At 40.1% G+C, this 72,089-nt stretch overlaps 3 protein-coding genes across 3 annotated transcripts; 2 read left to right on the forward strand and 1 right to left on the reverse strand.

Annotated features, from left to right (window-relative positions):
- The first annotated feature begins 9,782 nt into the window (after positions 1–9,782).
- LOC138902822 (uncharacterized) lies at positions 9,783–12,101 on the forward strand. The gene is made up of 2 exons (XM_070190723.1): positions 9,783–9,964; positions 11,654–12,101. The coding sequence occupies exons 1-2, from the start codon at positions 9,783–9,785 to the stop codon at positions 12,099–12,101; spliced, it is 630 nt and encodes a 209-aa protein (XP_070046824.1).
- Positions 12,102–23,403: 11,302 nt separating this feature from the next.
- Positions 23,404–28,237, forward strand: LOC104116922 (F-box only protein 6). The gene is made up of 2 exons (XM_009627886.4): positions 23,404–23,697; positions 26,685–28,237. Exons 1-2 carry the CDS (start codon positions 23,540–23,542, stop codon positions 27,922–27,924), a joined length of 1,398 nt encoding a protein of 465 aa, XP_009626181.1. The 5' UTR covers positions 23,404–23,539; the 3' UTR covers positions 27,925–28,237.
- A 904-nt stretch (positions 28,238–29,141) lies between these two features.
- LOC104116923 (uncharacterized) lies at positions 29,142–31,871 on the reverse strand. The gene is made up of 3 exons (XM_009627887.4): positions 31,712–31,871; positions 29,719–29,875; positions 29,142–29,357 (listed from the first exon to the last, which is right to left on the reverse strand). The coding sequence occupies exons 1-3, from the start codon at positions 31,712–31,714 to the stop codon at positions 29,311–29,313; spliced, it is 207 nt and encodes a 68-aa protein (XP_009626182.1). The 5' UTR covers positions 31,715–31,871; the 3' UTR covers positions 29,142–29,310.
- Between the last annotated feature and the right edge of the window lie 40,218 nt (positions 31,872–72,089).

Genomic DNA, 72,089 nt, shown 5'->3' on the forward strand with positions numbered 1-72,089 from the left:
AAAATCGAAAGTATGAAGGCCCGATATTAAAGTTAACCGAATGTAAAAATTCTCGGACTTTATCAATGAAAAAATAAAAAGATGTCTTTTCCACAGAAGTTAAGTAAATGATGTCTTTTATTTCAAAAACACCGAACCCAACAGAGGTTCCAGCATAATTACAAAGGAAAAAATATACATTAGTCTGCTTTATCAGCAGAGTCTGAAGGGCAAGAAGTCTCTGTTCCATCTTTTGAAGATGAAGGTTGCTCAGCATCAGGTTTAGCACCTTCATCCTTATCTTGTTCTTCATCTTCAACTTCTTTCTCAGTTTCTGAGGACTTAGAGCAAGTACTCGAGGAGCTTAAAGCAGTGGGTCGGGCAAGAATATTCTCGAAGGCAGTTGTCTCCAAATTAAGGACTTCAGTGATGCAGTCGCCTATATTTGAAATACCTTCTTTGTCATCCTCCAAAGTTTTTCTCCTTATGTGACAAACTGCATGAGTTTTCTCAAGCAGGAAAGAATCCTCTTGATCTCAGAGTTTGGCTTGGAGCCTTTGGATTTTCGACTACAACTGATCATTATCAACCTTCAAGATATCATAAGTCACAGAAAGGTCAGTATTGGTCCTCGTATGTTAGCGATTTTGCTCCATGACCCTTTTGACCTTTCCTCCATTCTTTCTCTCTTCTCTTTGGCCGCAGCAGCTTTCTTGATTTTGGAATGTAAGTTTGCTTCCAGGTTGTCAATGTTTTTCATGGTAGTAGACTCGTGTTCAGCTGCCAAAGTCACGACATCCTGTAGCTCAGCCCATTTGACCTTCAACTCAGCAAGCTCCGCATGCAACTGAGTGGCCGCTTGGAAATGGACCATTTTTTCTTGCATGATTTGCTCCAACCGGGCTTCGAGTTCACCCATCTGAGCAAGACTTGCCTCTAGAGTTGGGAGGCATTCAACAAATTGATCTCGTTCAACAACAATTTGATCTTGCTCAGTATCAAATGTCTCTTTATCCAGGATCATCTTTTGTAAGCCCTAGAAGACGAGGAGGTTATCTTGTAAAATCAAAGTTTAGAGTTGTCAAAGATGATGGTTAGAAAGTATAAAGGAAAAAAAGAAGAATGAGATGATACCTAAGTAGCAAGATGCATGTTGTTGTTGATTAAACATGCCGCAAAGATGCCGTCCATTTTTATTTGATCCTTATTTGAAGCCAAAGGCTTCAAATAGTTGGATACTCTCACCGGCTTGGAAAGTAAATGGCATTCGTCCGAAACCAAAAGCTAACATTGCATTTACCGTTGGGGTTTCGAATGGATGTTGGGAAGGCATTTTATATGTTCCCTTGGTCGGGTGATCGGGAGGAACGTGCATTTTTTGCTTGTTCGGTTAGGACCAGCGCCGATGCAGGAGATGATGGAATTAAAGTTGGAGGAGCATCAGAAGCGGAACCCTTCTGACCGGAGGCAACATCTAGAGCCTGAAAGTAGGATTCAACATTCTCAACTAAGCCGAACTCCGTAAAGAGTCCTTCTACATCCTCCAATTGAGCTGAAGGAGTTCTTCTTTTTCTTCTTCTCTGAAGAGAAATTGCTTCATCATCATCCTCGATTTCATATTCTTCAAGGACCACTATAACTGGTCCTTCGGGGATCTCTCATGTGACTGGAGGCTTCTTTTTAGCCTCAAACTTAGAGGTATGCTTTCTTTTTGGTTTTTTTCCCTTGGGATAGGGACTCAGGGAAGATGTGCCTTCACCGGTAGCAAGAGAGGCATCATGAGCCCTCTTCCAATCAAGGGCTTCTTGAATCTGTTGTTGGGCCACCTTCGAGTCATGTGAAACCACGACAGTGGGACAGACAGAGGATCCCTTCAGGAGGCCTACATGCTGTTGAAAATGGTTAAAAATTATATATTGCATAGAGTTAAAAGTTAAGAAAGGAAAGAGGAAGTTTTCCTCACTATGGTTCTTGGCCTTCCAGTTTAACCTAATTCCACTTACGGGAGTCCATGTGGAAGTATCTAGAATTTTCTGAACCCATTGGGTTAGGTTCTCAACTGCTGGAGGAACCCAACAGGTGGCTGGAAAAAGAGAAAAGGAAGTTTAGTAAAGAGGGAATTTCCTTTAACACGGTAAAATAAGGATGTTAAAAAAGCTTATAAGTATAGTTCCAGGATTCGGAAATAGGAGATATTGACGGCGGTAAAATGTCCCCGGGAGCGACAACAACAAACCTCTCCATCCAACCATGGTCGTTGTCTTCATCAATACTGGTGACGATGGCATGGTGATCGAGTTTGCTGAGTTTGATCACGCCTCCACGAAAAAACTTAGAGGCTTAGAGGTTGATCATATGAGAAAGAGTAAGGGTTTCCTGAGCCCGGGAACACAGGAACCGAAGGCAAGCCACCGTGCGTCATATTGCCAGTTCTACTTGAGCTAGAAACACGGTAGTTCCGACAAAGCTCCAAGATTGTTGGGTCTATTTTCTTGCCATGTCTTAAAGTGAAAGGTTATGTGTAAACTTACATGTACCCTAGTTTACTAAATGTAATCCTTTCCACTTCACTGGGGGCTGAAACCTCAATATTCTTCCAGCCACAATCCTCTTTTACAACAGGAATACTGGTCGGGCGAATAAAAGAGAGATATTTACCAACAACCCAGTTTATGTTATTTGCAGGGTTAGAATATTACTTCTAAATGTGGAGATCATTTACACAAGACAACTAAGAAGGGATGATGGTGCTTATAGAGGGAGGTTCGGCGTCGGGTTTCCTAAACTTGTTCTTCTTAGATGGGCTGCCACTAATACAAGTCCCTGTATAACAAGAGGAAAAAATAACAGAAGGTATCATGATGGAATGTATGAATTTGTAAATTTTGTTGAGAAAAAGAGAGTTGCAGAAAAGCTTTAGGAAGACTCGGAGTAGAAGGTTGGTAAAAGTGAAAGATGAAAGTGGTGAAAAGAGAAGGAGTTTATAGGCAATAGAATACAAGGACTTCATTAACTAAGTAACTGGCGAAAATACTTGCTGAATCACGGGACAACACGTGTTCGGCTCATTAAATGCAAAGAGACGTGCGTCCTTTCAAGTGTCAGAGACCGTTCAATAACTTTCTCGCCAAGAAAAGAGGACTTATCTACTTCTCGATCATATCAAGTTGAGTCACCGGAAAGTAGGGGGACTATCTGTATAGGGTAAAATTAACGAATGATATGTGGATATTTGTCAAGTGAACACATGGCAGTAAAGACACGTAGGAGAAGAGTTAACAAATAGCTGACACCTGATCCAAGCATGTGATCAGTATTGTATGAGTTCCGAAGACATCAAGACCGGAGAGAAGAATTTGAAAACAAGATATCGGTTGAAGAAGGCAGCATTAAAGGAGCAGTCGTTAAGGAGAATCCTAGTATTTACGCTCAACCGTTATGCAGCTATCGAGATGGGTCTTTATTCACCTTAAAGAGGAGCTTGATTTGGGGATCTTGTCTCCCCTAATTTAACTATAAATAGAGAAATTTGTACTCATTGAAAGACACGAAATACTTGTACGAAAAAAAACTAATATTACTTTCTTATTCTGTTAATATTATTTTGCTAAGTACTCTGTTATTGATATTGCTCTTACTTCCGGAGAAGTTTAATTCAAGGCCCATGCTCGTATTTTCTTTAATTACTCTTAATTTATTCATTTTTGTTCTTCATTACTTTATTTTCTCGAATCAATTTAATTTACGTGTCTATACACTACATTACAATTCAACTGTATTATTTTACGGGTAAACACATAAAATTGTAGATTAAGATTAAAGAGTAAATTTAAAATATTTTTCACATGTACATAAGAGTAGAGAATACACAATTTGTTATTGGTAGCCAGAATATTATTGAGATTTAAACTTGTGGTACTCTATTTTGCACTTTTTGACGCTATAGATTTTGTTCCTCAAGCTTCGATAAAAGACGAGAATTGTGATAAGTTGACGTTGTTGATACCTAATTTTTCCCTCGTATTTTTTCAAAATATATATATACTTTCAAAATAGCATTTTTGCATCATTATTTAGTTTACAAACATATACAAGCATTTTTCTATAATTTTCCATAATTTTTAGAGTTTTAAATTAATTTTCTTGTATTTAAATTATATGTAAATATCTAGTAATTATCCTTTTAAATTATTTTTTAATGACTTAGTTACCTAAAAATAATTATTTTGCACCTATAATATATGTTTCAAACATTTTATTTCATTCCATATAATTACATTAGCATTTTTAAGCTATTTATTTAATTTTGCAATAATGGCCTATATTCATATACAAATGCTCCTTATTTATACTATTTGTGTCCAAAATAGTATTTTATATTTTTATAATGTTAAATCATTATTCTTAATAATTTTAGTGTATAAAAAATATTTCAATCATTTACTAATTATTTTTATAAATTGTATTTTGCTAAATTACATGTGTTTAAAAGGCTGGCCCAATTTCTAAGTGATTTTTCGGACTAAATTAGCCTAGTACCTTAGCCCAATAACCCCAGCCCGAATAAAACAACCTTTCTAACCCAACCCGGTCACGACCCGTCTAATTAACCCGCCCCAATCCCTCTTTAAATCTTGGCTATTGCCCACAACTAACCTACCATTTTATTTGCCCAACCCCCAACCCTAATCCCCATTTCCCTCTCACCTGCCTCCCTAGAACCCTCCCCCTTCTCTGAAGAACCCTAAATCGCCGCCACTCCCTAAATCCCTCTCCAATCCCTCTTCTAATGGGATTCTCCTCTCATTAACTTGCCATATCCATGCTTTCCACTACTAGTTGTTCCTCCATGGTATCACTTGGTACTTGCCTAAACATGCCAAGTACTATCTCTCCGATTCTGCCCATTCAATTTCAATCATTTAAATCTGGGCCATATCGCGTCTACATACATTCAATACTATATTGTGTGAGTCCCACTTCATTTGGATTTCTGCTGATTTACACTTTCCCTAAAAAACTAGGGTTTACCGGATTTCTCTCTTAAATCAATTTCAAATTGATTTGCATGTTTCTTTTTCTTATTTATTGTTTAATTTAATCAGTTTCCTTATGCGTTTGCTCGATTTTTGACTGCTATATAAACCCCCTTATTTTCCCTTCTGAAGGGGAGACTTTGAGAAAATCGATTTCTTTCACTAAAATTTTGAAGTTTTTGCTACTCTCTTGCTTGGTAATTTGTATTGGCCGGCTGAAATCTAAAGCCATTAGCATATTGTTATTTAACTCGTTCTTGGTTCGAGCACTGCCCTGAGTTCATCGAATCTCTTGGGAACTTTGACGCATTAGGGATTCTGAATTTTCTGTGGAAACCTATTCTTTACTGTTCTTCGCTTAACTGGTGAGTCACTATACTTTGCGATTTCATTCCTAGGCATCTATGGTTTGTATACATTTTCATTCCTGAAATTGGTCAGTTTAGTATGTTTTCTGGATTGATTTTGTGTATAATTCTGTCTGCTTTCCTCAACTCTTTAGGTCTCTTTAGCCTTTAGCTTCAAGCATGCCTAAACCTGGTTCTATTAAGTTCTGACCAGTCAATGTGTTAGAAACTATTACTGTCTGGGACCCTTATACTTGTTATCATATTCTGGTGTTTAATTTAGTATTTTGCTATCAATCTTGTTATTTGAATATGCCTCACTAGCATAATTTGTACTTCTTTAGTCGACTAGTTGATTGAGTTCAAAAGCATGAATATGTACCCCATTGTATGGCACAAGCCTGTTTCCCCTCATATTCTAAATTTCTGTATTGATGGCTTGCCTATGTGACATGTTTTGACCATGCTCTCTATCAGTATGCCCTTTAGTATGTTTAACCCCCTCCCTGATTCACCAGTAGTTATAATCTGCTTTTCTTATGTCTAAATACTGCCCTATTGCCAAATTAGCATGACTGTTTCATAACATCAGGACTTACACAATCTGGACCTTCTTTAGGTAAATAGTCTACTGTGTCAATGCTAGAATACCTACATGTGCTATTTAACATGAGCTTACTTTTCACTCTGTACTGAATTTCTGTGATGCTTGTCTTGCATACATAATGTGTTTTAATGTTATAAGACCTTTTCCCTTAACTGTGATCTTGCTTCCCTGCTAACATGCTCCCCAGTATGTCTTAATCCCCTGTTCCTTCAGTGATTGCTTGGACTGTCATAATGTGTGCTCCTTATCATGTTTCAATGCAATCTTGCCTCCTGATGAGAATTAACCTGTTTGTCTTGTGATGCTAAGATGTATACTTAGCCTAAATCGGACTTCTTAGGTCTCAACCTGTTAGTGTTGATTTTTTGTCAAACTTTGCAAACCTGTTCCTTCCCCTAATTCTCCCATTATGTGTTTGTGATGTGCTACTTTGTCAAACATTGAAGTTCTACTGAACAAGTCTTATGACCTGCTTGACTGGCTATTCTGTATGCTCAACTTTTAAAACCGTTATAACATGCACATCCCTTCCTTTCTCCACCTTTATTTGCTTAAATTTGTTATAACATGCACATCCATTTCCCTATTCACCCTTAGTTGCTCTAACTGCTATTTATTAGCTATATCATGTCTCTCCCACCCCTACTCCCTTTCTTACTTTATTATATTTCCTATATTCCACGAACTAACTTCTTCTTTTGTCTTTCTTTTCACGTCCTTTATGTTTTATCTTAATACTGCGTTTATTGCTTTCACATATTTATCATGCAAATACTTGGCAATGTGTTATTACCTTTGTATAAAGCATGCTCCACATCATATTCCACTTATACCCAACTAATACCATAGCGGCACTTGATAAGTGTCCGCGCTCTTCCAAAATTACCCTTTAAATTGGAAAGGCTTATTTGCGGTAAACTAGTCGATCAGCGGTGCAGTCGACGGTTCCTTGCCTTTCTCTCTCAAGTTGTCCACTTGAGAGTACCGGTCTAGACCCTTCTAGAAACCTTGCTCCAATATCAACTGTACATGCATCATGTCAAACCTAGTATGGGTTAGAACGTTGTCCGTAGGATAATCCACTAAGATAAGCCTTGTTCAAAGCCCGACGGGATTTCCATAATCCCAATGGACACCATCACGTTATGTGCATTACTTGGAGAAAACATGCCGGTAGGTTGATCATTAATGTGTAAATAGTCAGACCCGGAGGGGGAAAGGGCTAACTCTATTTGTTTTGCAGAAAATGAGGCACGAAGTCCCCAGGTTTGGCATGGTTCAAAACATCCCACCTTTGCTGCTTAATTGGTGGAAGAACCTCTCACCTAGTGACAAGAATCATGTGAAAAGGGTCCTCGAAAATTTACCTTCCTTATTGGACATTCGGCCAAATAACGCATTGATTGAGGCCGCCACTATATTTTGGGATGAGAAAAGAGCTGTTTTTTGCTTTTGTGATTTAGAAATGACCCCTCTCTTAGAGGAAATAGGAGGCTTCGCTAGGCTGCCATGGGATAGTCCGGGTTTATTAGTACTAGAAAATCGCACTCCCCGCGGTTTTTTGAAAATGATGGGTTTCAAGAAAAATGATGAATTACTCTATCTGAAGGAGTCATACATACCATTTGAATTCCTTTATAAATGTTATGGGCATAGCAAGTCATAGCGCCTTCACAATGATGAACTTGTCGTTACTTCTTTGGGTTGGACACACCGCCGAGTTTTTGTGTGCATTGTCTGTTTCTTAGGGTTGCTGATATTTCCAATGAAAGGGGGGAAGATCCACACTCGCTTAGCCATGGTAGCTAGGACTCTAATGGAAGGAATTGAGGGACGAACTTACACTATCATCCCCATGATCTTGGCCGAAATGTACCGAGCTCTAAATCGATGCAAGCAGGGGAATCGGCACTTCTAGGGCTGTAATATGTTGCTGCAGGTTTGGTTATTAGAACATTTCCAGAGAGGTGAATATCGTCAGGAGATTCTGCGACGATCATTAAATGACTACATAGCCTACCATCATCCAAAAAGAATGACATTTATCCTAGATAGGTTCGCGCAACCTGGAAATGTTGTGAGCTGGGTGCGTTTCTTCAGAAATTTGACTGACGAAAAGGTACATTGGATGTTCGAATGGTTCCCTAGCAGCGAGTTCATCATCAGGTCAAGAGAAACCACTTATTTAGTGCTGATTGGGTTAAGAGGAATCTATCCTTATGCTCCTATAAGGGTAATGAGGCAAGTGGGAAGAAAACAGGTTATACCTCGGGTTTCCAACATGGTCCAGTACAAAGCAGACTTTAAAGGGAACATCATTCCATTCAAGTTCGAGGCACAGCATATGTGGAATCAAAAGGTCATTGTAGAGAAAGACAGTATCGAGCCAGATAGGTACCATGCCGGCCATGTATAATTCTACCCATCATGGTTGATAGATGATATAGCGGGAGAAGTCAAGCCAGGGATTAATCTGAAAAATAGGGTTATAGATGACGCTGCTGAAGCACAAGTCAAGTATAGGATGTTGCGCAAGAGGGTTTTCGAGTCTGAAGCTAGGCATTTTGAACAGCACAAAGTGGATATGGAAGCAATCAACGAATGGAAAGAAATTCCTACTAAATCAACAGAAAGATTGGAATATTTAGAGCAAGGGCTAATGGAACTTGAGGGGAAGATGAGGAAGAGGTTGTCGGATTGTCAGAATACGGAAGGCAATGAGGGAGGGCATCTAGCAAGGGCTTACCTACTATTGGACATGCGCGACCTGAGGAACTTGATTGATGGATCCAAGAAGGACAAGCATGGAGAAGGTCCCTCTGGGGCCAAGTAGATTAGGAAATGATGTTCTTTACTACTTTTTAGCTTAGTTTTAGATTTCAATTGTAATAAGGCAAATGCCATTAGTAATTTTCTTATTATTGTCGTTTTAGTATTGATCTGATTCATTTTCGCATTAATGAAATGACACTATTATTGACATCAATTTTCTCCAAGTCTATGTGTCGCTTAGGCCTACCTCATGCACAACAAGATCCCCCAAATTAGGATGCGAATCTGTTACCTGATTTTGCAAAACATGTCCAATATTGGAAGCATTCTTTCAATATCCCTTACTAACTTGGTTACCTTTTTGTTTATTCGCATTCCCCAAAGGTTGATTCGTGCATACTGGCATCATCCGCATATCACACTAGATCTATAGGTCCTCCACCTCCTCCTCCACCAAGTTATCCTAAAGGATTGCAAAGGGAAAGGAAAGATGGACGATTTAAGTGGTATCAGAAAGGACAATGCAGAGAACGTTGAAACTTCGGACGGTCGGAATACTCCAGCACAAAATGAATTGGTCCTACGTCTAGAACAGAAAATATTGGAGCTACAAGGGGAACTTGAGAAGGTCCGGAACTTGGCAAACCTTTCCCTCACCCTAAACGTCCCCGACATTACCCACAAAATACAAACGCCCAAAACCCGGCACCTCCCCAAAACACACAAAATCAAAATCCGCAAAATCCTCCCGCACCACATCCATACGCCACACCTCCTCAAAACTACAACCCTCCACCGGTACCTACTCCTCAACAACACCATCACCACCCAACTCAATACCCACAAACAGCCACATACCACACCCCTCAGAATGCACCACAGCCTACTCCAGACCCGCAAAACTCAACCAATGACCACCATTACACCCAGATTCCCGGAGTCCACCTAAGCAATCCCATATATGTGGAAACTTTACCCCACACCCCACAACAGACCCTATACATACCCAAATCCGCTGAGAAGGACATGCTCATCAAGAATATGGCGGAAGAACTCAAGAAACTTACTGGCAAAGTTCAAAGTGTCGAAGGAGGAAAATGCATTGAGGGTTTGAATTATGAAGATTTGTGTATTCATCCAGATGTAGAACTGCCAGAAGGTTACAAACCTCCTAAGTTCGAAATGTTCAACGAGACTGTTGATCCGAAGGTGCACTTGAGAATGTATTGTGACAAGCTTGTAGGAGTTGGTAAGGATGAAAGAATCCGCATGAAGTTGTTCATGAGGAGCCTCACCGGAGACGCCCTATCTTGGTACATCAGCCAGAACCCAAAGAAATGGGTTAATTGGGTAAGCATGGCATCAGATTTCATGGATCGGTTCAGGTTTAACATAGAAAATGCACCAGACGTTTTCTATGTTCAGAATCTCAAAAAGAAGCCAACGAAAACTTTCTGCGAGTATGCTACTCGGTGGAGGTCTGAAGCTGCAAAAGTAAGGCCAACACTGGAAGAAGAACAGATGAATAAGTTCTTTGTCAGAGCTCAGGATCCGCAATACTACGAAAGACTGATGGTTATTGAAAATCATAAATTTTCTGACATCATCAAATTGGGAGAAAGAATAGAAGAAGGGATCAAAAGCGGAATGATGACAAATGTTGAAGCACTCCAAGCCACAAATAAAGCTTTGTAGTTAGGAGGTATCTCTAAGAAGAAAGGAGTAGGTGTGGTGATGGTAGCCCAAGGTCCAAAGTCTCCTCTTACATACCAAACGCCCCCCACCCACATATCAGCCTTTACCTCCCAAATACCAATAACCTACCGCCACTTACCATACTTATAACACCCAACCAGCATACTACCACTCACCACCAGTGCGCCAAAACTACCAAAAACCTAGACCAAATTTTGACCGCAGACCACCCAGACAATACACCCCAATTACTGAACCCATAGACCAATTGTACGAAAGACTGAAGGTTGCCGGCTATGTCACTCCCATTCCTGTTGTTGCTATGGAAAACTCCTCCCAGTGGATTAATCCAAATAAGACGTGCCTATCACTCAGGCATGAAGGGTCATACTATTGATGAGTGTCATACTTTGAAGGATAAGATTCAGACATTAATTGATACCAAAGTCATACAGGCAAATGAGGTTGCACCTAATGTCCGTAACAATCCTCTCCCGGATCACAGGGGTGAAAAGGTAAACGTGATAGAGACCGATGAAGAATAGGACTCAGAGGGGTCGATTGGACTCATTCTAGGAGGGGATAATCCTGAAACATCTCCAGTCACTCTCACACCTATCGTGGTACAAACTCAGGCACCAATTGAAGTTGAGGTAGCCGCACCAACTCCATTTGAGGTTAAGGTAACAACACCCTTCACCATGATGGTAGCACCCACGCCATCTTTTTAAGTCTAATATTATACCTTGGGATTATGTTGCGGAAGCAAGAAGGAAAGGAAAGGCAAAAATGGAAGAAACAGGTGCAGCGCAAGGCATGACCAAAACTAGTAGGGTTTATACACCCGATCATTTGGGAGGAACAAGAAAATGAGCCACCTCTAAGTCGTCTGTCATTGAGACTGGCCCAGATGATCTTTGGAGGAAGGTGCAGGTGAGAGAGTATTCTGTGGTTGATCATCTGAACAAAACCCCTCCTCAAATATCCAGTTTATCACTGCTGCAAAACTCCGAGGCACATAGGAATGCCTTGATGAAGGTGTTGAATGAAGCTTATGTACCCAATAACATCACTAGTGGAGAGATGGCCAACATGGTAGGGCAAGTGTTGGAAAGCCACAAGATCACTTTTCATGAAGATGAGCTGCCACCGGAAGGACTAAGTCACAATAGGGCACTACATATCACAGTGCAGTTTGAGGACAAATTCATTGCCAGGGTCCTGATAGATGGGGTTTCGAGTCTCAACATTTGTCCACTAACTACTTTGAAAAAGTTGGGTAAAGGTCTGCACGAGATACGAGCAGGGAGTATGAATGTGAAAGCATTTGATGGGTCTCAAAGGGCCACAATTAGGGAGACCAACCTCACCCTACAGATGGGCCTGACCTGGTTCGATGTTGAGTTTCAAGTATTGGATATATCTACTACATACATTATGTTGTTGGGGAGACCGTGGATACATGCCGCTGGGGCTGTGGCTTTTACACTACATCAGGCCGTGAAGTTTGAGTGGAACCATCAGGAAGTGATCATCCATGGGGACGGAAGTAATCCTATTTACACCAATCAAACTATTTCGGTCGTTGAGAATATAAGGAAGTTGGGTGGAGAAACATACCATCGTGTTGAGCGCGTCAACATAATTGAAAAAGACAAATGGTAGAACAGTAAGATAGAAGTCATATTGGCATGGACAGGGTATGAACCTGGCAAGGGTCTCGGTAAGAATCTCCAGGGGATCACCAAACCGATACAGCTAGAGCGTCACGGTTGAACTTTTGGGCTTGGGTATGAATACACCTGGCACAAGTATCATAATTGGTCGCCACCGTGGCGTGGTCCTTATTACCCTCTAGAGCAGCCAGTACCATATTTGAGCCAGTCGTTTCATCAAGCTGGCATGATGTGGGGGTCTGAAGAAGGTGAATCTCTAGCTAGCATAAGGAAGCTATTTCTAGATGACAAAGACATGGACTGCAGTGTGATAGTTGAGGAGGATGAGGAGGAAGACCTTATTATTCAGACAATAGAGAAGGGAATTGTTCTCAAGAATTGGACTGCTGCTCCATCAAGGGCTCGTCGAGTTCCTGGGTAGCCTGGTAATTAGCATCAATTATTTTTAAAAGCAATTTTATGAGCATCTAAGACATTTTCAATATTTTGTTCTGAATGTATTTTGTTTTGAAATAATTGCTCGAGTCATCGAACCGTACTTGTTTGACATTTTCAAGATTTATTTAATGCATTATTATTTTTAGTATTTATTATTATTCTTTATATTTTTTCTCTACAGCATTATTATTACCTATCCCGATGAACCTACGACTGTGACATATAACGAAACAACGCAACATAAGGATAGTGATTCAGAGGATCTAGAAGAGGATATAATACCCGAGGAAATTGTCAGAGAAGTGGAAAATTTTGAAAACAAGCCTAAGTCCAATTTGGATGCGACTGAAACCGTTAATTTGGGAGACTTTGAAACAGTCAAGGAAACTCGTGTAAGCGTTCACCTATCGCCGTCAGAGAAGGAAGAATACATCTAGTTATTGAAGGAGTATGAGGACATTTTTGCGTGGTCCTATGATGATATGACCGGTTTGAGCACGTCCATAGTGGCTCATAAACTACCTACCAACCCTATGTGTCCGCCTGTAAAGCAAAAGCTCAGAAAGTTCAAACCAGATATGAGTCTGAAAATAAAGGAAGAAGTCACCAAGCATATCAAAGCCAAGGTTCTCAGAGTGGTTGAATATCCGACCTGGTTGGCTAACATTGTGCCGGTTCCAAAGAAAGATGGGAAGGTCAGAGTGTGTGTTGACTATCGGGATTTAAACAGAGCGAATCCCAAAGATGATTTTCCTTTGCCCAATATACACATACTAATTGACAATTGTGCCAACATGAACTTCAATCCTTTGTGGATTGCTTCGCGGAATATCATCAAATCTGGATGGATGAAGAGGATGCCGAAAAGACAGCCTTTATTACACAATGGGGAGTATATTGTTACAAAATGATGTCGTTTGGCCTAAAGAATGCTGGAGCCACTTATATGAGGGCCATGACAACAATTTTCTACGACATGATACACAAGGAGATAGAGGTGTACGTGGATGACGTCATCATCAAATCCAAGAGAAACATAGATCATATAGAAGATTTAAGGAAATTCTTTGATCGACTTCGAAGCTACAACCTGAAACTGAATCCCGCAAAATGTGCCTTCGGATTCCCTGCTGGAAAGTTGTTAGGGTTCATCGTCAGCCGCTGAGGAATTGAGCTAGACCCGTCAAAGGTCAAGGCTATCTAAGATTTGCCACATCCGAAGAACAAGAAAGATGTGATGAGTTTCTTAGGGCATCTCAATTACATCAGTCGTTTCATAGCACAATCAACTGTGATCTGTGAACCGATTTTCAAAATGTTGAAGAAAGACGCTGCAACAAGTTAGACTGAAGAGTGCCAGAAAGCCTTTGACAAGATCAAGGAATATTTATCCAAACCACCTGTTCTGGTTCCACCGGAACCTGGGAGACCTCTGCTACTCTATTTATCTGTACTAGATGAGGCTTTTGGCTGTGTCTTAGGACAATACGATGAGACGGGAAGAAAGGAACAGGCCATATACTATCTGAGCAAGAAGTTAACACCCTACGAAGCACGGTATTCTTTGTTGGAACGCACCTGCTGCGCTTTGACATGGATAGCTCAAAAGTTGAGGCACTACTTCTGTGCCTACACCACATATCTCATATCAAGGATGGATCCGTTAAAATACATCTTCCATAAATCCATGCCCACGGGGAAGTTAGGAAAATGGCAGATATTACTAAGTGAGTTCGACATCATCTATATAACTCAGAAGGCTGTCAAGGGGCAAGCATTGGTGGATCATTTGGCATAAAATCCTGTAGATGGAGAGTACGAACCACTGAAAACGTATTTTCCCGATGAAGAGGTATCATTCGTAGGAGGAGATATCACCGAAACCTATGATGGTTGGAGAATGTTCTTCGATGGAGCTGCAAATTTCAAAGGAGTGGGTATTGGAGCAGTTTTAGTATCAGAGACAGGTCAACACTATCCGGTATCCGCAAAGCTCAGGTTTCCATGTACCAACAATATGACAGAATATGAGGCTTGCATCTTGGGACTCAAGTTTGCCATTGACATGAACGTTCAGGAATTACTGGTAATTTGTGACTCGGACCTTTTGGTACATCAGGTTCTAGGAGAATGGGCTACAAAAAATACCAAAATATTGTCGTATTTGTACTATGTACAAGAATTGATGAAGAGATTCACAAAGATAGAGTTCAAACATGTTTCGAGAATCCAGAATGAGTTCGCAGATGCATTGGTCTCTATATCTTCCATGATACAACACCCAGACAAGAATTTCATCGACCCTATCCCGGTAGGGATTCATAACCAGTCAGCTTATTGTGTTCACGTTGAAGAAGAAATTGATGGAAATCCATGGTTCCATGACATCAAAGAATATTTGGAAAAAGGAGAATACCCAAAGCATGCAAATCATACTCAGAAACAAATACTCTGAAGGCTATCCAACCATTTCTTCCAAAGCGGATGAATTCTGTACAGAAGGACTCCATATCTGGGTTTATTACGGTGCGTCGACGCCAAGGAAGCATCCAAATTGCTCGAAGAGATACATGCCGAAACTTGTGGACCACACATGAATGGTTTCGTCTTAGCTAAGAAGATATTAAGAGCAGGATATTTTTGGATGACTGTGGAAACAGCTGTATCAAGTATGTTCAAAAGTGTCATCAATGCCAAGTACATGCTGATATGATACGAGTGCCACCCAATGAACTCAACGCAACAAGTGCACCTTGGCCTTTCTCCATTTGGGGGATAGATGTCATCGGTTCAATCGAACCCGCCGCTTCAAATGGGCACAAGTTCATTCTAGTGGCCATAGACTATTTCACAAAATAGGTTGAAGCAGCATCTTACAAGGCTGTAACTAAAAAGGTCGTCGCAGATTTTGTTAGGGATCGTATTATTTGTCGATCCGGGGTACCGGAGTCAATCATCACCGACAACGCCGCCAACCTTAATAGTGATTTGATGAAATCCATGTGTGAAACCTTCAAGATCAAGCATAAGAATTCCACAACATACGGGCCTCAAATGAATGGAGCTGTGGAAGCCACCAATAAGAACATCAAGAAGATACTAAGGAAGATGATAGATAATCACAAACAATGGCACGAGAAGTTACTATTTGCCCTACTTGGATATCGCACCACGGTTCGCACATCAACTGGGGCAACTCCTTATTTGCTGGTCTATGGTACTGAAGCCGTCATTCCCGCCGAAGTAGAAATTCCTTCTTTGAGAATCATACAAGAGGCTGAACTCAGTGATGCAGAATGGATACGAAGTCGTTATGAACAACTGGCTCTCATTGACGAAAAAAGAATGAACGCAGTATGTCACGGTCGACTTTACCAGAACAGAATGTCCAGATCTTTCAATAAAAAGGTCAGGCCCAGACAATTCACACCGGGGTAGTTGGTGCTAAAGGGGATCTTCCCGCATCAAGATAAAGCCAAAGGGAAATTTTCACCCAATTGGCAAGGGCCCTACATGGTTCACAGAGTACTAACAGGAGGAGTGCTCATACTTGCAGAAATGGATGGAGAAATTTGGTCAAAACCTATCAACTCAGACGCAGTCAAGAGATACTATATTTAGATTGTTTACATTTCTTCATTTGATGTAACTGAACTACGCTTTGACCTGATTCCCTTTTAAGAGGGGATACGTAGGCCCCTGTGGGTTCGTTCACATCTCAATAAGATCTTCATTTTTCCATGGTCAGAAACTAGGGAAGAATTTTGAGGAGGGCCCTCAAAATTCTGAAGCAAGTCTAGCCAACTTTGTCATATGCAGAACAGTCAAAGAATTGCTTTTAAACTGGGGCAGAATTTTGAGGAGGAACCTCAAAATTCTAAAGCAATGAAGTCACAATGTCTCTAAAATATGTCACAGTCATTGGTTCATCTAAATTACTTGATATTGCATACTACTGTATTTAAATAACTACATTCATCAAATTCATGCATATTTTTCGAAAACTTTATTTTTTATAAAAAGCCAGATGCTGCCCAGGTAACTCAAACAGGATCTCAAGACAAGAGCAAAAGCAAAGAGAGAAGGTGAAAGCACGGACCAACCTTCCCCGCAAACTCACGATTTTTCTTTGGATGCGGGCACAATGAACATAACAGGTATATGCGCAAATATATACACACATCAGAATCACTACCTTCATAATGACAAAGTTGCCAAACGCAAACACATCTTCAGCTAAGAAATACTCTGCTTTCTCACTATCACTAATTGTTTTCCCGCATGAGGCTAAGCACTGCCTCCCTAATTCCACAAGGCTAAGCATTGCCTCCTTAACTGCATAAGGCTAAGCACTGCCTTTCTTTGCATGAGACTAAGCATTGTCTCCTATTTGCACAAGGCTAAGCATTGCCTCCTTAAATGCATAAGGCTAAGCACTGCCTTTCTTCGCATGAGACTAAGCATTGTCTCCTATTTGCACGAGGCTAAGCCCCGCCTCCTTAACTGCATAAGGCTAAACATTGCCTTCTTCGCATGAGACTAAGCACTGTCTCCTATTTTGCATGAGGCTAAGCATTGCCTCCTTAACTGCATAAGGCTAAGTACTGCCTTTCTTTGCATTATACTAAGCATTATCTCCTATTTGCACGAGGCTAAGCCCTGCCTCCTTAACTACATAAGGCTAAGCACTGCCTTTCTTTGCATGAGACTAAGCATTGTCTCCTATTTGTATGAGGCTAAGCATTGCCTCCTTAACTGCATAAGGCTAAGCACTGCCTTTCTTTGCATGAGACTAAGCATTGTCTCCTATTTGCACGAGGCTAAGCCCTTCCTCCTTAACTGCATAAGGCTAAACATTGCCTTCTTTGCATGAGACTAAGAACTGCCTCCTATTTTGTATGAGACTAAGCCCTGCTTCCCCTTCTTGCATACGGCTAAGCACTGCCTTTTCCTCAAGATTAAATACTATCTCCATTATGCTATTTAAGACCTAGCACTGTCTTTTATTCGCCTGCGGCTAAGCATTGCCTAAGCTCTGTTTCGCTTTACATACGACCTAGCATCATATCTTTGCATCTCATAGGCTGAAACATTGCCATCTTTGTCCAAAGGTGTCATAGTCCGAAGGCATCATCCTCATAGACGGAAGACACCATTCCATGGCCTGAGGATCTCTCAGTATTGCACATCATTATTTAAAGGCGTCACGGTTCAGAGGCACCATTTTCATGGCCTGCGAATCCTTTATCACATGATTCATGACCCAGAATGCCATGGTCTAAGGACATCATCCTCACTATCCAAAGACAACTTTCATGGTCCAAGGGAATTTGTATCATGTTTAAATTCTCGCAATAATCCATATATACTTGCATGCATCGTGTTTTAAGTTTTGTAGGTAATCTAGGAAGTAATCGTTCTCCTAACGGGAGCAATCTTCGCTCCGGTTTCCGTTCAACATTCACATCCTGCAATTATTTCAAACGCAACCAACCACCATCAGTTACCCGCTTTTACTTGATAACCGTTCAGATACTCGTTTTGAGATACATCCATAACATTTCAGATTCACATTCATGATTTCGTGCAAATTCATCTGATATTGTCCAACCCAAAAGAACCCTTCCAAAGCATACGACTGTTCCTATAACAACTCCATCGGTTCATTTCATCGTTGGATCCAGAACTACACACGGCCTGATTCCTGTAACACCAGGGATATGTAGGCAACTCAGAAATCAGGGATCGGCCCCCATTTTTTCAAATCACACCATCCCTCACTCAATTCGGCCAAAATTGGTCATCATATTCTTTACCTGACAACTCTTTCATCATTCCCGGATCGGCCCCTCTTTATCCGGGAATGATGAAAGAGTTGTCAGGTAAAGAATATGATGACCAATTTTGGCCGACTTGAGTGAGGGATGGTGTGATTTGAAAAAATGGGGGCCGATCCATACACACACACACACACACACACACACACACACATATATATATATATATATATATATATATCAAAATAGTATTTTTACATCATTATTTAGTTTACAAACCTATACAATCATTTTTCTATACTTTTTCATAATTTTTAGAGCTTTAAATTAATTTTCTTGTATTTAAATTATATGTAAATATCTAGTAATTATCCTTTTAAATTATTTTGTAATGACTTAGTTACCTAAAATAATTATTTTGCACCTATAATATATATTTCAAATATTTTATTTCATTCCATATAATTACATTAGCATTTTTAAGCTATTTATTTAATTTTGCAATAATGGCCTATATTCATACACAAATGCTCATTATTTACACTATTTGTGTCAAAAACAGCATTTTATATTTTTATAATGTTAAATCATTATTTTTAATCATTTTAGTGCATAAAACATATTTCACTCATTTACTAATTATTTTTATAAATTTGTTTTTGCTAAATTACATGTGTTTAAAAGGCTGGTCCAATTTCTAAGTGATTTTTCGGACTAAATTAGCCTAGTACCTTAGCCCAATAACCCCAGCCTAAATCAAACAACCTTTCTAACCCAAACCGGTCGCGACCCGTCTAATTAACCCGCCTCAATCCCTCTTTAAATCCTGGCCGTTGATTTCTAAGATCAACGGCCCACAACTAACCTACCCTTTTATTTGCCCAACCCCCAAACCCTAATCCACATTTCCCTCTCACCCGCCGCCCTGGAACCCTCCCCCTTCTCTGAAGAACCCTAAATTTCTGCCACTCCCTAGATCCCTCTCCTAATGTGATTCTCCTCTCATTTACTTGCCATATCTGTGCTTTTCCGCTACTGGTTGTTCTTCCATGGTATCACTTGGTACTTGCCTAAACATGGCAAGTACTATCTCTCCAATTCTGCCCATTCAATTTCAATCATTTAAATCTGGGCCATATCGCGTCTACATACGTTCAATACTATATTGTGTGAGTCCCATTCCGTTTGGATTTCTGCTGATTTACACTTTCCCTAAAAAATTAGGGTTTACCGGATTTCTCTCTTAAATCGATTTCAAATTGATTTGCATGTTTTCTTTCCTTATTTGTTGTTTAATTTACTCTATTTTCTTATGTGTTTGCTCGATTTTTGACTGCTATATAAACCCACTCATTTTCCCTTCTAAAGGGGAGACTTTGAGAAAATCGATTTCTTCACTAAGGTTTTGAAGTTTTTGCTACTCTCTTGCTTGGTATTCTGTATTGGCCAGCTGAAAGCCAAGGCCATTAGCATCTTGTTACTTAACCCGTTCTTGGTGCGAGCACTGCCCTGAGTTTATCGAAGCTCTTGGAAACTTTGACGCATTAGGGATTCTGGGTTTTCTATGAAAACCTATTCTTTACTATTCTTCACTTAACTGGTGAGTCACTATACTTTGCAATTTCATTCCTAGGCATCTATGGTTTGTATACATTTTCATTCCTGAAATTGGTCAGTTCAGTATGTTTTCTGGATTGCTTTTGTGTATAATTTCGTTTGCTTTCCTCAACTCTTTAGGTCTCTTTAGCCTTTAGCTTCAAGCAAGCCTAAACCTGGTTCTATTAAGTTTTGACCAGTCAATGTGTTAGAAATTATTACTGTCTGGGACCCTTATACTTGTTATCATATTCTGGTATTTAATTTAGTCTTTTGCTATCAATCTTGTTATTTGAATATGCCTCACTAGCATAATTTGTACTTCTTTAGTCGACTAGTTGATTGAGTTCAAAAGCATGAATATGTACCCCACTGTATGGAACAAGCCTGTTTCCCCTCATATTCTGAATTTCTGTATTGATGACTTGCCTATCTGATATGTTTTGACCTTACTATCTATCAGTATGCCTTTTAGCATGTTTAAACCCCTCCCTAATTCACCAGTAGTTATAATCTGCTTTTCTCATGTCTAAATGCTGCCCTATTGCCAAATTAGCATGACTGTTTCATAACATCAGGACTTACACAATCTGGACCTTCTTTAGGTAAATAGTCTAATGTGTCAATGCTAGAATACCTACATGTGCTATTTAACATGAGCTTACTTTTCACTCTGTACTGAATTTCTGTGATGCTTGTCTTGCATACATAATGTCTTTTAATGTTATAAGACCTTTCCCCTTAACTGTGATCTTGCTTCCCTGCTAACATGCTCCCGAGTATGTCTTAATCTCTTGTTCCTTCAGTGATTGCTTGGACTGTCATAATGTGTGCTCCCTATCATGTTTCAATGCAATCTTGCCTCCTGATGAGAATTAACCTATTTGTCTTGTGATGCTAAGATGTATACTTAGCCTAAATCGGACTTCTTAAGTCTCAACCTGTTAGTGTTAATTTTTTGTCAAACTTTGCAAACCTGTTCCTTCCCCTAATTCTCCCAATATGTGTTTGTGATGTGCTACTTTGCCAAACATTAAAGTTCTACTTAACAAGTCTCATGACCTGCTTGACTGGCTATTCTGTATCCTCAACTTGGCTATGTATACTTTAGGATATGAATGTATTCCCTAACTTCTGTCCACCCTCCTTACTTACAACTTATGCTATTCTGAACTCTTCATTCTTAATCGGCTGAAAGCCAAGGCTACCTAGGTTCTATTGTTGGCCTCCCTAGTATGAGCACTGCTCAGGATCCAATTGAGACCCTTGTGAACTCTGACACACTAGGGCTTGGTCCTTAGTCACTCCCTCAATCTCAAACAGTTCCTATTCACTCTACTTCCCCCTGTTATGTGTTGTGTACTTGAATTGGCTGATTTAAATGGCGCAACACTTGGTGCCATGGTTGAGTAAACTAGTTCTGGACTCCTCTATGGATCCCTGAGTCGTGTATTGAATGTGGCTCTTTGTTGAAGGCATGGGTATGCTGTATAAGAGCTATTGAAGGCCCAGGCAATGCTGGGTATTTATTAGGCCTGCTGTGGGCCTCTTATCACTGTTATGTAACACTATTACTTTTACTCATTATTGGGCCTGTAATAATCTTTGTATAAACAATTGGGGTTGTTAGTAAAAGGGAATGGGGTAGATTTTAATATTTACATGTGATGGGTAGATAACATGCCTATAGGACTTAATAATGTGTTTGCTATATGTGTTGTTCACTCTCTATGTACACTATAGAAATCGTGCCATTAGGAGAAGCACACACTCACACTACTTGTCTACTAGCAAATCATGAGCTCAAATGCTTCAATTATCCTTGTTGCTACATGTTATTAGAAAACATGCCCATAGGAAATAAATATCGTTGAACTTTCCTTCAATTTGCATTGCTGCAGCATATATACTAGAAATCATGCCTATATGATTTGGATCATTTCATTTGCTACTGTATCGTACTGTTCACTAGAAACCATGCCTATAGGACTAAGTATAACAACAAAATAAGTTCCAAGCGTCAACTGTTAGAGATCCTGCCTATAGGGTATAATTACTCGTTCTATATTAATGATGGACCTCTAAAAACTGTTTACTGCTTGTTTATGCCACTGTCACCAAGCATAAGTAATTCTGGGCTCCTCCCAATGGTTTTCATTACTCCTTACTACGTAAGTCACCTAGACACAGCATGATTAATAACGGAAATTTGTAATTTTAACAATCAATATGCGACAACTGTACAATCTTGTCTATGGGCAACGCTTTGTTTCTGAAACTGCTTGTATGCCTTAACGCCTTGTCACATAGAAATCATGTCTATAGGGATTTAAGTTCTTAATTCTGAACTGCTTAACATACAATTTGTCTTGCGTGCATTTGTTGCTTAAGTGTGGAGGCAAACTTGAGCCTTGACTGCCTATATGTGAAGTTCAATGTGTTTTGTATGTCGCCTAGTTTTGACATTTCTGAGCAGCCTAAGTGAGGTCTAGAACCATACAAAGTAAAGGTCCAATACCTCCTGGACCATAGGTATGGGACGGGTAGTGCACACATAAGATACGACCTATAATTGAATTAGAATGCTTTTAGGTAACAATTTTAACATAGTAATCGGGTAGCAGGAGATGATAGTCTGTGCCCGCTGAATAATATGAGTAACACCTCATCTTGAGGGAGTTACGAAGTATTATTTATGTTGCACGGGGTGATCCTTTAGGCTAAAAAACTTAGGACCCCCCTCCTCTTTATATGTTGTTATTAGATCTAAATAGTTGTATCCATATACTCGCACTAAGATCTGTATTAATCATGTTGTAATAAAGTTCTTTGACTTCTGAATTTCCTTTATTTATTTGATCACTTAGCTTAATCGTAATCCACATAATCTTAAGTTCGGTCGGGACCCACAATTGTGGACCTCGAGGGGTGCCTAACACCTTCTCTTTGAGGTAACTTGAGCCCTTACCCGATCTTTGGTGGCGTTGACTAGTCAAACAGAGTTATCTGCATAATAGGTGCCCTAACGCACCTTAAAAATCGTTAGGTGGCGACTCTTCTCCTTTAGCACTCTATCTCCCATTCTAAAAGGAGTTTCACGTGTCGAAGCCTGCTTTTCGCGAGAAAAACGGGGCGCGACAGACGTCTAATATAAAATATTATAAATTATAATAAATTATCTGAATAAAATAAAATAGGATGAATACAAAATATTGATTAATTAGGTGGAGGTAAAATTATCTCTTGATTAATTTAGTACGTAAGAATTGTGTTCTAGAGAAAAATGGAAATGAAATGAAAAAGAAGAAGGTTAGAATGGGAAAAAGGGCAAGGAATAAATAAAGATGGTAAGAGAATTGATTAGAAAGGGGGAAAAGTTGCGTACACGGTCAATACTACTCATGATCAAAGGGACCCTAGCTGACGTGTTAATAAAGAAGTGGGTAATAAGTATCGCACACGAACAACAAAGAAAACTCAATTAAGAGAGATTTTTCATTTCATTTCATTTCATTTTCAGATGGATGAATAGAATAGATAGATACAGAAGAGAGAGAGAGAGAGAGAGAGGTGGTGGGTGTGAATATGGTATAGGGCCTGAGACCCCTGAAAGGGCATGGAAGTGTTGGCCATGCTGAGGCAACTCATTGGACAAGTTAAACAACTCTTACAACAACAAAATACACACTCTTCTTCTTCTTCCTCTTCCTCTTCCTCTTCTTCTTCTAACTTCTCTTTTCCTCTTCAATCGCCACCGCTTTTACGCCTCCCAAGGTTTGATTTTGTCTTTCTTTCCTTATTTCCCCTCATGGGGTTTCTGTTAATTTTGAATTTTTGTGTGTATTTTGGTCGATCTGTATGATTAAATGGTGTTTGATATTGAATTCCCACTTTATGAAATGTGCTTATTCCTTGCTTTCTTTGTGCTTTTGGGTTTAAAGGTGTCAACTTTATGATATCTCTGAGGGCTTGGTTTTTTTTTTGTTTTGTCTGTGTGTTGCATTTGCTGCGTTGATCAAATTGGGGAAATTGCATTGTTTTGTTAGTGTGGTGTTTTCGTGTTTGGTAGTTCTTGAAATACTCTAATTGCTCTTATAAGTGCTCCTTAGCACTACCTAACTGTCAAATTAGTAAACTTTAGGTCTTACAGCTTGGTCTTGCTTTTCTTTAGTGAATAAAAATATGTCACTGGTCTTGTTAAAATTATGTTTTATTCACAACGGTGGTGCCTGGTTTAGCTTGCGCACACCTATGCTATTCGCCTATTCCACCGGCTACTTGTTACCTCCTACCAGTACAATTCAACTCTGTCATAGTTATTGTTGAAATTTTAAAGGCTAATATATTCTGATCACCTGCAACTATAAGCTTACAATCCCAATGCTAGAGCTTTTATACATAACTCGAGCTCATGTTCTCTTGGTTGTAGAATGATCATTTCAAAAGTAGTTTGTTCCTAGTCCGCAATGGTACAGTATTTGTCCTAATTGTCTAATGATTCATATGTTGTTTCATTTGTGGTATTGTGCACTGTATGGTATTGGGTAACTGCCCAATGGCATTCTTTCAGAATGAATGAATTTTCAAGAGGGATTCAAAGAAATCTAGCCAGCCAGCCAGCCTTAGCTTTTACTATCGAGACAGCTGGTTGTCGGCAGCCACTTGGTCTTTTAGACAAGTTAAAGGTAGTCGGTATCTGAAATGCAAACATATGGAAACAATACTGATTAGGCTAGGAGTTCAAGTGTCCTTTAGGGATTTTTTTGCCATCCCCCACTAGGGAAAGAACATATATACTGTCTTGTAGTTTTTCTGAAATGCGCAAACCCCGAGCTCTTTGTTTTGCAACATGATAAGTTCGCGAACTTCTTTTCTGAGTTTAAAGTTTATCTTTCTAAGAGCCTTTGCAATTTAGCCAACAAAATAAAATTTTAATATACTCTTGTAGAGTCTGTCTTTTGGAGAACAAAATTTTTTAACACCTTCAAAGACCAGTAAAAGCGGAACGAGATACTAGTTTCTCTGTTGGGATTTAGTGCTATTTTAAAATTATAACAATTTAAAACCTGTTTGGTAGTCCTTTCATTTGTGAAACACAATGCCAACGTATTTCTAACAAAGTACCCTCATGTAATGGAATTATCAAAAGATGCTTTATACAGCATAATTTTCCTCCATTTTGAAGTTTTTTACGGTTCTACAATTTGAGCATGTGGCATTCTCATTGCAAAGTACAGTCTTATGGAATACCTGGAACTCAAAGCTTTCATCTTCTTTGTCATCATTGTTTTTAAAACATAAGCAGATGGAGGCCAAAGTTCTACTCAAAACAATAGTGAGGATTAGTAGAATCGAAGTTAAAACTCATTTTCAATTGGAAGATAGAATCTTTTAGAAAGCAAAAGTAGTGGAGCTTACATCAGGATGATACTTGTCTTGTTAGCCGGAGATGGTTGCCTGCTTGCATGGCCTCAATGCTATACTTATGGTTTCTAGCATTTCTTTTTTCTTTTCTTGATAATGGTGGTGTCCAGGTCACCTTACGCGTACCTCGCTATTCCATCGGGTACCTGTTCTTTTCCACCCGAACACGTATAAGTAACTCTGCCCACCAAAGCTTAGGAAGACTTGAAGAATCACCTAGTATATTTTGTCTTTGCTAGTATTTCAACCTTGGTGCCCCATGGTTATCACCCTTTTCATTGACCACTGGGCCACATACTTGATTACAGGTTTCTAACATCTTTGTGACTGAATTATGTGCATTTGAACACGTTTTCTTCCCCTTTAAGTAACATCAACTGGTGTGGTCTAGAATAACCGGAATCATTTGAAAGTCACATAGTCTTTACATATAGCATATTTGCTAACTACTTTGTGTATTGGTGAGTGAATTAAGTGGAATATTCACATGTTAAGACTAGCAGTTATGTTCTAGAGATATGTAGAAGAATAATTAGGGAATGCAACTTACAGTAATAGGCTTATTTTCTGTATATTTCCAAGTTATTAGGTATGCTAATTCTTACTTTCAGAATAAAAGGTTTATTGGCGCTTCCACTCGGTAACGACTTAGGTTGAGGATATTGGTTACACAGTTCTGGCTAAAATGCATTAATTTGTGCATTGGTCAAACTTGACCATAAAAGTGAAACATGTGAAAAAAAAATCAGAATGTTTTGGAAAATTATGGAACATGAAAAAGTCCTCCATGTTTAATGTTCTCTTAGACATGATGATAATCATTTGAATTAAATGAGCTAGTAAAAATAGAACTTTGTAAATTAAGCTTGTTTGTAAAATCGAAGTTTCTCGCTAGCTTTGCCAAAAGATGAGGTGCAGAACCTATATTTACCTAATCTGGAATCTTCTCAAATGCCTTAGCATTTTAGATAGAGCTGATGCAGTGCTACGGTACCCGTTACGGGGTCATTTTGCTGAGTTCCTATATGGTTCTCTCAAGCTTCTTAGTATACTATAATTTTTTGCTTGTGTCAGGTTTGGGTAGGTCAGTTCACCAGGAGGATCGAGCTACCAATTCAAGCTTTTTTCTTGAATACTCCATGAGCAAACAATAAAACTAGTATCTAAATCCATGGTTATACCCAATTTTGGATTCGCCTATTAAGGGTCAACTTGTGGTGGTGTTCAGTCCTTTTTCAGTTTCTCATATTTATATGATTTCATTGATTCGTGGCATAATTTGAAACTTTTTAGCTTGGAAGAAAATATGCAAATGAACCAGGTTTGTATCTGTGCAGGTGTTATGTTCTGAATCTTGATGACAGTTTTACTGAAGACGGTTGCTACAATATCATTATGACTGCTGGAAAATCTGAAAATCTCAAGATGTTGGAACCTGGCAAGCCTCCACCAAAAAAGAAAGCTCGGAAGGAGAGGAATCGAGGAAAAGTGACTGGAACTTCATGCTTCATAGAGAATTTGGATCCGCAAATATGGAAAGAATTTCCTGAAGACTTATTTGAAGCTGTTGTTGCAAGACTACCAATTGCCACTTTTTTCCACTTCAGATCTGTCTGCCGCAAATGGAACTCAATGCTGATGTCCCAAAGTTTTTCTGAACAGTGCACCCAAGTTCCTCAACCACAACCGTGGTTCTACACCATTACTCATGAAAATGTGAATACTGGAGCCATGTACGACCCTACGTTGAAGAAATGGCACCATCCTACTATACCTGCACTGCCGACCAAGTTGATAGTCTTGCCAGTTGCTTCTGCAGGAGGTCTTGTCTGTTTCCTTGATATTGGACATAGGAGCTTCTACGTATGCAACCCTCTTACAAGGTCCTTTAAAGAGTTGCCAGCCAGATCTGTTAAGGTGTGGTCTCGTGTGGCAGTAGGGATGACATTGAGTGGGATATCAGCTTACAGTATCCTTTGGGTTGGTTGTGATGGTGAATTTGAAGTTTACGACTCCAGAAAGAACTCTTGGACTCGTCCAGGAATTATGTCCTCAAATGTTAAGCTCCCTCTGGCACTCAACTTCAAGTCGCAGACAATCACCATCGGTAATAAATTTTACTTTATGCGCTCAGAGCCTGATGGAATCGTGTCCTATGACATGGTTACTGGCATCTGGAAGCAGTTCATTATCCCTGCACCCCTACATCTGAGTGATCATACACTAGCAGAATGTGGGGGCCGCATAATGCTTGTCGGGCTGCTGACAAAGAATGCAGCCACTTGCGTGTGCATATGGGAACTGCAAAAGATGACTCTTTTGTGGAAGGAGGTTGACAGAATGCCAAATATATGGTGCTTGGAGTTTTATGGAAAGCACGTTCGGATGACTTGCTTGGGTAACAAAGGTTTGCTCATGCTATCTTTAAGATCAAGACAAATGAACCGGCTAGTAACGTATGATTTCTCAACCAGAGAATGGATGAAGGTCCCCGGTTGCGTGTTGCCCCGTGGGAGAAAGAGGCAATGGATTGCGTGCGGGACTGCTTTTCACCCCTGTCTTACAGCTTTGGCTTGACTTGGGATGCCCAGTAAATTTCTAGTCACAGCAGGGTGCGATTTATTATATCATGTGGTTTTAGCTTTTCCCATCATAATCTGCAGCCTAGTCTTCTCTTTGCTGGTATAGAAGAAAAGGATCTCTGAATTTATTACCACTCTCTTGTATAAACATCTAGTTGTTAAGCTTTTGATTCCGGAGGACTAATCTACAACTACTTATTATTACATTAAACCTTATAGGGAAAGAGTACACCCTACACCCTCTCAGAATTTGAGAATTTGTTATGCGTCTTATGTATCGGAAAATTTGTTTCTACCTTTTCTGTTGATACTCATTGTGGATCATGCATTTTACGTGTTGGGACTTTCAGATAGAATGGCGTTTTAACCTAATTTTGGTTAAATTTACTTCTGGCGATTTGCCTGCTGTGCCTGTGAGTTCCAAAACGAGGAGTCACAAGTATTGCACTTGTTTGTGATTGTTCCAAAAGAATGAAACAAAAGATATTGTAAAGCTAGGATGGTTAGTGTGTGAGGTGTTGTAGACGTTTACTTGCATCACATGCACAAGTGCTCTCTGAATTCTCCCACTTGAGTTATTTTAGCAGCAGGTGATGCTATTCAATAATATTAGGAAAACGACAGCACATTTAACTAGTTTGGAAAGCCTTCGCCTATTTAACTAGTTTGTTTACTTGCATCACATGCACAAGTGCTCTCTGAATTCTCCCACTTGAGTTATTTTAGCAGCAGGTGATGCTATTCAATAATATTAGGAAAACGACAGCACATTGTAACTAGTTTGGAAAGCTGATAGCCTTTGAAAGCCTTCGCCTATTTAACTAGTTTGGAAAGCTAGTCGCCTTTGAAAGCCTTCGCCTATTACAAACCGATACGAGTTATTAGGGACTTTCCTCATTTTGATAGCTAGGTTCTGGAGCTATTTGAATTCTTTTAGGGGGCTTCAGTACGTATAGAAAACCCAGACATTGGAGGTCTGTGCCATTTTTCTCAAAAAGTAACCTCAACTTTAAATTTAAAAAGAATCTAGCACTGGAAACTAGTAATAACCTTTGTTGGAAAGAGTAACATAGCTTGGCGTATACCAGAATGTTTTCCGGAAATTCTTCCGTTTGGTAATATGCTTCCCAGCATAAAGGATTTTATAATAATTGTTTATACTAGAAGTGAAAGGATATTTAAACCTCCGCAAGAACGCAATGGAAACAAATATACCAAACACGAGACAGGAGAAAATATATACTTTTCCGAGTATCTCACAAGTTAAAAACAGTTCTATTGAAGTTTCTCTTCAATTTCTACATTGAGCTAAACTTTGAGAAAAACACTACTACAACAAGCAGGCAAAAGCCTATAACACCAGCACTTGTAACTTCCATGCTTAAGACATGCCCCCGCTGGTTGCGGTCCTTATTATCTGGAACAGAGCTGCAATGGGAGAAAAAGGATTAATTCAACCAAAACGAAAACAAAAGAAATATGCATGTAGTAACCTAAGTGACATGAAAGAATTGTATGGGTGCAGGGATACCAAAAGAACAATAATCTCTCGAAGGTAAAAAACAAAGTGTTTTTAAAGAAAAAACACCAGCTTACCTACTCATTCCTAACAGCTGACATACAATATCAAATATTTATGCACATGGACCTTTCTGGTAAATGGTGAGAAATAGATAGTGATGTTCTTGTTACTTGTCTTTTAAGATAAAGAATTTTAAAAGACAGCTTAGATTCTTGTAGTTTAACGCCTCAGGGCACAGAAAGGGACAAGAAGATACGAAGATCTTACATGAGCCAATGACAACAAAGACAAAGAAACCAAGCAATATAGGGCCAACAGGATACTGGTTTCCCTTTTTTGCGGTAGTTTCAGGAACAGCTCCTCGCTTGGTAATGTTTTTCTCAAACCTCTCAATCTTCCTGTCAGCAAGACGTCTTGATGTCGTCTGATCATATGAAACAAAACAAAGGAATGATTCAGAACAAAATCTTGTTCAAACTACTAGTATATCTTTTTTAAAAGAAAGCATAGCCAGCTTTCAACAAGCAACCAAGTCTCTAGTCGTACAGGATAAGCATCAAGCACTCTAGCAAGGAGCTCTAGTATTCAACATTCAGAACATTCATATTACAAATATCCAATAACTTACACCTCCCCTCTGGTTTAGGGGTTTAGCAGAGGGAAGCCGCCTCCCTTTAGTCGTGAAATAGCTATGACCTCCCTTTCTAAGCCTAAATCAATGCCGTCCATTTTGAAGGTAATCTGGTCAAATACCATCCTTTTCTTAAGTTATTCATAGCGCCAATTTTGAGATGAAACTTAGAGCAAAGAATATGAGCCAAAAAAAAAAAAAAAAACTTAACAAATCGCAACCTTCTCCAATAGATAGAGGTTTGCCATACTGGATTCAAGGGTCGAGCTGACACAATTGAAGATTGGAGAACTGCTCCCTTTTTATCATTTGATGGCAGAACTGGAAATAAATTTTTATCTTTTGATGAAAATGTTTTGGAAAACATAAACTCCACACCAAACACACCCTATATATATAAGATTTTATATGAGACTAATGCTGATTCAACTATTTAAACAGCCCAAATGCTAACAGCCTAAACCATCATTAGAGCATGGATAGTTGGATACTAAGTCTTGGAATTACGAAAAAAAAAAAAGCTCCTAGGCTCCTGGAATAGTAGAGCATGGGAGCAATGCAAGGAATACATAGGATTGCCAATTGGGAGAAGCACTTTCAAAAGAATCCAAAGCAAACATACTATCAATTCTACGCCAAAAAGCTAAATAAAATTGGAAAGTCCAAGCACTAAAGGTCTGTTGCGCTTTAGTTAGGTAAGATACCCAAGTTTTACAATTGCAGCAGACAACGAGAAAAGATCTACGCTCAAAAGACGCCTATCTTTTCCATTTCGATTAATCATTGGATTTTGTCCAAAAGAAAAAAAAACAATTGATTTAATTCTGCAATTAGACATTTTAGTGAACCATTGGTTAATTATGCATCTATATTTCCCTCCAAAATAATATTTAAGATAACTCCACCCATTACTTTCAAGGTAAATTATGTGCTACTTACATTCAACAAAAAAAGAGAGATCAATTTACAAAAAAATTGTTCTGACTAACAGATCAACAAAATACTCAAAAGATGAATTGAATATCAATCATCTGGCAATGGATCACAACAATTAAACAAGTAATGAGCCAGAAGCAATGCCATTGTTACCGAAAACTAGAAAAAAAAAATTAATCAAGAAAGGAAAAGACGAAAATATAAGAAATTATTGAACTGAGACGAAATCAATCATCAGATCAACCATGTGGCCTTGAATTTCAAAACTTAATTAAACTAATAAACCAGAAATAATAAATAATCAGAGACGGATAGCATTGAACTCATTATATTTTTAAATTTACGAGTTCATATCGGCTATTTGTTTCAAATTTAGTTAATTTTTACACATAGATTTATGCTCGGCATAGAAATTACTGGGTTTGCATTCTTTCCTGGGAATATCTAGGCAGGTACAAAAAGGATAAAAAAAGCAATTAATCCATCGTAACTTTACATTTCAAGATCTAAAATAAAAAAAGAAAAGACTAAAAGTTTCGAGTTTATTGAATTAAAGTGAAATCAATGATCAGACAGATCACGGGATGACGGATCACAAAAATTAGTAATCCAAATAATAAGCTTGGAGCAACGACATTGACACAAAAATTCATAAAAACAAAATTTAAAAAAAGATTTAAGTTTGCGTATTACCATGGTTGAAGGAAAATCCGGTGGCCGCTGATCGATGAGAACACGAAAAAATCAGCTAAGGGTTTCTTCTTCCACCTTTTCTCTGCCCCAATTTATTTTGACTTTTTATTAATTGAATTTCTAACTGCTTTAGAAACATTTATAGCCGGGGAAGAAGTGGACGACGAGAAGGACTGCATGAAAAACGCGTCACACTACTTCCATTAATTGGACAAATGGGTCAAAAACCACGTATCTTTGCTTAGCTGTCCATATATGATTGGGTAAGTTGAACACGTCGGAATACATTGGGCCTAGGCCTATGTTAATTTTCCGTACATGGTCCACTATCCCGAAGAATTCTTCCAAAGCCCATTCACAATAAGCCCCACAATTAAGATTGACGGGGGATTTGCATCTATACCCGATTTTTGGGTCACTTTTTAATTTATACCCGCTTTGTAAAAAATATTACAAGCGTACCCACTTTTCGGGTAATTTCAGATATACGGGCCTGAAGTAGCAAAAATTTATGTTTGAAGTTTGAACTTCAGAATATTTTGCCTGAAGTGTAGTCTTATCAAAGCAAAGCTTCAGATATTTTTGTCTGAAGTTTGGTCTGACTTGCAAAGGCAATCACGCAAACTTCAATTCATAGTGCAATGAAAAACTTCAGTTCAATAATTGCTGAACTTCAGCAATTTTGGCTGAAGTTTTTGTTTTGTAATTGCTGAACTTCAACATTCTAGGAGCTGAAGTTTGTTTAGTATCTGCGGAACTTCAGCATTTTAGGAGCTGAAATTTGTTTAGTATTTGCAGAACTTCAGCTCCTAGAGGATGCACTTCAGTTCAATAATTGCTGAACTTCAGCAATTTTGGCTAAAGTTTTTATTTTGTAATTGCTGAACTTCAGCATTCTAGGAGCTGAAATTTGTTTAGTATCTGCTGAACTTCAGTATTTTATGAGCTGAAGTTTGTTTAGTATTTGCTGAACTTCAGCTCCTGGAGGATGCTCTTTAGTTTAATAATTGCTGAACTTGAGCAATTTTGGCTGAAGTTTTTATTTTGTAATTGCTGAACTTCAGCATTCTACGAGTTGAAGTTTGTTTAGTATTTGCTGAACTTCAGCATTTTAGGAGCTGAAGTTTGTTTAGTATTTGCTGAACTTCAACTCCTAGAGGATGCACTTCAGTGCTTGGGTCCTTTTGGGTATTATTCCAAGTAGTCAACTTGAACTTCCCGTCGTCCATCCTCGTACCATGAATGAAGGTATCATTGGGTTCATCAAAACTTTGCCATAGTGGCTTCCCTGACAAATCATCAATTAAACCAAGTTTCCTGAATCCAAGAACTTCGCTTTATGTGAAGAAGATGCACTTGTGCCTACTTGTGTTCAGAAATATGAGTTCCTTGAAGTTATTTAATATCACCCGAAGAAGAGGAAGAAGAAGGAGGAGAAGGAGGAGGAGAAAGAGGCCTGAAGTTGTTTAAAAAGTGGGTACAAGTTAAAACTTTTTTAAAAAGTGGGTATAGGTTAAATGGGAGAGACCATATAGTGTGCCCCGTGTAATTTTTACAAGATTGACGCATTAGATAAATCTTTGAAATAATCTATATGTGTATATATATCTATATTTATATTATATACCACTATATTAAAAGTACGAAGGCCCTTAGCGAAATGTTGTTCGCCTTTTTTATCCTTTAAAACTTAATTTCACACTAGATAAAATAGTCATTTAACTACAACAACAACAATAATATACCTAGTAATATACCACACCGTGGGGTCTGGGGAGGTTAGTGTGTACGCAAACCTTACCCCTACCTTGTGAGGATAGAGAGGTTGTTTCCAATAGACCCTCGGCTTAGGAAAGCTGTTTACCCGAAAAATTAGATAGAGTTAAATTTGTACGTAGTTCTAAGGGTATGTGGTATAACTTGACACAAATCGTAAAGAGAAATAGAAATATCCAATCTTGACTATAAAGAATAAAAGATAAATGCAGCAGAAAGGAGGAAAATGAATGAGCAAAATAAGATAAAGTGATGGAACTCAAAAATGTTAATCTTTCAATATGAGAAAATAGGATTCTTGTTACAATGTGAATGTCTCGCTGCCCTACAGAAACAACAATCATCCCTTTTATAGTGGAAGGATCTTACTTTAGATATAATAAAAAATACATATTGGGGAACCCATAATGAATTAGCTTTTTCCTAATTCCTGCCAGGATTCTCTCCCCTAGTGCGGTTGCAACGGCTCTTGTTTGTGAGCTCGATATTGACTCGAGTTATCGATCTTAACTCGAGCTCGATTCTGACTCAGAGTATGATATCGATTCGGGGTCGGTGCCGGTCGGCCTATGGATCTTTAGCTCGATAACTTTGCTTCGCCTCGTAGCTCGATTTGGATTCGTGCTTGATAATGATATCGAGCTTGACATTGATTGGTCCTAGAACTCGAAGCTTGATGACCTGACTTCGGACCCCAATCTGATATTATGAAGACGCTCTTCGATCAAAGTATTACCATCTCGACCAGTTCGTACGACGGACTGATCGGTTTTGGCCATGCACAGATAGTCCCCTCGTTTCTCGGGAAGGATATAACGAGAAACGACATGAATTTCCAATGGTGCGATTAGATATATACTGAAATTTGCATCGAGTCCGATCGTGACATACGTGATAGCTGTCCCGTCGGTTCAGTTTACCGAGGCATTTAATGCGTGTCAGACAATGGTCGGCCATTACCGATATTGAACCGTCACTGTTTAGACTATAAATAGCCCGCTCCTTCATTGAATCAAACTTTACTCTTTGCTCTAATCAGACCTCTAAATCTTCTCACTCTTTTCGTATCCTTTTCTCTGCCTGTAGAACCATCTTCATCAGTGTTGAAATCACCATCTTTTTATCTTCCTTCACTCCTCTTTACTTATACAAATGGCAAAAACCTCAACGGCCGTACCACAGAAGGAGAAAGCTTTTTGCTCCTCTTTCCGGCCATCCGGCGGAGCCGCCTCCCCACGAGTATATTCCAGGCCCATGTACTCTAAAGTCCGATTTTCAAAGTCGAAAACCTTTCATCGATCCCGGGCCGATTTGAGCATGTGTCGATGCACATGTGCTCGATAACAAAGGGCCACCTCGAGGACGTAAGGAGGGACTGCAACTGGGGTCCCGAGGTCGTGTTGCAAATTCCTTATCCTGAAGAGAGCATCACCACTCATATGGTGGGTTATTAAGTGTTTATTCTTACCCCTTTACATTGGGTCCCCTCGACCCAGTGATTGTTGATTTTTCGTAAAAGATATCAGGTCACTCTTGGCCAAATTCACCCCTTTCTATGGTGCATAGTAATCATACTGTGCTTCTTCTCTAGCAAGACCGGGGGGCTAGAGTTTACTATAAATCACCTTATGCGGTTGTATCGGCCTCGAATCTGTCACGGCCCAAAATCGAGGAGCGCGACCGGCGCTCAACCGAGTGAACCCGACCGAGCAAGCCTGTTAGATTTTATTCTACCCAAACTCATCCACGAATGGAGATAATACATATTTTCATTAATTAGACAAAAAGGTGTTCATGTCTACAATACCAATTCATTACCAATAGTTTCATCACTTTTAAAGTCTCAAATGGACAAATAATACAACCACAACATAATATATTTTGTCTTTTCCAGCACCTATACACAACCCACACTATGTCTACAACCGTACTCTTAGCATAGAGTCTGATCACGACCCGATCGGCTAGGCTATCTCATTAGAGACATCAACCACAGTTACTCTCAATATCAATACCACCGTATTTAACACAGAGTCTGATCATGACCCGATCTGCTAGGCTATCCATTAGGGACATCGACCACAATCACAATTTCAATTATAATTTCTAGCACAATCTCCACCATGTGTGCGGCATGGTGTCCGATCACGACCCGACCAACTAGGCTGTCTTATTTGAGATATCAACCTTTTTATATCAATCATCGCATTTCATATTACTTTCACATCTTTTCATTTCATTGGCACTAATGGCCATAATTATAAGATCATTCTTGGCACGTTGGCCATATTCAGTATTTCATGCTCACCTTATCAATTTCAAATATCATCATCATCAACAACAACAAATACAATTCAAATCAAGGTGTGTAGTATACATGTGAGCAATTTAGAGTCTAAGGCACATAGAGATATTTCACAAAATTTGGCATAATAGCCTTCATTTGAACTTGACTTAAATTCGAAGCATTATTAATGCACATCCCATATTTTAACACATCCTCAATTGGTAATATAACATGAATAAAGCATTTGGGATGCTTGTTGAACATATATCTTTCAATCCAATCTTATTCGGAATAGCCAATTTCATAATGAATCACTCGGGACTTACATAATTCACATGAATATCGTGGGATTCAATTCTAAGAGAAGAGTTCAACCAACATACCTCAATCGAGCTTCCTTAAACTCTAAAACGTTCCAGAATTCTTAGCAACTTCAATCTATTTTAAAAATATAACAAATTGAACCAAAATTAGGAAGATGATCATAGTTCTAGCTTAATTGAGCATTTTATCAAACACTAGATGTGCATAAGATTTTCAAGGTCCTTTTATGGAGAATTCCATCATCCGACAACCCAATCTTTACCATGCTTAGTTCAACAATCTTCCTACACTCCTTGATATCACATGCATGTAAAATAAACAACTCTCATGCCCAAATATTATCTTGCTAATTACCCATTTCTAGACAAATTACGAAATTGAGGGTTAGGGTGTAGAATCTTACCTCTAGGATGAAGACCTAGTGAGTTTTCCTTCTTAATCTTCCAAACCTTAAGCAAGAATTGAAGAATCAATTATTGAGGAACACCTTCTCACTCTAGGTCACTCTCTCTCACTCTAAAATATCAGGTTACAGCTCAAAAATGACCCAAAACATGTATTTAATGAATTAGGGTCGGGTTTTAAAAATCCAAAAATGAAGCTCCGGAACAGGTTCTGCGATCGCATATGCGATCGCATAATGGTTATGCGGACCGCATATCGGTCGCATAATTGGTGTCCAAAATGACCAAAATATCTGTCTGTGTCTACAGTCACTACGCGGTCCGCATAACTGTTATGCGATCGCATAGTGCACCGCATAACAGTTATGCGGTCGTATAGTCGACCGCATAATTGCTTCCAACTAGCCCAATTAACTTCCTCACTCTACGACCATTATGCGGTCCGCAGAGTGATTCTACGGTCGCATAATGGACCGTAGAAATGCATTTCATTGCCAAACATTTTCCTATACTTTCCGGTGCATTGTTCAACCCAAAAAGTTTGAGACGCGGCGAGCTTTAATCCTCAAACACGTAAGCCCAATTCGGTACCACGAAATATTATTATCTTTTGCAAATTATTACTGGGCTTTTGTTATAGCCCATATTTTTGTACGTGAAAGTACGCCATAAGTAAATTGATGAAAGCTCGAAAATGAGATATTACATCCCGCATTTTCGTACGTTAAAGTTTCGTCGCAAGTTAATCTACGTAAGTTCGGGAATGAGATCATTTTGAGATTATAAGCATTATGCTATTTCAAACAAGTGACGAGTAAATTCGTGAAGGTGAGAGGGTAAGAAAATCAAAGAAAATGAATTTCGTTGAAGTTTGACATTTTGGGATAAAATACGGCCCAAGCTAAAATACCCGATATTTATGGACTAGTACCATACAAGGTACCACATGGCCATGATAGTAAGGTGTATAAGGTGTATTAAAATTAAGTAGTATTTTAAGTAATTTTAGATAATTCTTAATTATGTGGGTAATTGGTTAATTATCGGATAGTGGAAGATTATCAATTAATCGTGAGATTCGTGGTTAATTAATGGTGATTTTGGATAAAGCTTGAACTACAAAAACGTGGCAGCAAACCACTGCACAAACCGTATGACTCTTAGTCATAATTCATGACTCATAGTCCTTTTTAATTAGGTGGCAACCTAACATGTTATATACAAGACATTTCCCTTCTAATATTTTCAAGACCAAAAATTGAAACTTATATCCATGAGAGGAGCAACTGCTTTTGCCTAATTTGCCTCTCTTCAGGCTTTTGATTTTCACAACCTGAATATCAATGTCAGCAAAGAACAAAATCCTTCTTATAGTAAACCAACTGAAAATTTGTACAAGTTCAAAGCAGCTGGAATCCCTCTACACTTTGATACTAAAAAATGGCGCTGCAACCAAAGACTGTTTCTTGATGAACCAATTCATTGCCACATGTTCTACACTTAATAGCACAGATTTTGTGATTCTAAAGGAGTACAGTACAACCTTCTCAAGAATATCACACGAATTTTTTCCTACTCCAGATATGTTAAGGCTATATCTTCTTTCTTTTGGCATGGTCCAAATGATACAAATGAAACGAGCAAAATGTACAACTTTCATAAATGACTCTATTCATAGAAATACTAGAGAGGTCTATATTCTTGATTCCCCATGTGAATAATTATTATATCTTCTGTTCATGGGTCTCGGAAAAATACGTATTTGATAAAATTTATCCGAAAGGCATACTTATTTTTATGACATTATGAGAAAAGTTTATTAACGTATTTCATATGCATTTCATGCATTTATACATGTACATTGATCCATGAACAGATGGCATTATATATATATATATATATATATATATATATATATATATATATGGGATATGAGAATGGTTATGGCGTTATATACGCACCACCACCTGATCAACTGGTATATGGTGATGATTTTCCCACATTGGATGAAATGATATAATGGGATGCCCTCAGAGGCTTGATGATGTTATGAATGCATATACCTATACATGGTGTGATATTTATACGCATATGCATGACATTATAAAAATGAAATGATTCACAGAGCTATGCAGACGTACATGCCGAGTTTTTTACTCCATGTTTCTCTCATGTCTATTATTTACTAATTTTCATTCCTTACATACTCAGTACATTATTTATAATGAAGTCTTTTTTGCCTGGGGATGTTGCGTTTCATGCCCGCAGGTCTCGATAGACAGGTCAAAAGTCCTCCAAGTAGGCGATCAGCTCAGCGGAAGATGTTGGTGCACTCCATTTGCTCCGGAGTTGCTTGTTTGGTCAGTATGATTTAGATGTGTATTGTTTGGTATGGCGGGGCTCTGTCCCGACCTTTATGACAATTATGTATTCTTAGAGGCTTGTCGACAGATGTCATGTATATGAAAGGTTGTATGGCCTTGTCGGCCTATGTTCAGTGTACGAGTGATCGTTTTGGGTCTTATAGGCTAGTATGTCATATGTATAAGTTTATTCTCTCATGCTTTACTCCAGTTCATTTACCTATGATGGAATGATATGAAAGATACGTTATGTTGGTACTTGGTTGAGTAAGGTACCGGGTGCCCATCGCGGCCCATCGGTTTGGGTCGTGACAAAAGTGGTATCAGAGCAGTTCTGTCCTAGGGAGTCTACAAGCCGTGTCTAGTAGAGTCTTGTTTATGGGTGTGTCGTGCACCTTATAAGCAGGAGGTTACAGGGCATTTAGGACTGTCACTCTTTCTTCTTACTCTAGATCGTGTGGTAGAGCTTAGTTGTAAGAAATCAATTTCCTAAACTCTATCTTATTCATAATACGACGATGCCTACATATAGAAAGACGATTGGTAAGGGATTGAATGCGGCTGTGGAAGAGTTGAGTCATAGGAACTCGATTTTGTATCATGCTTATGATGAGTAAATGTGAGGTCTCCAGCAGATCATGTGTGTACCAAGACGTGTGAGCTTCTGGAAAGGGAGCCCTAAGGCATGAATATCTATTCACCCATATGGTAAAAAGCAACGAGAGAATCAGAAGGTAGATAGAAGCTTCAACAAGTAAAAGAAGCAAGATGAAAAAGGGTACGAGGTACCCAGCTCATGAAGATTATCATTATTTACCATTCAGGAAGGGAGATATAAGCATTTTGAGTTACCTTCAATTGTAACAGAGGTATGTACAATTGGCCACATCCATCTCATTTATGCCCTGTGGAAGCTAACTGAAGTAGTATAAGAGAAGGACGGATATCAGAATCCGGATGGGGTTAGAGTAACCCAAAATGGTGAATGAATTATTTGTGTCAGTTGACATTTCCGAAGGATATTGCAAATGTGGTAATAGATCTCCTTGTAAGACACCCAGATGGTGCACTCTAAAATAGTACAACTAGATATGAGTACTACAAAGATAGGCATTGGAATCCTGAAGGGAAAAATATTATCTTAGCGTGGCTCCCGTCCCTAGTAAAGGAAGAATATTAGGCAACCCAAAGAGCCAACAGATGAAGCAAAGGGAGCTAAAAGCAAAAGAATGTCTTGTTAAAGTTTTCAGAATAAAGTGATAGACAGAAATATTAGCAGGGAAATAAGACGAGAGATAACGAAGCATTATGAGTAAGATGTGATGCATGGATGACAACAGTAGAAAAAAAAAATAACAGTATAACATAGTCTATAGTCAAGTGAAAGAAAAGACGAGAGGTGACATGCCTTGAGACAGCAAAATAGTATAGGCCATAAAGTCATACCCTCATTTCGAGAAATAAGTTTGTGACTCCAACACGACTACCACAAGGAAAAGCTAAACCCCAGAATAATAGAAATCAGTATGGGCTGGTGAACAAGATAAACTAAACATGAATTAGGGACTGGGTGATTTGATAATGGTCGGCATCATGGGAATTTCAGATTGCATTCCGACGATAATGGAACGGACAACAGAAGAAGATTCATGAGAAATTCAGAGAATGGTCATTCAGGAAGATGCTTCCCTAAAGCAAGCAATGTGAGCAAAGTTAAGCTTAAGGGATTGTATGTGCCAGTTGTACTAAGTGTCACCCTCGCGAATAAGGAATTTTATTATTCTTGATACAGAAGGATTGCCGCAAGGCGAGTAAGGGTCATCGATGATTTAAAGAAAAAAAAACACCAAAGATGAAGAGGTAAAATATCTATAGGTAGGTCCTCGTGGATCCAACTCCTAGTACTCCCCTAAAGGGGGGAATATGGAGTGATGTGGCATTAAGTCAGAATTAAGTGGTTTTAGTAACTATGGAATGGTAAAGGAAGAATGCGATATATATGAGAAATGAATGAGATTACATTTATCCGAATCCTACAGTTATGATACGATTCCAGAACATTATGCAAACACGACATCAAGGAAAGAAAGTAAGGGTCCCTGCCCGAGAAATTATTGATAGATAAGGAGCCAGTGCGAGACGTAAGTTAAGACAAAGGGAATAACCCAAGAAAGATTACGCGGAATATTGAAATGAGAATGAGACAACAAGTAGTTATTAGTTGATTCAGGAAGAGTCTAGTTATGGCTAAATAAGAGGACACTGACAAATCAACAGATTATGCAAGACGAACATAGTGAACCCCAACATGGGGAATTCAGTCTCGCAGATATGACATCGTAATCCTTGAGATATATTCAGCTAGGAGTTGGGGTAGTTAAAGGTAAATAAAAGAGAATGCCACTGGGAAGACAGTCAAAATATAAGTTCAGAAGCAACCCTACAAGCACAAGGGCGTGGAGGTAAGTAACTACGGATAATTATATATGAGTACGAACATCAAATCCCATCGAGTATACAATGTAATAAGCTCGTAGCCTTGCAAGAATCAGAGGGTCCTCCCTAAGTACTACAATGAAAGACTAGCTAGGGAAATAAGAAAAAAGTCTTCAATCTAAGCACAATGACCTAAAGAGGAAATGGTCTTATAATAACAGTATCACAACAACATTGCATGCACTCCATAAGAAAGTGGCATCTATTGTGGCTAATGAGCGGGAAAGGAAACCAAAAGTAATATTCGAGACCACATGAGTTGCACAAAATTCAGGCATGCATGGGAACTAAGATAATCTAAGTATGCACGCAATAAGTGGCAGAACGACCAGGAGGAGTAATAGCTTATGCTTAAAGAAAACTGAGAAGGAACAAAAGGAATTATTCGATCAATGATCCAAAGTTAGCTCCACTTAAGATTTCAGAGTACTATCCATGCAGCATATATGTTGACAATCATACAACCGTAGAAGATTCCGGTATAAGTAGAAAAAAAGAATTGAGCCCAAGTCATAGACAAAGGATTAAATTGTTAGAAGATTGTATCATGGATATTCCATAGCGTCCATGTAAGGCTAAAGTAATGACTAATGCCGTGAGCCACAGATCAAAAGATAGCTTAAGCCTACATAAAGCTGATCAAAAGGAAGAGGAAACTAAAGAGTTACATTAACTAAGTAAGTCAGGAGTCTGATTATTGGACTCAAAAAATTATGGAAATCGTGATTGAAAACATTACAGGACCACTCTTAATATCAGAGGTACCAGAGAGATAGTACAACAACCATATTTTATAACGGCTCTACAATAAAGCCAGTTAGAAAAGTACCAGCTTCATAAGAAGTTAGTATAAATCTCCCACCGGATTGTATATGCACCAGAGGTGCAAATATTATAATAGAGCTTCAAGTCGTAGAGGTGAATTATACCTATGTGGAATAGAGGACATGAAAGAGATAAAAGATATTACGCGAGAGTTTAAGGTAAGTAAGGTAAAGGTGAACAACGTACGTGATACTCAAATGTAGAAGGTTGTGAATAGTCCATACTTCGGATAAAAGGCTAGAAGCGTGGGGATTCAGTATTTAGGAATAATAGTGGCATTAGTAGCATATCTTCTAGCCTATGGTTTCTAGGTACCGAGAGATCTAGCCAAGAGAGTAAAAAAGAGTTAGAGACGATGTGATGTCTCGCTGGATGTTCCAGAATAACATAAGAAAATCTATGGTGCAAGCAAGTTGAAGGGAGGTTGCGAGTAGTATAAATAGACATGTATAAGTCGCAAGCTAAAGTATAGTAAAGCGACAAGGTTTTATGACAGGAGTAAGGATAAGAAAGAGGCGAGTGAGAAGGTGACGAGAAATGGATAAGTTATCGGGATTAAGCCCATGAAAATAAGAGAACTGATGGTTTCTCTAAGTTATGGAAAGCTCAGTATAGCCTGAATAAACTCAAAGGAGTCTAAGACTAATAGCATTAGAAGAGATGGAATGCTGCCCTGGTAATAGATTAAGGGTGTAATTGTGATAGATAAAGGATGACATTTGGGCCTTCGATTGAGTAATGATTTGATGAATTGTAAAGGATTAAAATACCCTCATAAGGATAGTCATATTGGGATGCTACAAAATACGGTTATGGAAGTATAGTATCGCCCCTAGGTGGATCAATCTAATTACTCCAGATGTCCACGATGAGACGTGAGCCCTAGCGGCAGTGTTACATAAGAAGTTTCAAGTTATTAGTGGTATATTGTAAATCAATATTGAGGTGAATCAACAATGGATGGACAAAAGTCACAAAGTATCAGATGAGATTAGGATGTCATTCTTAAGATGAATAATAATGAGGAAGCACTAAAAGACCTAGATTTATACATATGGGATAAGCAATAAGAGTAAGCTGGAATTGGGTAGCAGACCTCAACAATAATAAATCAAAGTAAGAGTTATGGTATAGTATGACCTACCTAGATGCACTAAAGTCTAATAGATGAATAACCAGGTCTATGAAATAAGATATAGAAATATTCGTAAATTCAACAAAGTACCGAGCGAAGAACTTCACTATACCTATAGATGCCCAGAGGGGCATCTTATTAAGCTCGGTATATGTTTACAAAGTGAGGGCTAGAGATTGGCTAAAAGCTAGAGGAAATAGGAGAGAAGAGTCGCATAGGTGCACTCATAAGGTCATAGTCGTACATGCTGCATGATAAAAAGGTAGCAACAGTTACGAGATTGGAGGAATTCCGACCACAAGTCATGGTGTGAGAAAGAGACCTAAAGGGGGGAATGCCTTGGCCTTTGGATTTATTCAAAGAACAGTTGCCTAAATAGAAAGAAGAGTATTAAAGTATTCGCAAGAGCTATGGGTTATGAGAATGATAAGTGCATCAGTCAACATTCGAGGACGAATGTTCCAAAGGGGGAATAATGTTATACCCCATGTTTTCGTACGTGAAAGTATGCCATAAGTAAATTGATGAAACCTCGGAAATGAGATATTACATCCCGCATTTTCGTACGTTAAAGTTTCGTTGCAAGTTAATCGACGTAAGTTCGGGAATGAGATTATTTTGAGATTATAAGCATTATGATATTTAAAATAAGTTACGAGTAAATTCGTGAAGGTGAGAGGGTAAGCAAATCGAAGAAAATGAATTTCGTCAAAGTTTGACATTTCGGGATAAAATACGGCCCGAGCTAAAATACCCGGTATTTATGGACTAGTACCATACAAGGTACCACATGGCCATGATAGTAAGGTGTATAAGGCGTATTAAAATTAAGTAGTATTTTAAGTAATTTGAGATAATTCTTAATTATGTGGGTAATCGATTAATTATCGGATAGTGGGTGATTGTCAATTAATTATGAGATTAGTGGTTAATTAATGGTGATTTTGGATAAAGCTTGAACTACAAAAATGTGGCAGCAAGCCACTACACAAACCATATGACTCTTAGTCATAATTCATGACTCATAGTCCTTTTTAATTAGGTGCCAACCTAACATGTTATATACAAGATATTTCCCTTCTAATATTTTCAAGACCAAAAATTGAAACTTATATCCATGAGAGTGAGCAGTTGCTTTTGCCTAATTTGCCTCTCTTCAAGATTTTGATGTTCACAACCTGAATATCAATGTCAGCAAAGAACAAAATCCTTCTTATAGTAAACCAACTGAAAATTTGTACAAGTTCAAAGTAGCCAGAATCCCTCTACACTTTGATACTAAAAAATGGCGCTGCAACCAAAGACTGTTTTTTGATGAACCAATTCATTGCCACATGTTCTACACTTAATAGCACAAATTTTGCGATTCTAAAGGAGTACGGTACAACTTTCTCAAGAATATCACACGGATGTTTCCCTACTCCAGGTATGTTAAGGCTATTCCTTCTTTCTTTTGGCATGGTCCAAATGATACAAATGAAACGAGCAAAATGCACAACTTTCATAAATGATTCTATTCATAGAAATACTAGAGATGTCTATATTTTTTATTTCCCATGTGAATTATTAATATATCTTCTGTTCATGGGGCTCAGAAAAATACGTATTTGATAAAATATATCCGAAAGGCATACTTATTTTTATGACATTCCGGGAAAATTTTATTAACGTATTTCATATACATTTGATGCATTTATACATGCACATTGATCCATGAAAAGATGGCGTTATATACGCATATATATATGTATGTATGTGTATATATATATATATATATATATATATATATATATATATATATATATATGTGTGTGTGTGTGTGTGATATGGGAATGGTTATGGCGTTATATACGCACCACCACCTGATCAACTGGTATACATTGATGATTTGCCCACAGTGGCTGAAATGATATGATGGGATGCCCTCAGAGGCTTGATGATGTTATGAACGTATATACCTATGCATGGTATGACATTTATACGCACATGCATGACATTATAAAAATGAAATGATTCACAGAGCTATGCAGACGTACATGTCGAGTCTTTCACTCCATGTTTCTCTCATGTCTATTATTTACTGATTTTTATTCCTTACATAATCGGTACATTATTTGTACTGACGTCCCTTTTGCCTGGGGACGCTGCGTTTCATGCCCGCAGGTCTCGATAGATAGGTTGAAAGTCCTCCAAGTAGGCGATCAGCTCAGCGGAAGATGTTGGTGCACTCCATTTGCTCCGGAGTTGCTTGTTTGGTCAGTATGATTTAGATGTGTATTGTTTGGTATGGCGGGGCTCTATCCCGACCTTTATGACAATTATGTATTCTTAGAGGCTTGTAGATAGATGTCATGTATATTAAAGGTTGTATGGCCTTGTCGGCCTATGTTCAGTGTACGAGTGATCGTTTTGGGTCTTATAGGCCAGTATGTCATATGTATAAGTTTATTCTCTCATGCTTTACTCCGGTTCATTTACTTATGATGGAATAATACGAAAGATACGTTATGTTGGTACTCGGTTGAGTAAGATATCGAGTTCCCGTCGCGGCCCATCAGTTTGGGTCGTGACAACTTTAAGGGAAGCTCGAGAGTTGAAGACCCCCGATATGGACAGAGGTTCTAGTGTAGGGGATCCCTTTCGAGATTGCTTTACTGGAGTCAATGATGCCTCCGATATTACTGACGCTTCTATTCTCCTAGAAGAGGCCCAATGCCTCATATCTCGGGTAATAATCTGTTTACTGCACTTTCTTTCTTTACTCTCTTCTAAATCTGACTTGCGTTTTCCCGTTTTTGTGTAGGCCCTTGCCAAGTTTCGAGCTGATCTCAGCCAGTGTGAGACCGAGCTTCAAAAGGCCTCGGAGGAGAGGAATGCTCTGAAGCTTCTTTGCGGCCAAAAGGATGAGGCTATAAAGGATCTTCAAGCGGATTTGGCCAAGGCTCGTGTGGAAGAGGCCGAGCTAGATAAACAAGTGAGCATCCTTTTGATAGAGTACGGACTCGACCCAACTGTGAAAGTTAATACTTCGTTATCTCAGCTGCAACAAAAGGTTAAAAAGATCGGGTTGCTTCGGGGAGAAGTCGATCAGGTCAAGGCCGAGTGTGATCGCTGGAAGGAGACCATGGACCGCGTGGCTGCAAAAAAATAAGCTACCTTGGCCAAACTATTATCGGCCGAGGTCCAACTTCAGGGCATCAAACAGAAAAGTTCGGCCCAAGCCAAGAGGATTGAGGAGCTCGAAATCGGGCTTGCTAAGGCCGAGGTGTAGATCGAGAGGACAAAATTCATGGAGGATAAGTCCATTTCTATGTACCGGGCTGATGCTGAGGCTGCTCAAATGCAGCTAAAGGAGGCTTCTAAGGGAGACCTTTGAGGAAATCCATAATCAGCAAAGTGCCAATCCCAGAGGGAGACCCTTGAGGAAATCCATACTCGAGGTTTTGACCTCTCCGAGGAGATAGCTCGAGCCAAGGTGCTTAAGGCTGAAGCCAGGCAGCTTGCCTCCTTCGATAACGAAGATGATGATGAAGAAGGCAATCGAGGCGGATCCGATGAGGGGCATGAAGGAGAAGTTGCTCCCAAAGAAGAGGTCAAACACCGGCCGTAGTTAGGACTTAGTTTCCTTTTTGCAAGGCCTTGATAGGTCTGTTGTACATAACTCTTTTTATCAATATATAGTAGAAAAACTTCTTTTGAATCCCTTCTCAGTTTTATGCTCAAAACGTGTTTTGTGCTTTTGTCTTGTGAAAATTTTGTTTTTGCAGCCTCTGTGATCGAGTGAATACAAGTTCGAACTTAGGACAAAACGCTTAGGTTTTTTAGACATGCAAGGGTGAGTCCCCGAGTTCAATAATATGTTCGAGATTTCGGATAGCTTGATCGACGCCATGACCGCATCGTTTTTTATAACTAAGTTCGAGTATGTTTTGAACTCAGAATAGAATAAACCCTTAGGTTTTTATCAAACAACGAGTAATTTTTGAATCTTGTAGTAACATACCCATATTGGTCCTTAGGCTTAATAGTTGAGTGAGTGATTGCTCGAACTCAAACTCGAAGTATTGTAGCCCGTAGGCTTTTATGGTCGAGTGAGTGATTGCTCGAACTCGAAGTAAGATAGCCCTTAGGCTTAATAGTCAAGTGAGTGATTGCTCGAACTCGAACTCGAAATATCGTAGCCCGTAGGCTTTATGATCGAGTGAGTGATCGCTCGAACTCGAAGTAAGATAGCCCTTAGGCTTAATAGTCAAGTGAGTGATTGCTCGAACTCGAACTCGAAATATCGTAGCCTGTAGGCTTTATGGTTGAGTGAGTGATTGCTCGAACTCGAAGTAAGATAGCCTTTAGGCTCAATAGTCGAGTGAGTGATTGCTCAAACTCAAACTCGAACTCGAAATATCGTAGCCCGTAGGCTTTATGGTCGAGTGAGTGATTGCTCAAACTCAAAGTAAGATAGACCTTAGGCTCAATAGTCGAATGAGTGATTGCTCGAACTCGAACTAGAAATATCGTAGCCCGTAGGATTTATGGTCGAGTGAGTGATCGCTAGAACTCGAAGTAAGATAGCCCTTAAGCTCAATAGTCGAGTGAGTGATTGGTCATACTTGAAGTAAGATAGCCCTTAGGCTTAATAGTCGAGTGAGTGATCGCTCGAACTCGAAATAAGATAGCCCTTAGGCTCAATAGTCGAGTGAGTGATCGCTCGAACTCGAAGTAAGATAGCCCTTAGGCTTAATAGTCGAGTGAGTGATTGCTCAAACTCGAACTCGAAATATCATAGCCCGTAGGCTTTATGGTCGAGTGAGTGATTGCTCAAACTCGAAGTAAGATATCCCTTAGGCTCAATAGTTGAGTGAGTGATTGCTCAAACTCGAACTCGAAATATCGTAGCCCGTAGGCTTTATGGTCGAGTGAGTGATTGGTCGAACTCGAAGTAAGATGGCCCTTAGGATTAATAGTCAAGTGAGTAATTGGTCGAACTCAAAATATCGTAGCCCGTAGGATTTATGGTCGAGTGAGTGATTGCTCGAACTCGAAGTAAGATATCCCTTAGACTCAATAGTCGAGTGAGTGATTGCTCAAACTCGAACTCGTAGTATTGTAGTCCGTAGGCTTTATGGTGTAAGTTTTTTAAAACTCCTTCGGTAGTGGTCGGCCCTTAAGCCTGTTTGAATCATGAAGCAAAACTAAATTTTCAAAATATGAGTTATCGGTAAAGAGGTCATTATACATGTTTTCGTATTTTATGCCAGGACTCGAGCAAAACTATGCGGGCATGGTTCGTTTTGACCAAATCCCTTACACTTTTCCCTATCGAGACCTCGTTTGACATGACTTTTGTATGAAATAACTTTCTAGTATCGAACTCGATTTATTAGATGGTAAAGCCTCCCAATATTTAAGGTTGATTATAAAGAAGCCTTGGATAGTGTTGAATTATCCTCAGGTAGCATATAGTTGTTGTCTCGTTAAAAACCTTGCCGGAAAAACCCAGTTGGGATAAAAACCAATCCAAGGGAAAAAGAGTGCAACGCGTACTTTAAAACCTGAGGTCTCAATGTCTTTGGTCGAACTCCTGCAATGAGTTAACGTCGAATATATATAGACGAAAGAAGGGAGACAATCGTACCTTAACAATAATATCGTTTGAGGAGTGATATGTTCTAGTTGTTTGGTAATGGTTCGCCATCCGTCGTTCCAAGTTTATAAGACCCTCTTCCGACTATATCGAGGACTTGATAGGGTCCTTCCCAATTCGGGTCGAGCTTCCCTTCATTAGGATATCGAGTGTTGGCGGTGATCTTCATTAGGACTAAGTTCCCGATCCTGAAGTGGCGGAGGTTGGTTTTTCTATTGTAGTACCTTTCGATTCGTTGCTTTTATGCAGCCATTCGTACAAGTGCCGCCTCTCATTTTTCATCTAATAATTCGAGGCTAGTGCTCATAGCCTCATGGTTTGATTCCTCCGATGTATGTTGAAACCTTGTGCTGGGTTCTCCGACTGGAATTAATTCTTCGGAACCATACACTAAGGAAAACGGAGTTGCCCCCGTACTGGACTTCGATGCTATTCTATATGCCCAAAGGACTTCGGGCAGAATTTCTCTCCATTTCCCTTTAGCTTCGTTCAACCTTTACTTCAGGTTTTGGATGATAGTCTCGTTTTTCGATTCGGCCTGTCCGTTTCCACTGGGGTGATATGGTGTCGACAATATCCTTTTTATTTTATGGTCTTCGAGAAATTTTGTCACTTTACTGCCGATAAATTGCTTACCATTGTCGCATACTATTTCTTTGGGTATCCCAAATCGACACACGATGTGATCCCAGATGAAGTCTATAACCTCTTTTTCTCTCACTTTCTCTAATGCCTGTGCTTCAATCCATTTAGAGAAATAGTCAGTCATAAACAAAATGAATTTAGCTTTACCTAGGGCCGATGGTAGAGGGACGATGATATCCATCCCTTATTTCATGAATGGCCATGGAGATAGGACTGAATGAAGTCGTTCTCCGGGCTGATGGATCATCGGTGCAAACCTTTGGCATTTATCACATTTTCGAACAAACTCCTTAGTGTCTTTTCCATGTTATCCCAGTAGTATCCTGCTCTAATAATTTTGTGAATTAGTGATTCGGTGCAGGAGTGGTTCCCACAAGTGCCTTCATGTACCTCTCGTAAAATATAATTGGTTTCTCCTGGTCCTAAACATACTGCCAATGGTCCATCGAATGTCCTTTTTTATAATGTTCCATCTTCAGCCAACAGGAATCGAGCAGCTTTGGTTTGTAGGGCCCTCGATTCTTTAGGGTTCGATGGGAGTTTTCCGTTCTTCAAGTATTCAATATACTTATTCCTCCAATCCCAGGTTAAGCTTGTAGAATTTATCTTGGCATGACCTTCCCCGATTACGGATCCTGAGAGTTGAATGACAGTCCCCGAGTAGATCTCATCTTCCTTGACCGATGACCCCAAACTTATGAGTGCGCCGGCCTCACTGTTTTGTTCTTGAGGCACATGTTGTAAAGTCCATTCCTTGAAATGTTGCATAGTTACCTGTAATTTGTCCAAATACCTTTGCATCCTATCTTCTTGGACTTCGAAGGTTTTGTTTACTTGGTTCACCACTAATAAAGAGTCACATTTAGCTTCAATGATTTCTGCTCCCAAGCTTTTAGCTAGTTCGAGACCTGTAATCATGGCCTCGTACTCGGCCTCATTGTTAGTCAACCTAGAAGTTTTGATAGATTGCCTAATAATGACACCCGTGGGGGGTTTCAAAATGATGCCAAGCCCGGACCCCTTCATATTCGAAGCACCATTTGTGAAGAGGGTCCAAACCCCCGATGATGTACCCGATTTTATCAAGAGTTCTTTTTCAACTTCGGGTACAAGGGTTGGCATGAAATGGCCACGAAGTCCGCTAAAATTTGGGACTTGATGGGTGTACGAGGTTGATATTCGATATCGTACCCACTGCGTTCGACAACCCATTTGGACAATCGGCCTGATAGTTCGGGCTTGTGCAAAATATTATGAAGTGGGTAGTTGGTTAACACGCATATGGGGTGACATTGAAAGTATGGTCTTAACTTTCTAGAGGCACTTATCAGTGCAAGTGCCAATTTCTCTAAGTGTGGGTATCTAGTTTTTGCTTCTCCTAAGGCTCGACTTACATAATAAATAGGAAATTGCGTACCTTGCTCTTCTCGAATTAGTACGCCACTCACCGTGATTTCTGATACCGCCAGGTATAAGTAAAGTTTCTCATCTGCCTTCGGTATGTGAAGCAGTGGTGGGCTCGACAAGTATCGCTTCAATTCATCTAATGCCTGTTGGCATTCCGAGGTCCAAGCAAAATCGTTCTTCTTTTTGAGTATAAAGAAGAATCTATGGCTTCGATCTCGAAATAAATCGGCCTAAGGCGGCTATCCGCCCGGTTAGCTTTTGCACGGCTTTTACACTATCCACGACGGCGATGTCTTTGATGGCCTTGATCTTATCGGGGTTGATCTCGATTCCCCGACTCGATACCATGAAGCCAAGAAACTTGCCCGAACCAACACCGCAAGCACCTTTCTCGGGGTTGAGCTTCATGTTGTATTTCCTTAAAATCTTGAACGTCTCCTGCAAATGAGTCAAATGGTCCTCTGCGCGCAGGGACTTAACTATCATGTCATCAATATAAACTTCCATTGACTTACCTATTTGTTCTTCGAACATTTTATTTACTAGGCGTTGGTAAGTAGCTCCTGCATTTTTTAGCCCGAAGGGCATTACATTATAACAATATGTTCCATACTTGGTGATAAATGAAGTCTTTTCTCGGTCCTCCGAGTTCATTTGAATTTGATTGTACCTGGAATAGGCATCGAGAAAAGTAAGGATCTCATGGCCAGCCGTGGCATCGATCATGCGATCGATGTTAGGGAGTGGAAAAGAATCTTTGGGGCACGCCTTGTTTAAATCCTTATAATCTACACACATTCTAAGTTTGTTCCCTTTTTTAGGGACTACAACTACATTGGCTAACCATTTAGGATATTTTAATCCCCGAATTGACCCTATTTTGAGAAGTTTAGTTACATCGTCCTTTACAAATGCATGCTTTACCTTGGACTGAGGTCTTCTTTTTTGTTTCACCGGTTTGATCCTAGGGTCCAGACTCAGCCGGTGCGTTGTTATCGACGGTGGGATCCCTGTCATGTCTAAATGGGACCAAGCAAAACAATCTATGTTATCGATAAGAAATTGAATAAGTTTTTTCCTGAGTTCAGGGGTCAATCCCGTTCCCAGGTATACCTTTCTCTCGGGCAGATGCCCAATCAATATAACCTATTCCAGCTCTTCGACCGTCGATTTGGTGGCATCAGAATCTTCGGGGATGATAAAAGTTCGAGGGGTTAGAAAATTCTCCTCCTCTTCTTCTATTTCCTGCTTCCTCGATTCGGTCGAGGCTGGCGGCTGTGATTGCTATTTAACTTCTTGTTTACCTTTGATGCCTGACCTTTCCGAGGTTGATAGTGTTAATATCGGCATTACCTCATTGACCGCAAATATTTCCTTCGCAGCATGCTGCTCCCCGTACACTGTTTTTACACCATCCGTCGTCTAGAATTTTATTACTTGGTGGAGAGTCGAAGGTGCCGCCCTCATATTGTGGATCCAAGGCCTTCCGAGTAGGGCATTGTACCTAATGTCGCCCTCGATTACGTGGAACTTGATGTTTTGGATGGTCCCAGCAATGTTTACTCGTAGAATAATCTCCCCTTTAGTTGTTGCACTGGCCATATTGAAGCCGTTTAAGATCCGAGCTGCGGGCATGACTTTATTTTGCAGACCGAGCTGCTCCACGACCCTCGATTGGATGATATTCGCAGAGCTACCTGGATCCACTAAAACACACTTAACTTGAACTTTATTTAATAAGATAGAAATTACTAGAGCATCGTTGTGGGGCTGAGAGATGCCTTCGACTTCTTCGTTGTTGAATGATAAAGTGTCTTCGTGCACATAATCTCGGGTTCGTTTTTCTTTAGTGATCGGTATCTTTGTGCGTTTGAGTATGGGTTCCTGTGGAATGTCGACCCCACCGATGATCATATGAATGATATGTTGAGGTTCCTCCTATTCATTTTTTCTGTTGGCGTCTCTCTCTCTGAAATGGTTCTTGGCTCGATCGCTGAGGAACTCTCGAAGGTGGCCCTCATTGAATAGACGGGCCACCTCCTCCCTTAATTGTCTGCAATCCTCTGTCCTGTGGCCATGTGTGTCATGATATTTGCACACTAAATTTGGGTTTATTTGGGAAGGAACAGTTTGCATGGGTCTGGGCCACCTAGTATCCTTGATCCTTCCGATTGCCGATACAATGCCCGATGCATCGATGCTAAAGTTATATTCCGATAATTGAGGTGCCTCTATAGGATAGACATATTTGTCAAAACCAATTTTGCTCATAAGTCCTCGAGAATTCTGTCCTTGATCACTAATGTCACGCCCCAAAATCGAGCAACGCGACCGGCGCTCAACCGAGTGAACCCGGCCGAGCAAGCCTGTTAGATTTCCTTCTACCCAAACTCATCCACGAATGAAGATAATACATATTTTTATTAATTAGACAAAAAGGTGTTCATGTTCACAATACCAATTCATTACCAATAGTTCCATCATTTTTAATCGTCTTAACTAGAACAAGTAATACAACCACAACATAACGTAGTTTGTCTTTCCCAGCCACACTATGTCTACGGAGCCTCTATAGATAAAGAAGAGTACAATGATAATGCCGGAAACAAGGCCCCGGCTATACCTCAAACCGAATACACAAAGTACAAAAGATACATGACCCCGAAATGAAGTGGGGCTCACCAAGTCAGCTAGGAAGAAGGTGTACTGCTATCACTGATCAATATCTCCTGCTGTGGAATCACCTGCATCCATTTAAAGATACAGCGCCCCCGGTAAAAGGGACGTTAGTACCTTCGAACAACACTAGTATGTATAACTACACAACATCTCAATAGAATGACAAAATAATACAAACAAGATTATCATAATATCAATGAAAGCCTTAATTAACATCAAACCTCAATTTAGGATCAAGACAGTGTTCAAATTAATTTACATATCTCACATTGGGAGATTTTTAGTATCGATATACCATTGTTAACAAAACCAGTACCATCGTACTCTTAGCACGGAGTCCGATCATGACCCGATCGGCTAGGCCATCTCATTAGATACATCAACCACAATTTGTCTCAATATCAATACCACTGTCTTTAACATGGAGTCCGATCACAACCCGATCGGCTAGGCTATCCATTAGGGACATCAACCACAATTACTGTCACGACCCAACTGGAGGGTCATGACTAGCACCCGGGCCATACTTGCCGAGCACCAACGTACATTTTATCTAACCTTCCTTATTATCTTTAAGGGCTGACAAGATCAATATAAATAGTAGACATGGATCATGAACATCCAACAATGAAAGATAATGTCATGAACATACATAACATGGGACGACAAGACTGTCAAGAAACTATATATAAGGTACGAGCTACCATGCTGCCACGAAAGACTATACAACAAAAATCAGCCGACAAGGCATTCTAAACCATACATAAGTCGACACCTGTCTATGAGCCTCTAAAGGAACATAAGTGCTACAACATTGCCGGAACAGGGCCCCGACATACCCATAATGTCTATAACAAAAATGCATACCAAGACCACGGCAAGTCCGGAGAAGGGATCTCGCCAATAACCGCTGAACTGGACAGCCTACTGTGGTGGGGGAGCTACGTCTACCTGTCTATCAGGACCTGCAGCACGACATGCAGCGTCCACAAATAAAAAGGACGTCAGTACGAATAAAGTACTGAGTATGTGAGGCAAGAAAGCATAAGTAAGAACAGTAATGTAAACAGGGATAGAGAATATACAACCTGTGACATCTGGGTACCTCTGAGGGCTACTGACATGAAATACATGATACATACATATATATACATAAACTTTTAAAACATACGCCTTTGTGGGCATCACCATCATCATATCGTACCCGGCCATAATAGGCTCGGTAAAACGTACCCGGCCATCATAGGGCTCGGTAGAATCGTACCCGGCCACGTGGAGCTCGGTAAAACCCAACTGATCAGTGGTTGCACAATAGGTGCCATACCCGGCCGACTATAGCGCGGCTCGGTAGAGTAAAATAGATACATATATATGATGCATGCTGGACTCATTGGAATCACATTTTGAACCTTTCGGAGTGACGTAAGGTCGGTATCCTTCGTACACGTTATTAGGATTAACTCTTCATCAAGAATCTTATAAGAATCAGGAACTACCAACAACATTGATAATATAAGAATAAGAGAAGTAACATCAATATCAATCGTTTCATAAGAAGGGCAGCAATGTAAGTACTGCTAGCTTCTAAGAGTAGAGTATCTTTGGGAGCTCGTTCATTAAATTATGTACAATCGGAGTCATGCAAAAGAATGAAGGGGATAGCCTCACATACCTTGTATATACTGCCCAACCTCAAGCTATGCAAATGTCACGACTCCTTAGTCTACAATAAGACAAATGACACTATCATTATCGTTTAAGCATCGTAACTCTTATGTATCGACCGCAACCTATTTTACGATGAAACGGACAGCACCTCCCCTATTTATATGAATTCCCACAAGTCAATACAATCACCAAACAGCCCAAACAACATCATTAATAATCATATTGAGCCTCCAAAACAGTCCACCAACCAACAACATTACTACCAAGCCTTTCGATATATATTTCACAAGTTCTAGCTTCAACGACTTAGCCGCAACTTGGATAATCTTAAATATATATAGAGTAAGAGGTTCCTTACCTTTAAACAGAAAGAACAACTCCAATTTGACCTTAATTTTCCACGAAATATCCCTCCAATTCTGCCACAAGAACAAGGAAGCGAAACTAGCAATTAATTCGGGTTTTTCGGCACTAGAATTACTTTAGAAGACTTGAAATCACCTAGGGTTGATATTAAAAACTTTAAGGTGTATTTACAGAACATAAAATACTTAAAACAACCTCCCACACGAGCTGGAACAATACAATAATCAGCAACAACAAGAAGAACAAGAAACTTACTAGCGCCACGGGATTCCCTACATTTGATTTGTGATGTTTGCCCTTTGTTTGGGTCTTGGATCATGAGAGAACTTTGAGAGACTGTTTTTAGGGTTCTAAGGTCTGAATATACTGAAAAATAATGACTTAAAATGGGGTTGAGGTGTCATATATATATCCATATGTCTTAAACCGCCTATGTGGGCCCCATAGAGAGCTGTTTGGCACACTCTCGCGAAAACGCGAATATCTCTCTATTCCGAGATCGTATCGACGAACGGTTTAATGTGTTGGAAACTAGACTCATAGATATTCAATTTGATAGGTATATCACCCAATAATTCCAAGTACATTGGGAGAAAAATGTAGTAACATTTGACCTAAAGTTTAAGTAATATTATAAACGTAAGTTGCGACAACTTTTATCGACTTTTGTTTCATAACTCGCTTGAATTCAAGACTTATGATACGGATATTATATGATTCAAATACATTAAAACATGACCTCTTGGGACAATTAATCACCTCTAGTGTTACCCGAAAATACGAGTTACAACATCCTTGATTCGTTTAACTTCAAATACTTGTTAACCACTCTTATACACCCTGTATCGTTTAAGACCAATAGGATTAACTTTTTATCATCTCAAAGATAATCACTTCTTCGATTTACATCGACTAACTTACGACGTGATCTAAGGTACATGAATGTGGGTTGTAACACCCTCTCCCTCTTAGGAACATTCGTCCTCGAATGTAAGGGTTTATGGGGTGTCTAACTCATCGTGGATTCCGACGGAGATTTCCGGCTGAGTTTCCCCTATAAAATGGACACTAGCCAAACTTGCAAGCAGTTAAACCCAACCTATGGCCTTACAAGACTATACAAAGCATTATGGATATGTACATTATCTGCATATCACCATTTTGTATTAAAAAAAAGAGTATTCACAAGCTATTGCTTACCTCATAGAGCCGTTTCACCTTATAATGCGTCCTTCTTTCCCCCGGCATCCTCGTTATCTTCACTCTGGAATAGGTAAGGGTATTTAGACTTCATCTCCTCTTCTGCTTCCCATGTCATTTCTTCTATATTCTTGTTCCTCCATAATACTTTCACGGAAGCTACATCCTTTGTTCTCAGCTTGCGGACTTGTCGATCTAATATAGCCACTGGCACTTCATCATATGATAGATCCTTTGTAACTTGTACATCTTTGATAGGGACGACCCGAGAAGGGTCTCCAATACATTTCCTCAACATAGATACATGGAATACCGGGTGGACAAATTCCAATTCAGATGGCAATTCTAACTCGTAAGCAACCTGTCCAATTCGTTGAAGAATTTTGTACGGCCCAATATACCGCGGACTCAACTTACCCTTCTTCCCAAAACGCATAACACCCTTCATCGGCGAGATCTTCAGGAAAACCCAATCACCAACCTCAATTTCCAGATCATGACGCCGGACATCGGAATAAGACTTTTGCCTGCTTTGTGCCGTCCTCAGTCGCTCTTGTATCACTTTTACCTTCTCAATGGCTTGGTGAATCAAATCTGGCCCATATAATTCTGTCTCACTGACTTCGAACCATCCAACTGGTGATCTACATCTCCTCCCGTACAGTGCCTCATACGGGGCCATTTTAATACTGGAATGGTAGCTATTATTGTAGGCAAATTCTATAAGTGCAAGATGGTCATCCCAATTCCCCTTGAAATCTAGAACACATGCTCGTAGCATATCTTCAAGCGTCTGAATGGTACGTTCAGCCTGTCCATCAGTCTGCGGATGGAATGCAGTGCTGAGATTTACTTGTGTGCCTAAACCCTTCTGAAAAGACCTCCAAAAATTAGCCGTAAATTGAGCTCCTCGGTCTGATATAATAGATACCGGCACACCATGAAGCCTAACAATCTCCTTGATATACAACTTCGCATAATCTTCAGCCGTGTAAGTTGTCTTAACTGGCAAAAAATGGGCAGATTTTGTAAGTCGATCAACTATCACCCAGATGGAGTCAAACTTATGATAAGAGCGAGGTAATCCAATAATGAAGTCCATATTAATCACCTCCCATTTCCAGGTCAGAATCTCTATATTCTGAATCAATCCACTGGGTTTCTGATGCTCGATCTTTACTTGTTGACAATTAGGACACTGGGCTACAAATTCTGCAATAGACTTCTTCATGTTATCCCACCAATACTGCTCCTTAACGTCATGATACATCTTTATCGAGCCAGGATGGATAGAATATCGGGACTGATGAATCTCAATCATAATCTTCTCTCGCAACCCTGCCACACTAGGCACACATAATCGGCCCTGGTATCTCAGTGTCCCATCTCCTCCGATCTTGAAAGCTATAATCTTACACTGTTGAATTCCCTCTCTCAATCTTACTAAGGTAGGATCTTCATATTGCCGTGCTTTTACCTCGGCTACCAAAGATGATTCTGCTGTATTCTGTACAGTAACACCTCGGTCATCAGAGTCCAACAATCTAATTCTCATATTGGCCAGCTGGTGAAGCTCTTTGGTCAACCCTTGTCTACCTGCCTCAATATGTATTAAGCTTCCCATTGACTTACGGCTGAGAGCGTCTGCCACAACATTAGCTTTACCGGGATGGTACAATATCTCGACATCGTAGTCTTTCAGTAATTCAAGCCACCTACGCTGCCTCAAATTCAACTCCTTCTGCTTGAAGATGTATTGTAAACTCTTGTGATCTGTGTAGATGTCAACATGGACGCCGTATAAGTAGTGCCGCCATATCTTCAAAGCATATATTACTGCAGCCAATTCCAAATCATGAGTCGGGTAATTCTTTTCATGCTTCTTCAATTGTCTTGATGCATAAGCAATCACCTTCCCACGTTGCATCAATACGCACCCCAAACCTATACCTGAGGCATCACAATATACCACATAACCTTCTGTTCCTTCTGGGAGAGTGAGCACTGGCGCGAATGTCAATCGATTCTTTAGCTCCTGAAAACTATGTTCACAAGCATCAGACCACTGGAACTTGGTAGCTTTCTGTGTTAACTTAGTCAATGGTGCTGATATAGAGGAAAACCCTTCTACAAACCGCCTATAATATCCTGCTAGCCCCAGGAAGCTGCGGACTTCTGACGGTGTTGTAGGTCTCGGCCAATTCTTCACTGCATCGATCTTCTGAGTGTCGACACTAATACCCTCATCAGATATCACATGGCCAAGGAATGCTACTGAGTTCAGCCAGAATTCACATTTAGAGAGCTTAGCATATAACTTATGATCCTGAAGGGTCTGTAATACTATCCGCAAGTGGCCCGCATGTTCCGCCTCCGAACGAGAATACACCAGAATGTCATCAATGAATACGATCACGAACACATCAAGATAGGGCCTGAATACACTATTCATGAGATCCATAAAAGCTGCTGGGGCATTTGTTAGCCCGAACGACATCACCAAGAACTCAAAATGCCCATATCTTGTCCGGAAGGCCGTCTTTGGAATATCCTTCTCCTTAACCCTCACCTGATGATACCCTGAACGCAAGTCAATCTTGGAGAAATACTTGGCACCCTGGAGTTGGTCAAACATGTCATCAATCCTTGGAAGTGGATACTTGTTCTTTATTGTAAACTTATTCAACTATCGATAATCGATACACATCCTTAACGACCCATCTCTCTTTCGCACGAACAAGACTGGCACACCCCAAGGTGAAGTGCTAGGCCTAATGAAACCCTTATCCAGCAAGTCCTTCAACTGCGCCTTCAACTCTTGCAACTCTGTCAGGGCCATCCTGTATGGAGGGATAAAGATCGGTTGAGTGTCAGGCAGTGCATCAATGCTAAACTCAATCTCCCTTTCAGGAGGAAGGCCTGGGAGTTCATCTGGGAAAACATCTGGAAATTCATTGACCACGGGGATTAATTGTATAGTAGGCGGCTTCGCCTCCGCATCCCTAACGCGAACAAGATGATAAATGTAACCTTTTGAGATCATCTTCCTTGTCTTAACATAGGAAATAAACCTACCTTTCAGCGTAGCAATGTTCCCCTTCCATTCAATGGCGGGTTCACCAGGAAACTGAAACCTAACCATCTTCGTACGACAGTCAACATTTGCATAGCATGAGGCCAACCAATCCATTCCCATTATCACATCGAAATCAACCATTTCTACCTCAAATAAATTTGCCGAGGTTTGATGACTACAAATCATCACAGTGCAACCTTTATATACCCTTCTAGCAATCACAGAATCTCCTATCGGAGTGGATACTGCAAGTGGTTTACTTATCAATTCAGTTTCAATGCCAAACTTATTAGCCACAAAAGGTGTAACATATGATAAGGTAGATCCTGGATCAATTAGCGCATATACATCATAAGAAAACACAGACAATATACCTGTAACAACATCCGAAGACGACTCGAGATCTTGTCGACCTACTAGAGCATAGGTTCGATTTTGAGCACCACTGGAACTCGGCACTAAACCTCTACCTCTACAACGACCTGTCGACTATTGAAAACCTTGTGCTGGAGGTCGAACTGATGAGGAAGAAACAGACACAGATCCAGTCGGCTGAGCCATACCACCACCTCCTCTGTTAGGACAATCCCGCATCATATGGCTAGGCTGTCCGCAAGAATAGCACACATCTGAACCTCGACAGCACAGTCCAAAGTGGGCCTTGCCGCACTGATCACAATGAGGTGTTGGGGGTCTCGTCTGACTAGTATCTCTATGAAATTGTGAGCCTGATGCCCTTGAACTCTAACCTAAACCAGAATAGGTAAATCGATCATACCGAGGCCTCTGAAATTGTGGAGGAGCACTAGCTACAGCTGGCGCCGAACTCCTCAAAGATTGGGGCCTGATACTGCCTCTGAACTCATCAGAATACCCTGCAAATCTCGCCCTCTTATGCTGGCCCCTATCCTGCTTCTTATCTGCCCTTTGCTGGCGCTTATGATCCACTAGGGTCTGGGCATAAGCCTGAATACGGGAAATATCCATGCCCTCTACCAAGGAGGCTGTTGTGCACTCATTTATCAGATGTGGTCCCAGCCCATTCATGAACAGATGCACCCTATCACTCATCTCGGCCACCATATGGGGAGCATACCTTGCTAAAGAATCAAACTGTATACTATACTCTCGTACACTCATATTACCCTGTCGAAGGTTCAAGAACTTATCAGCTCTAGCTCGTCGTATCTCAACTGGCAAGTAGTGACGAAGAAAGGCCTCAGAAAATTCCTTCCACACGGCTGGAGGAGCGTTCGGACCCCTAGATCTCTCCCAACTATCATACCAGAAAACCGCTAAATCCCGTAACCGATAAGAAGCCAACTCTACTGCCTCCGTATCACTAGCATGCATAACCCGCAATGTACGATGAATCTGATCAATAAATATTTGTGGGTCCTCCTTGGGGTCTGATCCGGTAAACACTGGAGGGTCTAGATTAATAAAATCACGAACTCTCGCACTAACCGGTTTATCAGCAGCACCGGTATTCTGCCTCTGAGCCTGAGCAGCTACCAAGCTTAGTCAACAATTGCACCGCACTACGCATATCGTGGTCTGTAGTGCTAGACGGAGGAACTGGATGTACTGGGTGCCTCCTAATATCCTCTGGAGAAGACGGAGAGGTATGAGACGGCATCTCACTCTGAGCCTCACTTTGGCCTACTCTGGCTGGAGGCACCTGAATGTTACCCTCTCCCACAGTTGTATCAAGCCGTTTACTAATCGCTTGCTTCCTAGTCGAAGGCATAGCTAAAAGAAAACAAGGTGAATATTAGATATGAACACTTACGACTCAACTCTACGCACGATCTAGATTCAGGAAGAAGGTAACAACCCTAGATGTCACGTAGCCTCCTGATTATAAATGTGGCGCGCTACACATCCATAATCAAAACTCTACTAGACACGGCTCATAGACAACCCCTAGGACAGACTTGCTCTGATACCAAGTTTGTCACGACCCAACTGGAGGGTCATGACTAGCACCCGGGCCATACTTGCCGAGCACCAACGTACATTTTATCTAACCTTCCTTATTATCTTTAAGGGCCGACAAGATCAATATAAATAGTAGACATGGATCATGAACATCCAACAATGAAAGATAATGTCATGAACATACATAACATAGGACGACAAGACTGTCAAGAAACTATATATAAGGTACGAGCTACCATGATGCCATGAAAGACTATACAACAAAAATCAGCCGACAAGGCATTCTAAACCATACATAAGTCGACACCTGTCTATGAGCCTCTAAAGGAACATAAGTGCTACAACATTGCCGGAACAGGGCCCCGACATACCCATAATGTCTATAACAAAAATGCATACCAAGACCACGGCAAGTCCGGAGAAGGGATCTCGCCAATAACCACTGAACTGGACAGCCTACTGTGGTGGGGGAGCTGCGTCTACCTGTCTATCAGGACCTGCAGCACGACATGCAGCATCCACAAATAAAAAGGACGTCAGTACGAATAAAGTACTGAGTATGTGTGGCAGGAAAGCATAAGTAAGAACAGTAATGTAAACAGGGATAGAGAATATACAACCTGTGACATCTGGGTACCTCTGAGGGCTATTGACATGAAATACATGATACATACATATATATACATAAACTTTTAAAACATACGTCTTTGTGGGCATCACCATCATCATATCATACCCGGCCATAATAGGCTTGGTAAAACGTACCCGGCCATCATAGGTCTCGGTAGAATCGTACCCGGCCACGTGGAGCTCGGTAAAACCCAACTGATCAGTGGTTGCACAATAGGTGCCATACCCGGCCGACTATAGCGCGGCTCGGTAGATTAAAATAGATACATATATATGATGCATGCTGGACTCATTGGAATCACATTTTGAACCTTTCGGAGTGACGTAAGGTCGGTATCCTTCGTACACGTTATTAGGATTAACTCTTCATCAAGAATCTTATAAGAATCAGGAACTACCAACAACATTGATAATATAAGAATAAGAGAAGTAACATCAATATCAATCGTTTCATAAGAAGGGCAGCAATGTAAGTACTGCTAGCTTCTAAGAGTAGAGTATCTTTGGGAGCTCGTTCATTACATTATGTACAATCGGAGTCGTGCAAAAGAATGAAGGGGATAGCCTCACATACCTTGTATATACTGCCCAACCTCAAGCTATGCAAATGTCACGACTCCTTAGTCTACAATAAGACAAATGACACTATCATTATCGTTTAAGCGTCGTAACTATTATGTATCGACCACAACCTATTTTACGATGAAACGGACAGCACCTCCCCTATTTATATGACTTCCCACAAGTCAATACAATCACCAAACAGCCCAAACAACATCATTAATAATCATATTGAGCCTCCAAAACAGTCCACCAACCAACAACATTACTACCAAGCCTTTCGATATATATTTCACAAGTTCTAGCTTCAACGACTTAGCCGCAACTTGGATAATCTTAAATATATATAGAGTAAGAGGTTCCTTACCTTTAAACAGAAAGAACAACTCTAATTTGACCTTAATTTTCCACGAAATATCCCTCCAATTCTGCCACAAGGACAAGGAAGCGAAACTAGCAATTAATTCGGATTTTTCGGCACTAGAATTACTTTAGAAGACTTGAAATCACCTAGGGTTGATATTAAAAACTTTAAGGTGTATTTACAGAACATAAAACACTTAAAAAAACCTCCCACACGAGCTGGAAAAACACAAAAATCAGCAACAACAAGAAGAACAAGAAACTTACTAGCGCCACGGGATTCCCGACATTTGATTTGTGTTGTTTGCCCTTTGTTTGGGTCTTGGATCATGAGAGAACTTTGAGAGACTATTTTTAGGGTTCTAAGGTCTGAATATACTGAAAAATAATGACTTAAAACGGGGTTAAGGTATCATATATATATATCCATATATCTTAAACCGCCTATGTGGGCCCCATAGAGAGCTGTTTGGCGCACTCTCGCGAAAACGCGAATATCTCTCTATTCCGAGATCGTATCGACGAACGGTTTAATGTGTTGGAAACTAGACTCATAGTCTTCAATTTTATTTGTATATCACCCCATAATTCCCAGTACATTGGGAGAAAAATGTAGTAATATTTGACCTAAAGTTTAAGTAATATTATAAACGTAAGTTGCGACAACTTTTATCGACTTTTGTTTCATAACTCGCTTGACTTCAAGACTTATGATACGGATATTATATGATTCAAATACAGTAAAACATGACCTCTTGGGACAATTAATCACCTCTAGTGTTACCCGAAAATATGGGTTACAACATCCTTGATTCGTTTAACTTCAAATACTTGTTAACCACTCTTATACACCCTTGTATCGTTTAAGACCAATAGGATTAACTTCTTATCATCTCAAAGATAATCTCTTCTTCGATTTACGTTGACTAACTTACGACGTGATCTAAGGTACACGAATGTGGGTTGTAACAATTACCATTTCAATTTCAATTTCCAGCACAATCACCACCATGTGTGCGACATGGTGTCCGATCATGACCCGACCGGCTAGGCTGTCTTATTTGAGACATCAACCTTTTTATATCAATTATTGCATTTCGTATTACTTTCACATCTTTTCATTTCATTAGCTCTAATGGCCATAATTATAAGATCATTCTTGGCACTTGGCCATATTCAGTATTTCATGCTCACCTTATCAATTTCAAATATCATCACACAACAAATACAATTCAAATCAAGGTGTGTAGTATACATGTGAGCAATTTAGAGTCTAAGGCACATAGAGATATTTAACAAAATTGGGCATAATAGCCTTCGTTTGAAGTTGACTTAAATTTGAAGCATTATTAATGCACATCCCATATTTTAACATATCCTCAATTGGTAATATAACATGAATAAAGCATTTGGGATGCTTGTTGAACATATATCTTTCAACCCAATCTTATTCAGAATAGCCAATTTCATAATGAATCACTCAGGACTTACATAATTCACATGAATATCGTGGGATTCAATTCTAAGAGAAGAGTTCAGCCAACATACCTCACTTGAGCTTCCTTAAACTCTAAAACCTTCCGGAATTCTTAGCAACTTCAATCTATTGTAGAAATATAACAAATTGAATCAAAATTAGGAAGATGATCATGGTTCGAGCTCATTTGAGCATTTTATCAAACAACAGATGTGCATTAAGGTTTCAAGGTCCTTTTATGGAGAATTCCATCATCCCACAACCCAACCTTTATCATTTTTAGCTCAACAATATTTCTACACCCTTTGATAACACATGCATGTAAAATAACCGACCCTCTTGCCCAGAAATTATCTTGCTTATTATCCATTTCTACACAAAATTCAAAATTGAGGGTTAGGGTGTAGAATCTTACCTCTAGGATGAAGACCTAGTGAGTTTCCCTTCTCAATCTTCCAAAACTTGAGCAAGAATTGAAGAAAAATTATTGAAGAACATCTTCTCACTCTAGGACACTCTCTCTCACTCTAAAATATAAGATTATGTCTTAAAAATGGCCCAAAGAGTGTATTTAACGAAATAGGGTCGGGTTTTAAAAATCCAAAAAATGGAGCTCCGGAACGGTTCTGCGGTCGCATATGCGACCGCATAGTGGTTATGCGGACCACATATCGGTCGCATAATTTCTGACAAAATGGTCAAAAAAACTGTCTGTGTATGCGGTCACTGTGCGGTCCGCATAACTGTTATGCGGTCGCATAATGCACTGCATAACATTTATGCGGTCACATAGTCGACCGCATAATTGCTTCCAACTGACCCAATTAACTGCCTCACTCTGCGGCCATTATGCAGTCCGTAGAGTGATTTTGCGGTCGCATAATGGACCGCAGAAATGCACATTTCCGCCAAAAATTTTCTTTTACTTTCCGGTGCATTGTTCAACCCAAAAAGTCCGAGCCGCGGCGAGCAAGCTCGCCGCGAAGAATTTATACATTCCTCAAACACGTAAGCCTAGTCCGGCACCATGAAATATTATTTTCTTTGCATATTTTACCGGGTTTTACACTTAAGTACTTTGAAATTTTCTAGGGTATTACATTCTCCCCCGCTTAGGATCATTCGTCCTCGAATGAGGGTAAAAATCCGTCATTAGCATCTTATGCAACTCAGTTTGTTTCATACCACATTCGAGCAGCCCCAAATTTGACTAACTCCCAAGATTTCCAAAAATTTCGCCAGAGTTTCCCTTGTAACTAGGCCTATCCACCTGTCAGAGAGCCCCAGAAACACATCCTAACAACATATATGTATTCCAACGACGTAACATAATACAAAACAACACCAAATATGGTCTCATAAGCAATATATATCCAGAAAGGAACACCCTTAATGCCAATTGTTCACATGATACATAATTCATAAAAAGTAAGTCTTATAATTTTTTTTTCCTAGATCACAACTTTAAATATATGGTCGTTCAAACAAATAAGGATACTTTTTCTTCATTTCTTTCTCGGCCTCCCAAGTAGCCTCTTCAACCTGTTGGTTTCGCCACAACACTTTCACAGAGGCAATTTTGTTTATTTCTCAATTTTTGGACTTGCCGATCAATAATCGAAACCAGAATCTCTTCGTAAGTCAATTTCTCATTTACCTCAATAGTCTCAACCGAAACAATGAGTGTCGGATCTCCAACTACTTTCTTCAACATAGACACATGAAACACCGGGTGTACTAATGACATCTCAAGTGGTAGCTCAAGCTTGTACGCCACCTCACCGATCCTTTGAATGATTTTGTACGGTCCGACATACCTCGGACCCAATTTCCCTTTCTTACCAAATTGCATTACACCCTTCATGGGGGAAACTTTCAATAATACCCAATCATCTTCTTTGAAGTCCAAATCCCTACGACGAACATTTGAATAGGATTTCTTACGACTCTAAGCAGTATTCAACTGCTCCTTAATGATTTTAAATTTTTCCATAGCCTCATGCACAAGGTCTGGCCCTATTAAATCTGCTTCCCCAATTTCGAACCACCCAACGAGAGATCTACATCTCCTACCATATAAAGCCTCGAACAGTGCCATTTGAATGCTAGCATGATAGCTATTGTTATATGCAAATTTTATGAGTGGTAAATGATCATCCCAGCTACCTTTGAAGTCTAGAACACAAGCATGCAACATATCCTCAAGCGTCTGAATAGTCCACTCTGCCTTCCCGTCAGTCTGCGGGTGAAAGGCTATACTAAGATTCACCTGAGTACCCAAACCTTGCTAAAATTTCTTCCAACAATTAGCAGTGAATTGTACCCCTCGATTAGAAATGATGGAAACTAGGGTACCATGCAACCTGACTATTTCTTTGACATACAACTGAGCATACTGCTCTACTATGTCGGTAGACTTAACCGGCAAAAAGTGTGCTGATTTTGTGAGTCGATCCACAATCACCCAAATCGAGTCAAACTTACGTGGGGTGCGTGGCAATCCAACCACAAAATCCATATTAATCAATTCCCACTTCTACATTGGATTTTCTATGTTATGTGCCAACCCACCGGGCCTTTGGTGTTCGGCCTTCACTTGCTGACAATTCGGACATCTTGCCACAAAGTCTGCCACATTCCTCTTCATATTATTCCACCAATAGACTTCCTTAAGATCATGATACATTTTTGTAGAACCTGGGTGCACGAAATATCTAGAAGTGTGAGCCTTAGTCAAAATCCTTTCACGGAGACCATCCACATTTGGAACACATAGTCGCCCTTGGTACCTTAGTGTACCATCATCCATGCCAAGAGAAAATGCCATGTTCTTATGTTTATGAATCCCCTCTTTCAATTGTACCAACAATGGGTCATTGTATTGTTTTTCTTTGATTTCCACTACAAGTGATGATTCAGCCCTATTTTGCACAATTACCCCTCCTTCACTAGAGTCCGCAAGACAAACTCCCAAACTATCCAATCGGTGAACTTCTTTGGCCAATGGCCTTTGATATGCCTCCAAGTGTGCTAAGCTACCTATAGATTTTCGGCTGAGAGCATCCGCCACAACATTAGCCTTCCCTGGATGGTATAAAATATCAATGTCATAATCCTTGAGTAATTTAAGTCATCTTCTCTGCCTCAGATTCAATTCCTTCTGTTTGAAAATATATTGAAGGCTTTTATGGTCCATGAATATATCCACATGGACCCCATATAAATAATGACGCCAAATTTTCAATGCAAATACCACCGCCGCAAGTTCTAAATCATGTGTTGGATAGTTCTTTTCATGATTCTTTAGTTGCCTAGAAGCATAAGCTATCACCTTCCCATGTTGCATTAATACGCACCCAAGCCCGATTCTTGAAGCATCACAATATACCACCAATCCATCTATACCCTCTGGTAGAGCCAACACCGGTGCCATAGTCAATCTTGCTTTCAATTCCTGGAAACTATTTTCACAAGCATCTAACAATTGGAATTTAATTGCCTTCTGCGTCAATTTAGTCAATGGAGAGGCAAGAGTAGAAAACCCCTCCACAAACTTTCTGTAATATCCAGCCAAGCCTAAGAAACTGCGAATCTCTGTTGGAGTTGTAGGCCTCGGCCAATTCTTCACAGCTAAAATTTTCTGTGGATCAACCTTAATTCCCTCACTAGAAACTACATGATCCAAGAATATGACTGATTCAAGCCAAAATTCAAACTTTGAAAACTTTGCATATAACTGGTGCTGATGTAGGGTTTGCAGAACTACCCTGAGATGGTCAGCATGGTCCTCCTGACTTCGTGAATATACAATAATATCGTCAATGAACACTATCAGAAAGTAGTCGAGGAATGGCTTAAAAACGCGATTCATAAGATCCATGAAGGCTGCTGGAGCATTTGTTAGCCCAAAAGACATTACTAGAAACTCAAAATGCCCATACCGGGTTCTAAAAGCTATTTTCGGAATATCCCGCTCCCTGATCTTCAATTGGTGATACCCGGATTGTAAATCGATTTTGGAGAAGTACCTAGCACCTTGCAATTGATCAAACAAGTTATCTATCCTTGGCAGTGGGTACTTATTTTTGATTGTTACCTTATTAAGCTGCCGATAATCAATACACATTCTCAGTGACCCATCTTTCTTTCTCACAAAAAGGACCGGTGCGCCCCAAGGCAACACACTTGGCCGAATAAAACCCTTTTCTAACAAATCTCTCAATTGTTCCTTTAGCTCCTTCAGTTCTGCCGGTGCCATTCTGTAGGGTGGAATAGATATATGATGCGTGTCTGGCATCACATCAATCCCAAAATGAATCTCCCTATCTGGTGGGATCCCATGGAGTTCATCCGGAAAGACTCCCGGAAATTCATTCACAACAGGCACAAACTCAAGTGTAGGTGCCTCAGCATCGGTGTCGGTAACCCGGACCAAATGGTAAATATATCCCTTTTTGATCATTTTCGTGGCCTTTAGGTAAGAAATAAACCTACCCTTCGGCACTACAGCATCACCCTTCCACTCAATAACTGGCTCATTTGTAAATTCGAACCTAACAATTCTGGTTCAGCAATCAAGCTTGGAAAAACATGAATAAAGCCAATCCATCCCCATTATCACATCAAAATCGACCATTCTCAATTCAATAAGATCGGCCACGGTGCCCCGACCATGCAACGTGACAACATAATCCCTATAAACCCGCGTGGCCAAAATAGACTCACCAACTGGAGTAGATACAAAGAACGACTCATAAAGCTGTTCTGGTTCTATCCCAAATTCTATAGCAACATAAGGTGTGACATATGACAAAGTGGAACCGGGATCAATAAGAGCATATACATCATGATATTGGACGGTTAATATACCTGTGACAACATCTGGAGAAGCCTCTGAATTCTGGCAACCCCTCATAGCATAGAAACATCCAGATCCTCCCGAACTCTGTGCTCCACCCCTAGCTGCACCACGCCCTGTGGGTGTTGGAGTGCCTCGAGCTGGAGGAGGTGCTGCGGATGTAGTAGCTGCAGAATTGGCTGGCTGTGTTGGGCCCCTGCCCGCACCCTGGCGGGACGAACGAAAATCTCTCTGAATGTGACCCCTCAATCCGCATCCGTAGCATATGGGTAAGTCCATATAGCATATTACTAGGTGCATCTTTCCACACCTAGGGCATGGGGGCTTCCTCTACTGCTGGAATCTACCACCATGACGACCCTGCTGATTGGATCCCCTGTTGCCCTGACTGGGCCTGAAACGGCTCCACTGCTGCTGCTGACTAGGCCCTGATGGCGGTGCACTAGCCGAAGACTGAGCAAAGGACTGTGATGGCCCTGACGACCCTCCTCTGAATGTTGACCTGCCACCACCTGAAGAACCACCAAAGTTTCCCGTAGACCGGGCCTTATTACCCTCTCGCTCCATTCTGTTCCTTAATTTGCAGGTCTCTCTGGCTTGAGCGAATGCCACCATGTTTCCATAGTTCATATCATAATTCAAGGTAGCTGTAGCAGCCTCATTAATTACCAAGGGATTAAGGCCCTGTACAAATCCGCGAACTCTAGCATCCATAGTGGGCAACATGTAAATGGCATATTTAGATAGGTATGCGAATCTCATATGGTAATCCCACACACTCAGGCCACCTTGCCTCAAGTTCTCAAACTCAGCAGCACGGGCTGCCTTAGTCTCGGCAGGCAAGAAATGATCAATGAAGGCATCGGCAAACTCACCCCACCTCGCCGGAGAGCTCCCTTCTCCACGAGACTCCTCTCATAGTTCAAACCAAGAATATGCCACCTCTTTCAGCGGTAGGATTCCATTGCTTCTGTCTCAGTAGCACGCATGACTCGGAGATTCTTGTGCATCTCATCGATGAAATCCTGTGGATCTTCCTCTGGGTTAGTACCCGTAAACACTAGAGGATCCAACTGGAGAAACCTGTTCACCCTGGAACCAGTAGAATCCCCTAGCTGACTGGAAGAAGTGGGTGCAACATTTGACCTCTGGGTCTGGGAAGCCACTATTTGAGCCAACATCTGTATGGCTCCCCTGAGATCAACATTAGAAACACCAGAATTGGAAGCTGGAACTGGAGGTGGAACTGGTATATCAGTTGGAGGGACCGTTGCACCCTCAGTAGGTGTAGGGACAGGTGTGGTCTGATCAGTTGTAGTAGAGTCAGGCAGTGTAGTAGCTGGAGGAATATTCTCAGTCCTCGGGTGTTCACCCGCATCATCAATTATAGGATCAACTGTCACTCCTGGGGTGACATTGTCTCTTTGGCCAATTCTTGCCTTCTTCTAAGGCGCCATGTACTGAAAATTAGAGCAACTCAGGAGTTAAAGGAAGAACAATCTTACAACCAGCTTTATCGCACGATCAAGAACATGAAAGAAGGGTATTATTCATAAATGTCCATATAGCATCCTAATTATAGATGTGGTCGACAACACACCGATAATAAGGACTCTACTAGACATGGCTCCGAGACATCCTAGGACACTTTAAAACCTTAGGCTCTGATACCAAGTTTGTCACGCCCCAAAATCGAGGAGCGCGACCGACGCTCAACCGAGTGAACCCGACCGAGCAAGCCTGTTAGATTTCCTTCTACCCAAACTCATCCACGAATGAAGATAATACATATTTTTTTTAATTAGACAAAAAGGTGTTCATGTTCACAATACCAATTCATTACCAATAGTTCCATCATTTTTAATCGTCTTAACTAGAACAAGTAATACAACCACAACATAACGTAGTTTGTCTTTCCCAGCCACACTATGTCTACAGAGCCTCTATAGATAAAGAAGAGTACAATGATAATGCCGGCAATAAGGTCCCGGCTATACCTCAAACCGAATACACAAAGTACAAAATATACATGACCCCGGAATGAAGTGGGGCTCACCAAGTCAGTTGGGAAGAAGGTGTACTGCTATCACTGATCAATATCTCCTGCTGTGAAACCACCTGCATCCATTTAAAGATGCAGCGCCCCCGGCAAAAGGGACGTTAGTACCGTCGAATAGCACTAGTATGTATAACTAAATAGCCTCTCAATAGAATGACAAATAATACAAACAAGATTATCATAATATCAATGAAAGC

Source organism: Nicotiana tomentosiformis, chromosome 12 (genome assembly GCF_000390325.3).
Source record: "Nicotiana tomentosiformis chromosome 12, ASM39032v3, whole genome shotgun sequence".
Lineage (NCBI taxonomy): Eukaryota > Viridiplantae > Streptophyta > Magnoliopsida > Solanales > Solanaceae > Nicotiana > Nicotiana tomentosiformis.

Bases quoted from the DNA above. Each gene is read 5' to 3' on its own strand.
- LOC138902822 (XM_070190723.1), top strand. From the start codon at position 9,783: ATGGCGGAAGAACTCAAGAAACTTACTGGCAAAGTTCAAAGTGTCGAA. The intron at 9,965-11,653 runs GTATTGTGACAA...ATTCATTGCCAG, and splicing joins CCGAAGGTGCACTTGAGAAT to GGTCCTGATAGATGGGGTTT.
- LOC104116922 (XM_009627886.4), top strand. From the start codon at position 23,540: ATGGAAGTGTTGGCCATGCTGAGGCAACTCATTGGACAAGTTAAACAA. The intron at 23,698-26,684 runs GTTTGATTTTGT...GTATCTGTGCAG, and splicing joins CCGCTTTTACGCCTCCCAAG to GTGTTATGTTCTGAATCTTG.
- LOC104116923 (XM_009627887.4), bottom strand. The intron at 29,358-29,718 runs GTAAGATCTTCG...CTCCCATTGCAG, and splicing joins CTTTGTTGTCATTGGCTCAT to CTCTGTTCCAGATAATAAGG.